Source organism: Anolis carolinensis, chromosome 2 (genome assembly GCF_035594765.1).
Source record: "Anolis carolinensis isolate JA03-04 chromosome 2, rAnoCar3.1.pri, whole genome shotgun sequence".
NCBI classification, from domain to species: Eukaryota; Metazoa; Chordata; class Lepidosauria; order Squamata; family Dactyloidae; genus Anolis; species Anolis carolinensis.
In genome coordinates this window covers 305229149-305284980 of record NC_085842.1, presented here as the reverse complement: position 1 = coordinate 305284980, position 55832 = coordinate 305229149, and the positions used below count along the sequence as shown (strand labels likewise).

At 38.2% G+C, this 55832-nt stretch overlaps 1 protein-coding gene across 3 annotated transcripts; it reads right to left on the bottom strand.

Moving 5' to 3' along the window:
* Window positions 1–4921: 4921 nt before the first annotated feature.
* Window positions 4922–48162, bottom strand: mtmr12 (myotubularin related protein 12). 3 transcript variants are annotated; one of them, XM_062972521.1, is made up of 16 exons: window positions 47821–48162; window positions 32554–32608; window positions 26470–26606; window positions 25777–25849; window positions 25437–25567; window positions 24679–24772; window positions 22982–23105; window positions 21175–21250; window positions 19613–19719; window positions 18512–18636; window positions 17669–17747; window positions 16717–16787; window positions 12025–12197; window positions 10958–11125; window positions 9344–9505; window positions 4922–7579 (listed from the first exon to the last, which is right to left on the bottom strand). In XM_062972521.1, the coding sequence occupies exons 1-16, from the start codon at window positions 48067–48069 to the stop codon at window positions 7016–7018; spliced, it is 2388 nt and encodes a 795-aa protein (XP_062828591.1). In that variant the 5' UTR covers window positions 48070–48162; the 3' UTR covers window positions 4922–7015. The 3 variants fall into 3 exon arrangements, 2 of the variants coding, with proteins under 2 accessions (XP_062828591.1, XP_062828592.1); XM_062972522.1 differs by lacking the exons at window positions 32554–32608; window positions 47821–48162 and adding an exon at window positions 27425–29944; XR_010003628.1 differs by lacking the exons at window positions 4922–7579; window positions 9344–9505; window positions 10958–11125; ... (11 more) ...; window positions 32554–32608; window positions 47821–48162 and adding exons at window positions 26613–27341; window positions 27425–29944.
* Between the last annotated feature and the right edge of the window lie 7670 nt (window positions 48163–55832).

The following is a 55832-nucleotide window of genomic DNA, read 5'->3' as shown; positions in this document are numbered from 1 at the left end:
AATACTCCCATCAGACAGTTGCAACTGAGCTAGTAGTATCACAGCTCCATTTTTAGCTGTCTAAAGCGTGATCCATGCCTAAATACTCTAAAGTCACCAAACCCTGTCTGATCTTCGAAACTAACCAGTCAGCCCTCATTAGTACTTGGGGGACCACCAATGAATACCAGATGCTATAAGTTGTACTTCAGAGGAAGGGACTGATAAACCACCCCGGTATTTTATGCCTAAGAAAACCCTAAGAAATTCATGAGGTTGTGATAACTCAACAGATGACTTGAAGCCACATACACAAGGAGTGACCCAGATCCAAGCATTTTTGTAATCCTTTCCCACTATTCAGTATTGGGCAAGTCCAGACGTATGGTGGCTGAGAAGTTCAAGGGAGTGGTAGTTCAATATGGTGCCTTTTCCAAGCTCTGGGAAGCTGGATAAAAAAGCTCTGTAGTAATAATAAAGACTGCTCTCATTTCAGTGCAAAAACAAAAGCAATTTTTCTTCTTCTAAGACTTATGACTATAGCGCTGTTGGGAAAAAGTTCCTGGGGGTTTATCATTTTTGCCTTATTATAGTTCTCAAGTTCCAAGGGAGCTAATTTTATATTGGCTGTGTGCCTTCCAATGTACCTGGAGTCAGGAAACTGAACAGGATATGGCTACAAACCAAGAAGATGATGAGTGTGAGAATCCAGCAAATGCTGAACATACAGGAACTATAGCCAAGAAAAGAAAGTTATCCTTCAAATGAAGAACTACCATCATTAAGAGCCCGAGGCCTCAAGTAGACAGTCCACCCTGCCCACAAACTGTAAGAAAGCAATCAAAGGAAGCATGACTGTGTATATCCCCCTACTTCCTTATGTCCATGCTGTATGTTGACTGGAACCTTTTTTTTTACATTTCCTCTGTTGCTGTGAATACAACCAAGCTTTTATTGTTCTGCTATTACAGTAAAAGTTTAACATCCCCTCAAAAGGTAGCATAATATATCATTTGGTTGGACTTATGTTATTATTGTGCTTTGCATTTAATGTGGTAACTATATTTTTATTGGGGGGAAATTGTAAGAGTGTCTTGACTAATTTCGGATACTTTGATTTCGGGTAGCAAAATGTCTTCCAACTCCTGCTGCCCTTTCCCATCAATCTCCAAGGCAAGAAGTAATCGACATGATCTTCCTCCAGGGACCATTTCCTTCTAAGTTATGGGCACAGAGTACTTGTAACAAGAGAGGACAATGAGCATTAGGAATATGGCGCCATTACCAAATAGCATTATATTATAAGACACTAAATTCTGTTTATATGTTGAATTTTAGCTGCTCTTAACCTCTCAAAGCAATAAACTTAACTCACAAAATCTATTATATATTGAACACAACAGTCTAACTGTCTGTCACAGTAAAATCATGAATTACTAAGTGGGTCCTTAACACTTTGCCAGATTGTTCAAGATAATAGTTAAAAATAGGATGACATTTAGTAGCATCTGAAAATATTTAATAAGGAATAATTTCAATATTATAATAATCTTGCTAAAATGGCTGAACGTTATGCAATCTATTGAAATGATTCCATCAGAACATGATTGTCGTGTGTGTGAAAAAAACCCCAAAGTTACCATAAACATTCTATTTTTGATCCTAAAAAGGTCATAAATTAAAAAACACACATATGTAAGTTGTATTACATTAAATATTTTCTTAAATGGTTCTAAGCAAGGACTGAAATGCAATATTTTAGCATCAATTTGAAAAGTTAAAGAAGTAATGAAAGTAAGATATTATTTTAGCTGAATTTTAGAGACTTTTAAGGAGGTTTTAAGGATTTAATATGTCTATAATTATGTGGATTGTGCAATGTATTGTCTTGCTTACTTAAATTGTTTCATTGAGTTATTTTTGATTTGTTTATGTATTGTCGGCATTGAATGTTTGCTGATGTTTATTTTGTTGTTAGCCACTCTTGAGTTCCTTCGGGGAGATAGGGTGGGCTATAAATAAAGTTTCATTCATTCATTCATTCATTCATTCATTCAAGATCTAAATAAGTTCCATGAATAATTACAAAAAAACCCTGCGGAATTTGACTGAACATTCATTTTAAGAGTCTCAACTGACAACATCTTAAAATTTTAAAAGTTCAGTTTAAAAATTCAAATGGGAAAAGAGAACACAAGTACATTTTTTAAAAAGTTAAATTTCATGGCTATCATTTTTACCATTTTCTCTTCATCCTCCCCACTTTAAAAAATTCTGATCAATTGTTTCTTCTTGAATGTTGATTTTTTTCTCTCAGTCTCTTAAAAAAAACATTTTCAATGCAACAATTTTCTCCTGCTCTGCCTTAATGGAGGAAGGATGCAAAGCGTCCATCTACTCTGTTTCATTTGCTCCATAAGCCATGACTCCAACACAGACAGCTGTCTGAATATGTGTTTGCAGAAGGGAGCCATTATAAGTTCAGTTACTTTATCCTTTCTTTTAAAACTTATATTCATGGCAAGTAGGATAATTCTGTTTCAGTGGATAATATGAAGTTTACATGAAGATGGATAAATGCCTTGTTGTTGCAGCCAGTGAATGCTTCAATCATCCTTGTAATAATCATGGGTTTTTTGCCCATTTATTTCATTTAATATCATTTTAAAAACACATTTTAACACTGTGTTTTTGCCAGCTTTTTAAGATTAAAGACATAGGTCAGTGATCACTTCAGTGCAAAGTTTACTGTCTGGATATTATACATGAGTGTTAAAGACTTTCATCCTCTTCAAATGAAGACCAGCAGGTGACCTACATAATACGTTTCACCAAAAAAAATCACTGTTTTTATTGACATAATTCTCCATATAAGGTCTGGTTTCTAAACCAGTCTTTGTTGTTGCAGAGATGCAGATACAGAATTTTTACTTGTACTTTTCTCTCACCATCAGTAAAGAACCCTCTACATGACAGCAAGAAAGACCAGCATGCTTTTTCATTTCTGTACCAAAATTCTTAATTGCAATTGGTCCCTCAATACTGAAAGTATGGGCTTTATCATAAATCAAACTTTGCAGTAAATTCCACAACAACGTTATCTTCCCACCTGCATCAAGGCAACTTTAACGAGTGTTGAAATTCCCTTCTCTCCTATTCAAACAGATACAGTATTTCCTTAACCATCTAACTTCTAACATGGTGGTTCTCAACCTGTGGGTCCCCAGATGTTTTGGCCTTCCACTCCCAAAATCCTAACAGCTGGTAAACTGGCTGGGATTTCTGGAAGTTGTAAGCCAAAATACTTGGGGACCTATAGGTTGAGTACCACTGTTCTAACAGGAAGGGAAACAAACACTAGAGCCATGCCCCACCATGTTCATCATACACTAGAACAGCCCCATGATTGTCATGATAGCCAGAATCTTGTGTGATCAGGATGCCATGGCACAGATGCAGAAGTAAAAACAACAAAACATCCGGGCGTCCCCTGGGCAACGTCCTTGCAGACGGCCAATTCTCTCACTCCAGAAGCGACTCAAGCTGCTCCTGACACGAAAAAAAAAACTTTCCAAGTACCTACTTACATACAAAGTCGTGGATAATGTCTATTGTGAACAAGTCTACTATTCAGCATCAGAATCCACAATAGGGAAACCTAGATCTTGACAGTCAACACAAGAGAAGTTTCAAGTATAGATCCTGCTATTCTCTTTCTTGCTACACTCAACTTCACTGTATCCAATATTTCATTAACAGGGCAGTCCATTACTTTTCTATAATTTTCCTAAACACAACTGCTATCTCTATAAATATGCAAGAGTACGTACCAACAGTGGTAAGGTACCAGGACATAAATTCAACTGATCAGACCAGGGATATCATTCGAGTATTCCACTTTCTTTCCCTCTTCCCCACACTGAGTCTTATGCTAGGAGAAATGTGTGATATTAAATGTACACAGACACACACACACACACTTCAATAACTGTTCATCCCTTGGGAATTTAACATTCCTCTCTTTGATCCCTGCCTCTCACTCTGGGTTTCTGGAGGGGCCTCATCTATATCAACCCACACAACCACTTTGGAGTTAGTTACTCTTTCACCAGACTCTGCCGCTTCTTGTTCAAGGCCAATGCTTACTTCCCAAGCATTCTTCCACCAGTTAAGGACAGTACACCTTTACCTTTAGCATCAGTTTTTCAGAACAAACCACTGCCAGTGACCAGTTACGAGCATCTGGCTCTGTCTTTCTGCCCCCAGAAAAGATAAGGTCTGGGAATTGTAGAGACAACTAGTCCAGAGTAGTTGCCTTTAGCCTCTTTTCCTCCCTTCCTACAGGTTGCTTTTTTGAGGAGGAGAAAGAACAAAATCCCAGGAAAAGAAAGTAGAATGCTTGCTTTAAATGGCCCTTAGTGCTTTCCAAACACATTTGGCTGCAAGGCAGGAAAACTGAAATTAAAATGTCTGTTTCACACTGGATTTTGGTACCAAATTCTGCCACCAAATTTCAGCAATGCTGGAACATGAAGTACAAAGGGAAGCACAATTGCCCTTGGACCCGTTCAACTCACCTAATGTTTACTTTTAACTCTAGAAGATATTCCAGAAAATAGCAGTAAATGCAAAATGTCTTAAGTTCTAAGAATAGTTAAGTTCTGATTAAAAGGTTACACTGGTAGTATTTCTTAGGCACTGCTATCTCTGTGTTTCAAGAAATGTGATAGTAGTTTGTAAAATGATAGGTAGAGTACATATTTTGCAATACACAAAGATCTGAAGTCCAATTGCTAGAGCTTCTTTGAAAAGCGACGGTCAACCCCAGGTGATGGCACTGGTTTATTTTGTAGAGAGATGTTTCACATCTTCCTAGTCTGTTATTATTACTGAAAGTTTCAAAAATTCCAAAATTGATGCAAAGACATTTTTTCAAGTTAGAAATAGTAAAAAGTACATTTTATTCACAAATAAATTTGTCCAAATTAAGCATTATTAAGCATTAACAGGAAGATTATTTTCCTCAAGTACTGTTAAAGCTAAGCTTGTATTCAGTGTAAAAACTGGGGAGGTATAACAAAAAAAAATCCTGATAAACAAATATCATAAGATAAATATGTCTCCATTCAAACAGTGCTGCATTTTGATAATCTCAAAGCCATGTCTAGTCTGGTTAGAAAGAAGCAGTTCCATAAGCTATTATTTTTAAAAATCCCTCCGTATGTCCATTTATAGTTTTCTATAGAAACACAGTACTCAACAGCTTTTCTATAAATACGTTTCCATGATCACTATATTTACAAACCACTTAGCTTTCAAAGAAAACAATTTAACAAAATTAAGCAATTTTCAATGTTAGTGTCTTAAAGTGAATTCAGATCATACTCCAAGCAGTCAGAAAATCTAACTGCAAGGAACTACAATATAAATGCTAGACATCTGAAGAGAAACAAATGTGCAACATTAGCTTTCAGAACAACATATACAAGTAGAACTATTGTGTTTTAAAAATACTGGAAGCTCAAGAAGCTCAAGTATCAAGATTCATAAGGCAACGTGGACTTTGGAGGTTTCCATTTGGCATTTGTCTACACTACCCACTCCTGCGGGAATACTCACATTGGAGACCAATCTGAGCTGCCAATGCAACTTTAAAGGACGGCAGCCAGCTGCAAGGCAATGCTTAAGAATTGCACTTAGGGCAGTTCAATAAACACATCTATACTACGACATCAATTAATCTCCAGCTCTCCAAAAAAAAAAGTCTTGTCAGTTCTCTCTTGTGGGCAACTTCTGGCTTTAATTGTGTTGATTCATTATCCTCCTGATTTCTTGAAATCTGTTCTCAGTGTGAAAGTTATTTGTTCTTGCACGGGCAGGCAAGATTTCTATATGGCTTATATAAGTGAGGTACTGTTTAGACAATATCCAGAAACCAAGATCCAATGCACAAACATCTTACATTCATAGTTAGCTTTAATGCCACATCTCTAATAAGCAGTAGTGCTGGATGAGAAATCCAGTTTCGTAGCTATATATAGATTTTTACCTGTCCTTCCTAAAAAAAGGACTTGAGGCTCAGTGCAAGCTACTGGCATTAGTGAAGAATAACTGAATCAGCAAACTATTGGAAGAATTGCTATGGCTTACTTGCATCTCTTAAATTCCACCTCTTCCTGTTCTTGGGCAGGAAGGAGAGACCCTTTACAAATCAAGACTCCAGAATAGACATAATGGAAACAGACTAGTGAGGAAAAGAAGAGATTGTGAGTTTGAATGATAACTAGTAAAAGAGCTCAAAATGGCTTCTACTGCATACTATAATGCAGAGAATGGATAATCAGAAAAAAATAGAATGCGTGATAAAAGATAAAATATTGAGTATTTCTCCAATTTAAAAGGCTAGGACATAAACTTTCAAAGTTTAAGTCTGTTTTTAAAAATAGTATCTAATTTTAACAGTGCAACTCTGTTCATTTTATGATCCAACCAATAAGACGTTCTATATCCAACTCTAGGTCATTTTCAATTTCGGTGGAGATTTCTCAAATACTCCTTTTATGGTCAAACAAGGAAGAAGCTCATATACCTTATGCATCTCATTTGTTCCCAAAGATTATAAAACAATTTTGAATTTTTGGATTCAGACCCAGCAGAGGTTCCTACAAGAGAGAGGAGGGGCATTTTCTTCCAGTTGCCCTGGCATTTCCAGAGAGAAAAGGTTTTCTGGAAGGAAACAGGGCAAATGGGAGAGGGTGGATCCAACCCACTACTTTGCCGGCCTCTACAGAACCCAGCTACATCCCATTTCCTCTACTTTTACAGAAAACTGAGGAAAATACATGATCTAAAGTTATTTGTAAAATGCATTACTATTGTCAAATAAGGGAAGATTTTCCTGTATAAAAGCTTCAGTAATTAGCTACTTCCAGAATGTAGCAAAAAAAGGGACAGACCATCGCAGGAAATGTGGACAATTAAAATAGGAGTGTGCAAGAGTTTTCATTTCCACAATTCAGAGAGAAAGAGTATTCTGTCAAACATCTCCTAAATTAACATACTCATCATCTCGCCTGGCCAATTCGTCCTCACTTTCCAAGTCTCTCCATGAGCTGGTAGGTAAAACTGGTTTGAAGGAATGTCTCTGCAGCGAAGCAAATGGGAATAAGGATGACAAACGAGCAGGATTTCTCTGGAAAGGAGAAGCTTCCACATCTTCGTCTGAGACTTTGCTATGTTTTTCATCCATTTTCTTTTGCAAGCCTTGTACCTCTTCCATCACATCCAAGACTTTTGTTGAGACTGTGTCACTGCCAGGGAGCTGAGCTTCGGGGATCCAACGCAAATACCTCTGTGCCCAGACCTTTATTTCTGGCCCTTCGAGTCGTGGCAGCAGCAGTCCATGGAGATCAACCATCTTACCATGCCAGCTTTCATAGAACTCACTGAAGTTAGTCTGAAGATCATCAGAAGAAGTTATCAACCTGCTGATTCTTTTGCCTAAAATGTTTTTAATTAACTGATCTGCTTCTTCTTTAAAAAATCCTCTTTTTGGAGCAGGCTTAGTTGGTGCCAGTGGCAAAGAAAGCTGTCGCTGATGCTTTAAAGAGAGCAAGGAAAACGGTTTAAGAAATTTACAAGATGAACAAAACTATCTGAACATAGTTCTATGTTAGTTTTCAGGTTATGTAATTAGCAGTAACATGACTCAAACCATACTATGCCAAGGAGACTAGAAATAACTGTGTGGCTGTAATACAGAAGCACAACGACCACTCAATTTACTAACTTTAATGCAGGAATGTGATTCTTGTGATATTGCTAGACTGTAACTTCCAGCATTCCTCATCAATGAGGATATTGGGATACAGCTTCTGGGAGTCACAGTTCAATATCTAGAAATTCCCACCCCTGCATTGTTGAAGGCATATCATTTTGGTAGGCATTATGCATTTTTAGTCAATGAAAACCTATGCTACTGACTTATAACAACAATATTTATTGTTAGAGGTACAATGTTTGTATTTCTTCTAAAGCAGTGAAAAAACATCTAGTTCTGTTTATGTAATCAAGTAGTTGCAGGATTCAAGGACACACTAATGAGGTATGGTTGAACATTAGTGTTATTTTAACATCACTGGTTTCTTGTATTTCTAAAAAAAGATGAAACAAATAATAAAACAATTGAAAAATTAAGAGCCAGATAGTCTGCTTTAAGACAATATAAAGGTTAGTGTCAAACCATTTAAACATCATATCAGTGTCTCCAGCATATGTAGGATTATGTGCCTAAAAAAGTAAACTCCTGTTTTTCATGTAGAAAAATATAGTTTGGGGATTCACTACCAATAAGCTGGTTACAATCTTGTTAAAGAATGCTGTGCATTTACGGTTTTGGTGTGATTTGTATTCAAACTTAATCCAGGATACTGAGAAAGAACACTACACAGGCAGTCCCTGAGTTATAAACATCCAACTTTCACCCAACTTCTAGTTACAAACAGGGCTGAGACAATGGGAAGTGAGAGGAAATCTACCCCTAGGAAAGGAAATTCACCCCAGAAGAGTTATAATGCGGAAGAGATGATTCCACTGAAACCTTATAATCAATCTTGTTTCAACAAACACCCAAGATTTTCAGAATCCAGTTTGTCACAGGAGGTGAAATATCCTGAAGAGAGGCACAGACAGCAATACAAACATTACAGGGGTGTTAACCCTTCCCTATGCTATCCAAAACTTTTTTTAAAAAGGAATTATACTTAATAAATGTGTCTGTTCCGCCTTATACAAATTCATAACCCAGGGACTGCCTGTATAACTCAAGAACCACATTATTACAATTTTATTGAGTCCACAATTGTGTGCATTGTGTATTTTTATCTGTTGTCTAAGCAAAAGTATTGGGAGCTTTAAAGCTTGTCTGTAATCACAACATTCCATGGCTGCTTAAATTTGCAAATTCCAGCTTAACTGAAGAATGGGTCATACTGAATCTGTCAACAAACATGTCTGCTACAGATTTCAATGTTGTACATGAACTCCTAAAAAAGAGTTGAGCCACCTCTTTGTCTGTCAAGGCTGCCTTCCCTGGAGGATCATCTCTCAAGGCTGCTTATCAATGGTGAATAGGGCTGCAGCCATGTTGGAAAACATACATTTCCCCAAACCTACTTCCTTTTTCTGTGTTTTTTATCACCTCTTTTTCCTCATTCTCCCTGTTTACTTCATATCACCTGAGTGATCACCTGAAGAATGCATTTGAAAATAGGCCAAAGGCCACAAAATTTCAAGACAAGCACTGGCTGCATATGACCGCTGTTATAAAACATTTTTTCTGCCTTTTATAAGTTGAATACCTTACCTTGAGTCGTGTGGTTTTCTTCTGACTTTTATCTAGTTTTGGCTTCTCTGCATATAGAGGATTATTCAGCAAAGCCTGTGCCTCAGGCTCAAATTGTACAGACCATTCCCAAACTGAAAGATAACTAAGTTTACTCCCTTCTGTATTCAGGCTTCCTCCATACTGTCAGAAGAGAACAGGCTAGAATTAGAATCCAAAAACAGCTTACACTGACTAGACCTTTTTGGCAATGCAAGTTTTATTCCAGATTTTCAAAAAACCTATAAGCCCTCTGAACTACATAGCTTTAGATTTTAAAAACCAACTTAAGAAAAAAAAAGTGCAAACTGATTATACACTATGTAACCAACCAGTATAGTATGTCTCAATACTACCGTGTTTCCCCGAAAATAAGACAGTGTCTTATATTAATTTTTGCTCCCAAAGATGCTCTAGGTCTTATTTTCAGGAGATGTCTTATTTTTCCATGAAAAAGAATTCACATTTATTGTTGAACCAAAAAAATGAACATTTATTATATACTGTACAGTAGTTGTAATCACAAACCAGCATAACCAGACAAACTGTGAATCCTATCAAGAATTTCTTGTTACTACCACTATTTCCATGTACAACACTCTATGGTATATACATTTACCGATCCCAAACAAAACCTTTGCTAGGTCTTACTTTCGGGGGAGGCCTTATATTTAGCAATTCAGCAAAATTTCTACTAGGTCTTATTTTCTGGGGATGTCTTATTTTAGGGGAAACAGGGTATATTGGTTACATAGTGTATACTATGGTCACTCAGAACTATTACAGACAACAGCTGAGCAGCATCGGGCTACATAGAAAGAACACTATAAGTAAAATGCATTGATATTCTGGAAGTTTATTAGACTGACACAGAAATAATTTTATCCCAACATTTATATCCCACCTTGTATCTTTGGATCCTAAGACGACACTCAATGAAATCATTTTTAAAATTTGAAACAATTTTAGATAATTTAAACGGACTAAAAGCTCAAAGTACCATTCACAACTGTGAATGACAGCAACCGAGAATATCCACTATTTTTAAAGCTTAAGCAGTGATACTGAACAAACCTCTCAAATGGTCTATTGACAACATTTCTTTAAAAGTCACATTTTTGGCTTCCTACAGCTCATTAAGGTATTCAAGGAACAGTTGGAACTATCTGTTCAATTTCTAACAAAACTGAGTGGGAAATCTGAGCAAAGCAACAGACAGTTTTCCTCCATTCTGAAGCCTATCCATGTGGTTCTATGTAGATAAGATCTGTTATCAACTCCTGCATTTTGATATATTTTAAAGAGCAAATCTGTAACCTTTAAGACTGCAAAAAGACTTGAAAGCATATGTTGAATGTTTAGTGAAGCCAGAACATAAGTTGAAGGGATTTTTAACTGAAAGAGATAGAAATTGAATATGCTGCATAATGCTATGCCATATGGAATAAAATTATGTACAACAGCAAAATCGAAAGCTGCAAGAATTCTTTATTTGTTTCAGATATTGGCACCCTGTACTACCTTTATTAGACTAGAGAGAATTCAGCAGTACCTCAGAACACTTCTATAATGTACCATTCCCATGTTTTGCCTTACCAAGGTAGTGTCTTTCTGATGTTGAGAATTGAAGAAAAAGGTGCTAAATATGGGAATATACAAGCTGTCTGACAGAACAGTTAGATAGGTCTCTGTAAATTCAAATGCTGGTGGGTACTGCTGGACCAACTGCCAAACACAATCCAAGAACAACAAGAAGACAGGTGCCTGTGATAAAAAGAAAATTAATGATAAGTAAATCTGGGAATATAGGGATAAACTTTACTAAAGCATTTTTGTGTTGAATTCATCAAGACCTAAGCTACCCCAAATCCATAGTTCATTTCAAAGTCATCCAGTACTAGTCTGTCTACAGAGATATGGGTTATTGAACTGACTCTTAGGGGAGACGAGTAGTTCACTTTTCTAATTTTAATTACTCTTAAAAGCATTTTGTTTAAGCTGTCTTTTTAATAAAACCTTCACTTCAAGCACATATTAAACAGCGATGATACTGCAATTATTATGTTTGTTTTTGGTTGTTTTAATTTTACTTATTTTATTTTAGTTTTATTTAATGTTGCTTATTTTGCTTTACACGCCTTAATTACAGTTACACAAAGGCAACTAAACTATTACGTAAAATGGTCAAATTACCAATTTGAGATTGTACAGAACATGTTACCAGTGTTGAGAATGCACACTCTACAACCCTTTTTAAGGACAAATTCAAGTGAAAATTCTTATATTTCAAGTGCCGAACAGCTTGAAACTAGAGTGCCTGAATGATCACAGCCTTCTCTCACATATATCTGAGAGTTTTCTCAAAAGTTCCACAGAGCATCCCTGATTAGGAAGTCTTGGATGCAACAAATACATACAAAATTATATTACCCCACACAAAATAGTTTGTATAGAACCATGAGTATTAGGAGCTTTAGCTTCCTCTGGATTTTGTGGGCACAGTGCTGTTTAATTAATAGGCAGACCAACATTTGTTTAAAGCCAAACAAGACAAACAGGATATTCATAGTGTAACTTGTGCCTCCCTTTCCTCTATGTATCCCTTTTATATGTTGGCTCAAAACTCAATGTAGAACTTCTGTTTGCCATGACATAGTCTATACCTCCTCTTTATCACTTTGCCGCAGATGATTACACCGATCCAAGAAAGCATGAGATCCCGTAATCCATTCCTTCTGAACAAGGCTCTGAAATCCCAGCTTTGTCCGGCAATATGAATCCATCATAATTTGAACCAGACAGGAAACCACACAACACAGGTCAGAAGCATTCTCCTCTAGAGATGATGAAACAAATTTCATTTGAGATTGAAGAGTTATTTTAAGAATAACAAAAGATAATAAATTAAGCGAACACTCAGTTAACAGATAATCGTTTCTTAACACAAATTTGGAGTGCTCACAATAAATTACTGGTTATTTTTGCATTCTTGAATGCGTCTACTTTAGACCCTTTCTGTTAAGCAATCTTTCTAAAAACTGAAAAATATTAATATTAGCATAGGATAAAAACTGACATGAGATCTTGTAGTAGTGACCAGAACAGTATTTTCCCAGAAATACACAATCCTTTGGGCTATTTGTACAATTTTGGTAGTTTATATTTTTAAAACTGATTTTTTTGTCTATTATGGTAGGAATATATACCAAGAGAGTACATTTCAAAAGCAGCATGCATAGAAGCAGTATTTCAAAGCAGTCAAGGTGAACAAAAGGACTATGAGCCACACTAATATCACAGATAGCACAAAGTGAAAAGAACGAGGTAAGAACACAAATGGAAGAAGAACCTCTAGGAAAGATCACCTGTCAAAGGGCAAAGTACTTTAAAGTACCATCTTGGTCCTGAGTGACAAGATTATCACACAGCAATAATAATGCTCAATGCCAACTTCTCTAATCTACCAATATGTGGACTACCCAACCGCATTACTCACAGGTGGAGAAAAATAGAACAGCAGAAGACAGGGTCTACACTGAAAGGAAAACAAGGAGATGTGATAGAAGAAAAAAAAATCCACTGAGGTTACTCAAAGTAACAAACTAGATCTCTTTAACAAGAACCAGACTTCACAATAAAAGAAAGTGATCTGATGTGCCACAATCATGCACAATTTAAAACAATGTCATGGATCTGATCACCTCAAAAGGATAGAGGTTTAGCCCAGTTCTGTCAAAGCTATTAAATGTGAATCTTAAAGACAAATATCACAAATTTAGTTCCCTCCTAAGAGAATGTCTCGAAGGAGTAGGTAACAGCCATGGCATGCACAACTGACCCTACCCACATTCTGGGGAAAAAATCTTTCAGAGGAAGGGAGAGCAAATGGAAAGTGAAGAGGCAGAGGAGAGCATTATTTCAAATTCTAGCTTTCCATAGAATAACCTATATATCAAGTAAAGTGATGTCCAAGGAATTCCAGTCACTTTTGGATAAAGCAGATTATCTAGCTTTAATTAAATTTCAAGCTTGGCTTGGGAATAGAAACTGTCCTAGTCATCTTGTGAGACAACATTTGTTGAGAAAAAGACAGGGAAGAATGACACATTCCCTCACCCACTCATCCACTCCCATCTGGCTCCTTTTATAAGCCAGGAGGGTCATAGATCCAGTACACATTGGATGGCTCTCATCTCATAAGGGATTCTGTCCACATCCTCAGGCTGCACAAACTCATTGCATTGACACACATCATCTTTAGACTACAGTACACAAGTCAAGGAAAGTCTGAATCATTTTATATGTGATTTTGTCTTTTGATCTCAATTGTCACAGCATCCTACAGACTACATGCAAGAGGTATCAGTGGCTGGCTATGGTTGCATTCCTACTTGGAAAACCATTTCCCAAAGATGAAGCTGGGAAGTTATTGCTCAACCCCTTAAAAATCATACAGAACATTATTATTTCTTCTATACTGTTTAACATAAATACAGCCAGGACAGGTTGTCTCCCAATTTGGCCTGAGGTGCAATCTCCACTTTCTTTTTCTCATTAGGTGTAAACACAGCAAAACCAGCTGTGAATCAGTACGTAAGCACAACCGTGGAGCAGTGAGTGGATCTCTTAAAGACCAGGTTTGTTGAGCCAGCATTCCAGTTAGAGCAGGAATAGGCAAACTTTGGCCCTCTAGGAACATAGGAATTGTGGGAGTTGAAGTCCAAAACACCTGGCCTAAGCTTGGCCATGCCTCAGAGGCTCTAGGGCAGTGGTTTTCAACCTGTGGGTCCCCAGGTGTTTTAGCCTACAACTCCCAAAAATCCCAGCCAGTTTATCAGCTGTTAGAATAGTTGAAGGCCAAAACATCTGGGGACCCACAGGTTGAGAACCACTGCTCTAGGGGCCCCAGAACATATTCTCTCAGCTTCAGTAACATGCCAAGATGTTATAAATGGAAACAGCTGAACCACGATCAATCGTTATCTGTTTATTTTTGTTTGTATCCCATTTTTTTCTCCAGAACTAGGATTCAAAGTGGGTTAAAAAATTAAAAAGACATAAATAAAAGACAAGTGCAAACAAAAATACCCTTATTTCCTTGAGTATAATGCGCTATCAAAGGTAATGCACGCCTCAGTTTTGAATGTGTGCATTGCTGTCAAATGTAATGCAAGGCAGCAGTGGCTGCAAAAAAGGCTGGTGGGAAGCCATGCCCCTCCACCTGGCCTGCCCAGCAGTCTGTGTCCAGCTGAGTTCCCTTGCCCAACAGTGCAGGCAGGTTTAAGTGTGTGATTCTAATGCACCCTCGAATCAAATGGGCACCTCAATTTTAACAATGCAAATTAGCCAAAAAAGGTGAGACTTAGACTTGTGCTAATACAGTATATAAAAATATGGTTGTTAAAATGTAATTCAAATAACTATAATATTAAAGTATTGCTAAATTAAAATACAACACAGAAAGAAAGGTAAAATAAAGGAAGTACAACATCTATTAAAGCATTTTTAAAGAAACAGACAAGTAGACTTCTAAAATTAAAAACAATAGTGTCCGTTTTCTAATACAATAACAGGGAAGAAGCCAATTTAGTCTTCCTTGGGAAGAAAGTTCTAGAGCCTAGGAATAGATTTTAATGCTATTCTAATCATTTTAGCTGAATTTATTTATTATTTATTTATTACAATATTTATATCCCGCCCTTCTCACCCAACAGGGGACTCAGGGCGGCTTACAATAAAACGCATATATAAAAAATTATACAGTACAATATAAATCAGTTAAAAATTATAACTGATAAAAACACATTATAAAATGTACAGTGTAGATATGTGACATTAGATTACACATTATAAGATAAAACACATTATAAAATATAGGTAGACGTGTTCAGTTCAAAAAAAAACTGGGTCTGTCGACTGAGTTCAGCGTGCATAATAATTAACGCTGCCAATTATTATTCAAAAGCCTGGCCCCAAAACCAAGTTTTAACCTTCCTACGGAAGGATAGGAGGGAGGGAGCCTGCCTGACTTCAATGGGGAGGGCGTTCCATAGGCGGGGAGCCACTACTGAAAAGGCCCTGTCTCTTGTCCCCGCCAGCCGCACCTGTGAGGCTGACGGGACCGTGAGCAGGGCCTCATCTGACGATCTTAAGCTTCGAGGTGGGTCATAGTGGGAGACACGTTCGGACAGATAAGCTGGGCCGGAACCGTTTAGAGCTTTACATGAATGCGTTACATGTGAGATGCCATTTAAAAATAATACAGAAATTCCCTCTGAACCAGAATAAGGGGCACAATACTAATTGGGACTAAATCTAATACAACTATAAATGTCAGCTATCCAAGCTCCTAATGTGTTTCCAGGTTTAAGTTTGAGCAGTGGTTTTGTACATGAAGCCCACATGAGACATCCTCCTGCAAGGCCAATTTCTCCCACAATGTCTATCTAACCCTTTGTGTTCCTCCTCCCAGCTAATTCCTGTTGGATCTTGTTTACTGCACTAGAAGCCTGTAGGCAGAGATAGGGTTTTTTTCATCTTTTTGCAGAGGCCAGAGAATTTTAAGACATTATATTTCTGATTTCTAATATTTACACCTTACTGAAGGCAGAGTATCAATTCATGTCAACTATAGCATACAACAGTCCACAAAAGTGTGCGCAAGACAGATTCAGCAGTTGTTAGAAAATTATTAACTGGTAAAACAAATCTTTATTACCTACATTTAAAAACCCAGTCTTAGTTATGGCTATAGTTCATCATGCGCAGCCCTGCGTGGGTCACCTGAATAGCTCTGGGAATTATTTCCAGGAAAAATTTACTTTCCAGCAAAAGAAAATTGCACTCATTCTGCAAAGGATTTTGAAATAGGCACGCCCATTCAATAGCTCTTACTGCATAATTCAAAGAAGTCTCAAGGCATAGAATGGAATTCTGCCATTACCTATTCAAACCAAACCAAAAGAAGAGTTTGGAAAATGAGTATATAACCCCGTCCACAAATTGCAGTATCTCCCAAGCATCTACAAGGCAACACTGTAGATGAAAATGAAGGAATCATTTGAATATCAGCTTTAAAAAATTTATTTAGGAAAGAAATAATTTAGCAATGAAATAAGTGGAACTTAAAATCTTATGATCTTTAGTATGATTAATGCAGTAAATATCTAATTCATCTGTGTGTTTAGTCTTTGAATGGTGCCCTATGATACCAGGTTACTATGGGTCAAAAGCTAATCATTAAAAAGAATGTAACAGTGTATCTAAATACAGTTAAGTATAATATTTTAGTTCTGTTCCTTAGATGTAGCTAAGTGGAAGGCACACAAGAAAAAAAGATGTAACTTTTGGCTTGCCTGTAAGAAGAACATTGGTATTCTGTGCTTCTAGCGATTCAACAACCTCTACTGCTTTTTTAAGACACCGCCTAAAACAAGGAAGAATAAAGCTTTCAATACACAGGAAATCCCCGAGTTACAAACATCTGACTTACAAAGACACATAGTTAAGAACAGGGGAGAGACAACAGAAAGTGAGAGAAATCTACTCCTAAGAATGGAAATTCACTCCTGAAAGAGTTAATGGTGAAGCGTTATCACCAATCCTTGTTTCCTTACGAAGTGAGGTGACATCTTCTGAACAGGGGCACAAACAGCAAAAGAAATACCACAGGGAATCATAGAATCAGAGTTGGAAGAGACCTCATGGGCCATCCAGTCCAACCCCCTGCCAAGAAGCAGGAAAATCTCATTTAAAGCACCTCTGACAGATGGCCATCCAGCCTCCGCTTAAAAGCCTCAAAAGAAGGAGCCTCCATCACAATCTGAGGCAGAGAGTTCCACTGCTGAACAGCTCTCACAGTTAGGAAGTTCTTCCTAATGTTCAGGTGGAATCTCTTTTTCTGTAGTTTGAAGCCACTGTTCCGCGTCCTAGCCTCCAGGGCAGCAGAAAACATGGGGATATTAACCCTTCCCCTATGCTATCCAAAGCTATATATGGCTGGAGTTATATTTAAAAATGTATCTGTTCTGACTTACAAATTCAAGTTAAGAAGAAACCTACAAAACGTATCTTGCTCATGACTCAGGGACTGTTTGTCATTAACCACAAAGTCTTAATTATGTTGAAAAAGTCAGTTAAGTCATGGTATTAGCTCAAGGTTCTGCACAGATGTCCATAATCAACGTTGGCATTAAAATCTGTAGACACCATTGTTTAAATAAAGTTCTGTAGCTTATGAAAGACTACCCATTTATTGTAGCATAAACAAGATGTACATACAGTTTATGAAATAAGGACTTAACCAACCTTATGATTTCTAGCCAATTTGTATTCTCAAGTAATGAAAACCACTTTACATCAGTATCCCAGAAGTCTGTGCTGTTATCTGAAAGGGATAAAATACACATTCACCTATTTGTTTTGGCAGCCAATGCATCATAGACATAACAATGCTTGGGTCATATGTCAGCCGAAGTATAAAGCAGAGCAGAAAGTCATAAAGGTAAGCAACATCACTATAGAAAAGTAGCAGAAGCAGAACACAAACTAAAAGATCAGAAACTGAATGCTGAACACTAAATAGGCCTGAAAAAACAGAATCATGCTCACATAGAATAGATCAGCAGTATCAAGAAGCAACGTTAAGTATACAGAAGCCCTGTACTTTGTGAGGGATCAATTCCAGGACACTTTCTGTATTTTGTTTATTCTGGAACCCTATTTTTAATATCTGAAACAATGTCTTGGGCCTCTGGTAGAAACTGACCAAAGAATTGCTATAGAGAATACTTTTCTTGGCATTTCTAGGTCCTGCACATCAATTGTATCATATTCAAAACTCATTCTGCATAACTGAAACCATGTTCAGTGAACTCGCATAGTAAGTGGGCCTACTGTATAAGCACTGGTGAAATGCGATCTGTTCTGCAAAATAATGTTTAGTTCTGAGTGGTGAAGATTGCTAATACCTCGATTAAGATATACCAAGTATTACAGATAGACAAATCTACCATTCTTTCATATAGCAGCTCAGTTCCACATTCCAAGCATCGGCACGTATACCTGCATTATTAGTGTCTGCACAAAGCATCTGGCACTCTTTCCACATCAGGTACTCTTCTATGGCTCTCTCAGTAACAGTTCACTTACCTATTAGAAACAGCTGCTTAAATCTAGCATATGTAACTTGGATCTCTGGTAGAGATGGAAGACTGCTTGAAAGGTCCTCTATTTTCAAGGCTTCAAAAGGAGGTTTATCAACTGTCTTATACATCCTGAACAGACAGAAAATATTAGTACTGATTGGAAGCTTAACAGAGGACATTTCAATTTTTTTAAAAAAAAGTTTGCAATCTATTTGCATGCCAAACGATGACCACCTAAATAGAAGAGCAAATCACTCTTCGTTTCAAAATCTTAGTGTGTTGGTACATCTGAAATTGACCAATGAGACTTAAATTTCAAGCAACCTTTACTGAAACCATGGTTTCTGAGCCTGCACAACCACTTATAATTGCATTAAAACTACTGGCTTTTGTGAGATGTTTTGGGCCCCCATTACTCCAGGCCAGTCATATTATGGACCTTATAGTTCTTATGACAAAAAGTGTTTTAAAAATCTAAGTTAAAGAAAGGCAAAAAGAGCAAGCCTTTTTGAAAGCATCAGTTATTGAATGTATCCTTGGAGTCAGCAGCAACAACCTCCATGACATTCCCTGTAAATTCCATAATGTGTTCAGTTCCATTAAATTTCTTTAAAATAGTTGAAAAGAAGAGGAGACTTTTATGAATCTAGAATCTAGATATCAAGACCTATGCTGCATATACTGAAATTTTCAGTTCTTCAGTGTTTCCTGTTAAGATTGTTCATGTATTTTCAAAATGATTATTAAAGGTCTATACTTCTAATTTATACTATTCGTGCTTCATCGTTTAAGAAAGCTTACAAAATTGATTCTTTACCCTTAGACATGCTGTTTGGGAATCTACAATTTTGATTTAAGCTGGTGCAAAATTTAGACCATGGCTTTTTTCTAAAGTGCACTGTAGAAGATAAATATTAGAAGTCTATTCTGTTATGTTCATTTGCTTGGAATAAACCAACTGCCGTTAAGAAGCAAAATTTAAATTTAACAACAGAAGCCTGGCCGAATGTTTTTAGATCACCTTGCATACAGACTACTATCAAAATAAAGACTATTAAAGACAATCCCACCAAGTACTTTTTCAAGTGTTGGAATTACTACTGACCCGTCCAAGAAGATTTTTTGCATCTGCATAGTGTTATCATCTTGTTCTTTGGGAAGAGTTGACATCTTGAGGAGAGAAGTTCCATTATGGCAAGACCAACACCAAATCTGCAACATATTGATAACAGCAATAATCCATTAAAATATATGGAGCATCCGATTTATTGTTAAGAGTAACAGCATTATATAGAAAAGTTTTAAAACTCACCACATTTAAAAAATACACAGTCCAAAAGAGAATGAGTGCATAGCAACAAGTTAAAACAAATTAAAAGGCTACAACCACTTAACATACAGAAAGTCCAGAACTTTAAACCAGTTTACAAAAGTGCAGAAGATTCTAGACATTTGTCATTTTATATATTTTCAACCATATGGTATCCTCTATGGCAGACCTTTCCAAACATTTCATATTAAAGATATATTTTTAAACATGCAGCATTTTGCAACACGGTAATTTAGTTATAAGAGATATAACCCTTTATAAGAGATAGTAAAGGTAAAGGTTTCCCCTGACGTTAAGTCCAGTCATGTCTGACTCTGGGGGTTGGTGCTCATCTCCATTTCTAAGCCGAAGAGCCGGTGTTGTCCGTAGACACCTCCAAGGTCATGTGGCCGGCATGACTGCATGGAGCGCCGTATATGTATAAGAGATATACATATATAAATTGTAATAACAAAATGTATGGGGACACAACACATCTCATGAAAACCTTTCATTCATATTTTTTTAAAATATGTGATTGCTTATTTCACATAGGCTCCATGGTTTCTTATTACGTTTGCGTGACACACTAATATGTCGCAGCACCCAGTTTGAATATCTCTCATCTATGGAATAGTCCTCCTTCCTCCATTTCCTGGTTTGTGCAATCCATAAGACCTATGAAGGTGCTACACTTGCATTTAGAATTAACATTAACATTTAGAATTACTGTCCCTGCTGCCATGATCGGAGGCAAACATCTATAGTGGAGAACCTTCTTCATCCATGGAGGCACCCTGCACAGACACTAACCTCTTAACTCATGAAGGACAAATATATTCTTGCTTTTCTCCCCCATATGTTAATTATGTGCATAAGACCACCTGAATCTATAACTACAGAACTACAAGTCTCATTGAAATTAAGGAAACTTATTGTTGAAGAGGAAATGAGAAGAGAGTATGCAAGTCTGAGGTTTATTTACAACCCTTAGGATCATGGGAAATTATCTATACATATTAACTGATTATATGGTCATTATATTTTCCAGATATCTGTTCTGTCCTTGAAAATATACTGAGACAGGTCCCAAAATTCTGTTCTGTCTCCTAACTATCTTAGCCTCAATTATTACCTGCAAACAAGGAAAGAGAAAGGAATGAAGCTTCCAAGAAATCTTTAGGACTAATTGCTTTTATTTTGCCATGTGCTTTTGATGATGCAAACCAAACACCTCAGATGCAGTACAGAATGATATTAATGCCTCACAAATAAAGCATATTTATATAGTTTTGGGAGTGGAATAGAACACAATAGCATCTAGAAAGAAGCAAAAATAAAACCCCTCTTATACTCACTGGAATTCCTTTTCCGTGATACTGCAAAATGTCTTGTTCTGAGACAGCCATGGGAACAACGAAGTATGGAGGTAATCTTAAGAAGTTAATTTAGTAAGTTAGAATGTAGACTAAATAAATACACAGAGATAGTATTATCCTGTCTTTATGCATTTTATGTCCTACTTCTCACATGGAGAGTGCATTTTTGAAGAGCACTGTCCATACAGTCCAGAAAGTTGGAAAATCAGTACAGGCAAACCTTGGTTAATGAAGGCATTCATTCTTTTAAACAGGAAATTTGGTACCAGAGGCAAAATAACATTAAAAGAATAGAGATAGGTTCTTAAGCCATACAAAAGAGAGCGGTTCAATACATTTCAATAAAACTTTTTATCTAGAGCTAACAATATCCACATAGAAAAGGAAATGACAAGGTCAAGTAAGTCTTGCATATGTAAATAGAAGTACAAAGATCAAATTCTTTGTCAGTGGCTTTGTTAACATAGAGATGTTTGTATTCGGCATCAAATAGGTCAGCTGTGACCAGCTGTGCTGTGGAATTTGAAGAGGCCCGAATGAAGGACAAAAGGGAGAAACGTGCCAAGTGTCAAGAGGAAGGGGCGTCAAGGCAACTCTGATCGGGACCGCATTCCACCTGGAAACTGATGTTCTCACTGTTGAAGAAAATGCTGGTCAAGAATAGAGCTCTACAGTCACCTACGTATCCACTGCCAAGACGCTACACTTGAAAGGCCATCATACTCGGAAAACGAGAGATCACCTAAGTAAGTAAGCAAGCAAGCAAGCTTCCATATAGAGAGGAGTCTCTTCTTTTCAGAAAACACTCTGTCTGGAGGCATAAGGAGATACAATAGAGCCCCGGTTATCCGAGATAAATGGGCAGGCCCGATCTCCAATAACTAAACGGTTAGAATAGGGCGAGGGCTCGCTGAGGGACGTCTCCCCGGATCTCCCTCAGCCAGGTCCTTGCTGGAGGAAAGAATTTCCTGCAGCAACGGCCTGGCCAAGGAAAACCCACGGCACGCTCCTGTCCCTCCGAGAAACGAGGAGCGTGCCGCAGATTTTCTTCGGTCAGGCCAATGCTGGAGGAAACGTTTTCCTCCAGCAAGGGCCTGGCCGAGGAAGATCCGGGGAGACGTCACTCAGTGAGGACTTGCCCCTTGGGAAGCAGCCCATGAGCGCTACTGCCTAGCAGCGCTGGTGGGGTGCTTCCCAAGGGGCGAGGCCTCGGCCCAGAGAAGCAGCCCACGAGCCCTGCTGCAGCAGTGATTGCGGGAAGCTTCCTCCTCCCTCTCCCTCTTCTTTTCTTGAGCTCCCTTCACTCGAGAGAAGGAGAGGGAGAGGAGGGGCACTTCCAGGGTGCTTGCTCCTCCCTCTCCTCCCTTTGCTCGAGAGGAGAGGGAGGGGCACCCCCGGCGACGCCTTGGATGATATGGACACTCGGTTAACTGGAGCTCGGTTAATCGGAGTTCTACTGTAGCACACTCTATTCTTCAAGTACTTATTTAACCTATATTCCAGTACATCTGGAATGGCTGAAATGTTTAGCAACATGCAGTTATGATGCTGACAAACACTGATAACTCTTGTAATATAAAGATCCCATCAGTTCAACTCCCAATTTCTGTTCAGCCAATGATTATTTATTGTCACCAATAAGAGAACTTTGAGATAGTTGGACCCCAAGAATTTCTACTCAGATCAATCTGCTTACAGCCTTAGAGGACATCACAATACAAATCAATATGATAGGTAATAACATTCAAGGAAAAACTATGTAAATTGATAAAGAACATACTCATACTTTTTAGAGACTCTGTAGTCTTCATTGGAGCCCACTACTTTGAATTTCAGGTTTCCTTTGGTCCGTTCCAATTCTTGACGCCAATCTTTTATGGACTCAAACATCACTGTTCCCGTCTTTACGTCTGTTGAAACAGAAAACTGTTAGATTTCAGAATTATACAATCTTGAAGTAGATTTTCTATTTCAACGAAAAACTTGAAACAGGCATACTTGGGATTGCTTTAGTGGGATAAATTCACTAGAACACCTATCTGAAAGGCTGGTATGGCAGAATGAATATGCTTTCTTATATAAATACAAGTCTGGAAAACCGAATCTCAATTTGGAAAATAACCATATCTTAAGTGAAAAACAGGTCAGTAAAAGTCACTAAATAAATTTTCTAAACACAGCATGAATTTCCTGGTAACAAATTTCAGTGATCTAGAATGAAATGCCACGAAGAACATGCAATGTCCTTAGTAATTTGCTTAAGTATGTTTTTCTACCAAGTACTAAGATTGAAATATTCAAGAGAAGCTTTAGCACAGTGGTTCTCAACCTGGGGTCCCCAGATGTTTTTGGCCTACAACTCCCAGAAATCCCAGCCAGTTTACCAGCCGTTACGATTTCTGGGACTTTGAAGGCCAAGAACATCTGGGGACCCCAGGTCAAGAACCACTGCTAGCACATAATGCGAACAAGTTCATCTTAAACTTTTGAGCAATTGCCCAAGGAATGAAATACTATATACTGAAATATTTGTCAGTTTCCAGAATCCATGCTTTAGAAGAACCAGTATTTACCACCAGTCAATGGGTAAAAGTTCTTATTGCTTTAGCTATGCATGAATTCCTAATTCTGTGAATGTTGATATGAAGTATTATTTTTGATACACAGTCTACTTATATTAATGTACATGTCTGACAAATGGTCATGCTATAGGTATTTATCTTCACCCCTGTTTTTCCTTCAGGATTTATGTTCTAAAAACCACAAAATAAAATAAGATAGCAATAATTACAACAAAGGTCAAACGAAGGGACACAGTAGTCAAAACAGCAATGCGATCTCTCTGTTTAATGATCTGTACTGGCACATAACAAGGACTCCTTAATTGTTTTTTATTTTCAACAACTCCTCCAACATTGTATTTAACAAAGTCAATACAATTAGTTTCAACACAAACATTACCCATCCTGAGCAGTATTCTATTCATAAGGTAAAGGATCTTGGTTTCATCAAAGTCAAAGAAGTTTATTGTTTCCAAAACCCATCTTAACTGTATTTTAACTCTGTAGTTGTGACAGAAATATTTGTTTTTTAATTTTATATTTGCCTTATTTTTAAATGTTATTGTGTCATATTTTTGTTAGCCGCCTTGAGTCCTTATGGGGAGAAAGGTGGGATAGAAATAAAGCTAACAACAACAACTTTCCCCACCATAATGCTGGACCCTCATACAGGTGTCCGCTGAAGCACGTGTCTTCAATCCCACAGTGGGCCTTTAATTACATACATGCCCATAATTTATGCTTACATTGCCTTTACTTCTTCACCTGACAATGCACAATATTTCAAAGTAAGAGCACCTCCTGTAGTAGTTTTGCCTTTTAAAGTTCTCTGTATAGGTCTATACAGCTTGTTGAAACAGGAAATAGTAAGTTGCTTGTTAAAAGTATAGCTATTACACAATAGGTAATTTCATAAACTCACCTGTATCATTTGGTGCAGCAGATGCATAGGAGAACAGAAATAAACGCTTGAACAGCTTTGCAGTCTGTGTTTGATGAACAATGCCACTGACAATCTAAGGAAAGGACAAATCTAGACATCCATAACCCAGAAAAAAAAATTCAGCAAAAGTTCTGCTCTTCAAAATCAGTGTAGCTTAAAAACTCACCAAAGTTCCTTGTGCAACACTATATAGTGGACTTAAGAGGACATCAGAAATCCTATTTTATGTATTCACTGTTATACAAAGCAGGTGAAAGTTAGATTGCTAGGGGTGGAACCCAAAAACCTAATCAGAAAATAGATGTTGCCACTTTGCAGAGACAAGGTGACAATGAGATAGAGAAGAACTGACATGGAATTATTCATGAACATTAGAAAAGAAGGACTGACTTCTACATTTGCCAATGCTATTTCTTTCTTTTTTTTCTGCTTATCTATTTCAGTCCAGCTGAAAAAATGAAAACCAGTTTTGTGTTGGGAATATTAAGCCTTCTCCCCACTCCTATTGATTATTCAACTCAAGTGAAAAAGTATGCAAAACCTACGCAGAACTGTTAATAACCAAAGCAGTCTCATAACTGACTTGATGGTGAACAATAACAACCTCGTGCCTTGTCCAATATTTTATCTTATTTTTGAGAAGGGAAAAACTAGACATCGTATTCCTTAAAGGTCTATCATAGACACACACACAAATTTCCTGCCAAAATGCAGAAATTAAGAAAAAAATTAGTTACCCTTTTAACTTCTTCTTCCTTGGTGTATCTCAAACAGAAGCGAAACACTCTAAAATCCTTGCAATAAATTATTATTGTCTCTGGGTATTTTCTCAGTTGGCCATATATAGGTTTTTTTCTGTCATCATAAACTGCAAAAAAAACAAACACCTTAGCCATTAACATTTAGGTAGCAATTCAGGTAACATTATCCACTCTTTCCTAGCCATATCAATAAGCTACTTATTAAAATAGTCTGGAGAGAACCATAATTCAGATCAAAATTGAGTTACCATAATTAGAGCTGTAAAAACAAAACGAATTTGTAAAAGACTATGGAATTAAAGGTTCATCAGCCTACCTCCAAAAAGTTGGTCTACACACTGTAGAGTGATGTCATTTTGCCCAATGATTTTATTTTTGAACTGCAGTTCCTGAAAGAGGAAAAATGCCTTTAAGTTGCTGTAACAAACAGTAAGTCCTTTTTTGTCTGTATTTTAAAAATATACTCAACAAATATGTTTTGACTATTTCAATTAACTACTTTCATTACAACCAGCAATTTCATTATAGCTAGCAACCTTTCTTAACTTTTTACTGACTCAATTAGTTAACCTTAGTTAGAATTAATAATTGCATTTAGGTTGTTGTATTTAGGATTATATCTGCCAACTCAGAAATTCTAATACATTCTAGGGGTTACATGTGATATATGTTCACAGACGTATAACCTTAATTGACTTCATGTTCCCAAAGCTTCTTGGGTTTTTTTTTGCTTCCTCTTAAATTAATGATTTAACTAAAGATCTGCTCTCTTAAGTTATCAGCTAATACCATCATGGCTTAGAAAAAATCAAGTCAGATTTTCCCTGGGCCAAATCCAATATACCTTTTGGAAGTCATTCTGATATGGATAGAAATATTTTATTTTGACCCATCACACTCACAAGGCTCATCTAACATCACAGTAGCACAGCAATTAATCGCCTCCAAGCCAGAAGACCCAGCCATCAAAAAGAAAATCTGCTCATAAAAATTAACTTTGATTTCTTACATCTTCCAAAGCAGGTTCTTGACCGAGGAATGAAATTTTGAAGTTTGTGCAAATAAGCTTTCCATAAATGCCACGATGAGATCCATCATCTTGTACACACTTCCAAACCATACTTGCTTCACAAAGCACTAGTTCACCTGGTAGAAATTAGCATGTATTTTAGCATTCATTTTCTTCTATTCTAAACTTCTAAAATTACACCACATTGCAGCTATAAGTTATAAAAGATTGCATATATAAGGCACTTACATTAGCCATACCATACTGTTGCTTTAAATTGGAAAATTGCCAAATTAAGGGCAGAAACTAGATGGAGTTCCTGGTGTTATTGGACTATAATTTCCAACATGCTTCACCACTGGCTAAGCTGGTGAGGGCTGCTGGGACCTGGATTCTAACAACTTCTGGAAGGCAGGGGCCAAGATTCTATAACAGACATGGGCAAACTTTGGCCCTCCTGGTGTTTTGGTCTTCAACTCACACAATTCCTAACAGCTGGTAAACTGGCTGGGATTTCTGGGAGCTGAAGTCCAAAAAAACTGGAGGGCGAAGTTTGCCCATGCCTGTTCTGTAACAACCAATTGCTAAAGCAATCCTTACAGTCAAAAGGAGGGATGTTATGTGTCCTTGTACTATACAAAGTCCCAGAATACTTGTAGAGTATCTATACACACAAACGAACGATTGTCAAAAAGTTGCTGTATATTTGATTGAAGAAAATAATGATGGAGCACCGCTCTCAAAAAAGTCTTCAAAAGTAAAGTACAAATAAAGTCCCAATTCTCTACAGGGGTCCCGGGTATTTTTGACCCTGTTTCAGGGGAAAACCCCTTCTTCAGGAGTTGTTAAACTCAGCAACAATGAATTTCTATCTAAAACAAAACATAGAGTAACAAGTATTTTTCCAGCAGTATTAACAGAAGTAAAAGTAACCCATATAACAGTATATACTTACATAGTGCTAAATGCTTTCACTGAGTGACTCTGCTTGTGGTGATTTCAACTGCGAGTAATTCTGGAGGTTCACTCAAGGGTTTTTAAAGAGTACTTGAAGGTTTAAAGGAAACAGCTAAAATTAAGTGATTCATTAAGTCCCTGAGGGGAAAAGGTTTTAAACTTAAAGATCCAGTACATTTCCCTTTGGGATAATAGTTTTTCCAAGTCCATGAAAGGTTTTTGAGAGATGCATTCCAGAACACAAAATTTAAATGAGGTAGGTGAATGTTTGTATTGGGTGAAGTGTGAATATAAAAGAGATTCTGTAGATAAATTTTTGATTCTGGATTTATGTTCAGAGATTCTGATTCTCAAGGATCTGGTTGTTTTTCCAATATACCAGAGATCACAGTCACATGTCAAGAGGTAGATTACATTGTTGCTATTACAAGTAGAAAAATGTTTTAGTGTGGTGCCCACTTTGTTCCTATGATTATATATCTCCTTAGTCTTCCAAGATTGAGGACAACACTTACAGTGACCACAAGGATAATGGCCTCTCAGGGTGCTCTTTGGTGTACTAATAGGAGTGGTTAAATCTGTATGGATTAAATATTCTCTAATATTTTTAGTACGCCTGTTTCCAAAAATAGGTAATTTATCGCAACCTGAAATATCTTGAAGAAGATGCCAGTGTTTTTTTATAATTTGGATTATGTGTTTGGAGTAATGTGATAATTCTTGTGTCCAGATAATTTGATTTTTAGTTGGTTTAGCAGATTCTTTCAGTAGGGTGGTTCTATCAGTTTTTTCAGCTTTAATTAATGCCTTTTTGATGACATGTTTAGGATAGCCTCTACTTCTAAACTCCTGGCTTAAGGTCAGGCTTTCATGAATGAAGTGTTCATTAGAGCTTGAGTTACGCTTTAGTCTAAGTAGTTGTGAAAATGGAAGATTGGTCTTTAAACCAAAGTGGTGGAAGCTGTTATAATGAAGAAAAGAATTCTTATCTGATGGTTTTCTGAAGTTCTTGACCAACAGTTTGTTATGATGTTTATACACAGTAACATCTAAAAAATTGATATGTGACAGGTTGAGATGACTGGTAAATTTAATAGACGTATGTATAGTGTTAATCCAATTAGAGAATCCTACTGCGGCTTCAGTTGTTTTAAATACTATGAATATATCATCAATGAATCGGCCATAGTATATTATATTAGAATAGTACATATTTAAAGATGGATTAAGCAATATAGTGTTTTCTAAATGTGCCATGAATAGATTGGCAATCGATGGAGCTAACGGACTTCCCATAGCGACACCGAAGGTCTGAAAGTAAAATTGGTTTTGAAAACGGAAATAATTTTTCTCTAGTACTATATCTAACAAGTCCATCAAGAAGTGTGTAGGTGGTTGCAACTTTGTTCTCCTACGAAGGATATTTTCTATAATGATACGAGCCTCATCTAGTGGAATGTTAGTATAGAGTGAGGTGACATCAATCGTAACTAAAATGCTGTCCTCCTCAATATTGAGATTTTCTACGATATTAATGAAGTGCTTTGTGTCTTTAATGTAGGAATCACAGAGAGGGACAAATGGTTGGCAAAAGGAGTCTAGATATTTAGCAACTGGTTCCAATACAGAAGATGAACCAGAAATAATAGGTCGGCCTGGGGGTGGAATGATGCCTTTATGAATCTTAGGAAGAATATAAAAGATAGGTATCCTAGGGAAGTCATTTTGTAAGTATTTAAATGTAGAAGAAGAGATAAATCCCATGGATAATCCCTCTTGACACACCACCCTAATAAGGGACTGAATGTGTTTAGTGGGGTCTGTTGCAATAGGTTGGTAGAATTTACTATTTGATAACTGGAGGTTGACTTCCTTAATATAATCTCTTTTGTTAAGTAATACTATAGCTCCCCCTTTATCTGCTGGTTTCCAGACTACCTCTTTGAGGTTGCTCAATTTGACCAGAGTGGTTCTTTCTAATTCTGATAAATTTGAGTGGTATGGTTGTCTACGAGTAGTTAGCTTGTTAAAGTCCCTCTCTACAGCTTTTTCAAAGCATTTAATGTAAATGTTATCTGTGGAAGGGCAGAAGGTACTTTTGGGTTTGAAAGGATCTGTGGTTGTGTTGGATATGCTGTCTTTAAACATGTCTCTTAAGCGGATGGTTCTAAATAGCTTGAATAAATCTATTCGTGCTCGAAATGCATTAAATTTAGGGGTGGGAACAAATGATAGACCTTTGTTTACTATTGACCTTTCTACATCAGATAACTTATAATCGGATAAATTAACAATCAGGTTCGGTGTCTCCGATTTCGGTCCCTTGGAAAAAAAGTTGAGGATGAGGATGATGGTAGAGTCCTATTCTTATGTCTGGAGGATCTTCTTAAAGGTGGTGAGTCAGAGACTTCAGAGCTTTCAGTTGTCCTTCCTGGGTCTTCCTCGGTAGAGGAGTCTGTAAATTGAGGATGGAATCTGACTTATCTCTTGGAGGAAACTTGATCTTTTTGCTTAATCCATCTTTAAATATGTACTATTCTAATATAATATACTATGGCCGATTCATTGATGATATATTCATAGTATTTAAAACAACTGAAGCCGCAGTAGGATTCTCTAATTGGATTAACACTATACATACGTCTATTAAATTTACCAGTCATCTCAACCTGTCACATATCAATTTTTTAGATGTTACTGTGTATAAACATCATAACAAACTGTTGGTCAAGAACTTCAGAAAACCATCAGATAAGAATTCTTTTCTTCATTATAACAGCTTCCACCACTTTGGTTTAAAGACCAATCTTCCATTTTCACAACTACTTAGACTAAAGCGTAACTCAAGCTCTAATGAACACTTCATTCATGAAAGCCTGACCTTAAGCCAGGAGTTTAGAAGTAGAGGCTATCCTAAACATGTCATCAAAAAGGCATTAATTAAAGCTGAAAAAACTGATAGAACCACCCTACTGAAAGAATCTGCTAAACCAACTAAAAATCAAATTATCTGGACACAAGAATTATCACATTACTCCAAACACATAATCCAAATTATAAAAAAACACTGGCATCTTCTTCAAGATATTTCAGGTTGCGATAAATTACCTATTTTTGGAAACAGGCGTACTAAAAATATTAGAGAATATTTAATCCATACAGATTTAACCACTCCTATTAGTACACCAAAGAGCACCCTGAGAGGCCATTATCCTTGTGGTCACTGTAAGTGTTGTCCTCAATCTTGGAAGACTAAGGAGATATATAATCATAGGAACAAAGTGGGCACCACACTAAAACATTTTTCTACTTGTAATAGCAACAATGTAATCTACCTCTTGACATGTGACTGTGATCTCTGGTATATTGGAAAAACAACCAGATCCTTGAGAATCAGAATCTCTGAACATAAATCCAGAATCAAAAATTTATCTACAGAATCTCTTTTATATTCACACTTCACCCAATACAAACATTCACCTACCTCATTTAAATTTTGTGTTCTGGAATGCATCTCTCAAAAACCTTTCATGGACTTGGAAAAACTATTATCCCAAAGGGAAATGTACTGGATCTTTAAGTTTAAAACCTTTTCCCCTCAGGGACTTAATGAATCACTTAATTTTAGCTGTTTCCTTTAAACCTTCAAGTACTCTTTAAAAACCCTTGAGTGAACCTCCAGAATTACTCGCAGTTGAAATCACCACAAGCAGAGTCACTCAGTGAAAGCATTTAGCACTATGTAAGTATATACTGTTATATGGGTTACTTTTACTTCTGTTAATACTGCTGGAAAAATACTTGTTACTCTATGTTTTGTTTTAGATAGAAATTCATTGTTGCTGAGTTTAACAACTCCTGAAGAAGGGGTTTTCCCCTGAAACAGGGTCAAAAATACCCGGGACCCCTGTAGAGAATTGGGACTTTATTTGTACTTTACTTTTGAAGACTTTTTTGAGAGCGGTGCTCCATCATTATTTTCTTCAATCAAATATACAGCAACTTTTTGACAATCGTTCGTTTGTGTGTATAGATGTGTTCTTGTACACCAGCACCCTGTCTCCAAATTTCTAGACTGATCTTGGTTGGCAACTATATGTACTAAGGCAGAAAATATCCTAAGCACACAAATCTTTAATGTTATCTTTACCATTCAACACAAACAGTGATCTAACTGTGGCCTCTAGACTCCTTGTAACCTCAACTCCTCTTTGTGGTTCCTGACAGAATCCCTAAATCCCTGAACCCTTCCTCATATTTGGAGAGACCAAAAACGTCCTTCAGACATCTGCTACTACTGTTGGTGTTCATGGCAGCAGATTACTGAACATCGCCCCCTCCTTCCAAATTCTCTTTACCCAGAACCCTTCCTAGCCCAGAAAGAGAAATAAGAAGTGCCTTCTAGGGCCCTTCTACAAAACCATGTAACTCAGAATATCAAGGCAGAAAATCCCAAACTATTTGCTTTGAACTGGGTTATCTGAGTCCACACTGCCAAATATTCCAGTTCAAAGCAAATAATGTGGGATTTTATTCAGCTGTGCGGAAGGGGCCCTAGTCATTCTCAGATCAGGTATTTAAATGTGCTGTGGCCCACATCAGAAACTTAGTACTTATTTCTTCCCATTATTAAATAATATTCTATCCTATTACTACTCCTATACAATGTTGAGCGTTTGAATGAAAATACTTGTCTTTTCCACACCAAGCTGTCTACACCTCAAGCCTAGGCAGGCTTTCCTGATACACCGAAGAAAAACCTGAGGATGGGAAAAAACACAGCTGGACAAACTCTTAAGCTTATCCCTTAGCTCAGGGCCCTTTCGTACTGCCTCTTTATCACAGGATCTGATTCCAGATTATTTGTTTATCCCAGGTTTTCTGACAGTGGAGACTAATATAATCTAGTTTAAAGCAGAAAACGTGGAATCAGATCCTGGGATATAGAGCCTGTCTGGAAGGCCCCTCATATATTCCAGTTTAAAGCAAATAATCTGGGATCAGATGCTGGGATAAAGGGCAGTGTGGAAGGGCCATCAGGTGATTAAGTTTAAATATGTTACATAAAAATCAGCAAATTGAATAACATTTTGATATGATTTTACAGCATTGTTTAGTTAACATTACCTGGTAACAAGTGTGGTTCTACTTCTTTTTCTGTGGACTCCCTTATGTATACTTCCTAAAAGAAAGATAGAAACTGGCTTATGCATGTGATAGCAAGATCACAATTTAAATAACAGAAGCTTTAAATACATTTTTTCCAATTTTCATCAATATTCAAGACTCCACTTCATTTGCTAAAGTTATGCAACTTAACATATAGCTTCATTTCTCAACAGTTCTATACCAACAAGTTTACATTTCAAATAAACAAAGCAAAAGGAATACAGAAGTGTGTCCAGAAAGTTGGCAAAAGTATAATCCATATTGAAAGTGTAGTCCAAACAAAACTACCAATGACTATTTATCTGAATCATGGATCACAAGTTTCATGGTATTTTTTGTTAACTAGTCTCAAGTCACCTTTGACTTATGATGACCTTAAGAATGCTATTCCTCCAAGTCAACTGATTATGAACAACCCTGTTCAGGTCTTGTGGACTTGGTGCTGTGGCTTCCTTGATTAAGTCTATTAATCTATATAAATGAAAATGTAATGTCCATTTGCGAGGACCTCATATTTCCCAAACTACTTCACCAATTACTACAAAATTTGGACACAATGTATCATTCGAACTAACAAGTATTCACATACCTACTATCACAAACCTGTCACACCCAAGACAGGTAAAACCATGCCCCTTAGCAACAGCCAGTCTCCTCCTCCCTTAGCAACTGTTGTAGCACACAGCTCCTCCCCTTAGCAATGGCCAAGCAGTCTCCTCCCTTTATCATTATATTTTATAATATAATAAGTATAATATTACACTGTGTAACTATAACACTATGATTTTTGCTCCTGGGTTTATAAATGTCATTATTTCCTAGGGTTCTATCATAAAAACATGGAAAAAGGCTTATTAAGCTGTTAAAAAATTGTTGAGGGACATCCTGCAGCACATTATATTATATTGTAATTATATTTTATTGTATTCAGTGTCAGGAGCGACTTGTGAAACTGCAAGTTGCTTCTGGTTGAGAGAATTGGCTGCTTGCAAGGATGTTGCCCAGGGGACACCTGGATGTTTTACCATTCTTTGGGAGGCTTCTCTTTAAATATCTGTGGAAGGTTCAGGGTGGGAGAAAGAACTCTTTCCTGCTTGAGCCAAGTGTGAATGTTGGCCAGCGTGATTAGCATGGAATAGCCTTGCAGCTTCAAAGCCTGGCTTCTTCCTGCTTGGGGGAATCCTTTGTTGGGAGGTGTTAGCTGGCCCTGATTATTTCATGTCTGGAATTCCTCTGTTTTCTGAGTGGTGTTCTTTACTTACTGTCCTGAGCTTTTTAGTGTTTTTTAATATTTAATTTTTAATACTGGTAGCCAGATTTTCAGTATTAGGGAGAAGGAGGCACTAGGGTTGTTCCCTGGGAGTGGCCTACGGTCGCTCCCAGCAGGAAAATAACACAGTGGCGTGGCCAACAAGGAAGCTACACCCCCCCCCCCGGCCGTCATTCTCCTCAAGGGGAGGGCAGGGAAAAAAGGAGATCTATCTATATCCTTCCTTCCATCCGTATCTACACTCAGAGGACATCTTTAGAATTCTACGGTTTACATCAGGACACAGATTGCTTATCACATGGACAGTAATATGTTCCGTGTTTCAGAGTCGCCAGTCCAGACAATCTTCATATCTGTACAGACAAGGGAACCACCACAAATATTGCCTACCCACAAGCATTGTGAAATCACATATATCTGAAACCTACTCTTTCTCTGTCCTTTCTTTCACATTGAACCAGACTGGGCCGCAGCAACATGTGGCCAGGTACAGCTAGTCTGAAATATAATTTTCCTCTTTTCCTGTATCTTCTACCTTAACAAGCATTACTGTATTTTCCATTGAGCTCAAAGTACTATAGTTCCAGTTTAGTCATCTTGGTTTCCACTCAGGATTGAGGCTTGATTTGCTCTAGGTTCTATTTATTAGAATGTTGACTCTATGGATGCAAAGGACCACCATATTGCTAACTGACAGTTATTCTTCACCATGGAGAAATGTTTGTTGTGGGTAGGCTTAGTTTTAAGTCTTGAGTGCAGTTCCAACTAATATTTTGGTATAAAACTCTGACAAAGTCCAAATTTTAGTTCACCTTTAAGCCCATTTCAGAACCAATGTGTACGTCTCAGTGAGCCAGGAGTATAGTGACTAAGTGCCTTGCCTTACATATTCTTAATCACCATTATTCTTTCACTTGATAAAATCTAGATATCCTAGATAGTGCCAAAGTGACATTGATTTCTACTCACTTATACTTGATAAAGTTCAGAGATCAAAACCTTTCTCTAAAAATGTTTTTAAAGCAGTGTTTTCTAATCTGTGATAGCACCAGTGAGGGAAAACTAGGGAGAAGGACACAGTTAAGGCACACTTATGAAGGAAACCAGCTCTGCAAGCACAAAGAAAAAACCCAGAAACAAAGCATCAAGGTGAGAAACAAATGCATGCACATTTGGCAACACGATGGGGAGCCAGGGCAACATTCTAACAATACATTTAGATAACAAACAAATGATTAACAGACATGAAGACAGAAGGCCAGCAGTGTTAGAAGAACCGTCCAGTGTAGGGACCTAAATCCTCGATGATCAATGGACAGAAACTGCATGTGTGCTCAGTGAGATCCAAGGTTTTGGAGAATCCGATTGTTCACTTGAAGCTGAGAGACAACAAAGGCTGGTGGGTGAGGCCTCTGGAAGCATAATACTGCTGCAATGTGCCTTCAAGTAGTTTCAAATTTATGGAGACTTGAAGGCAAACCTAACATGGGGCTTTCTTGGCAAGGTTTGTTCAAAGGGTCTTCGCCTTTGCCTTTCTCTGAGGTTGAGAGTGACCTGATCAAGATCCCTTAGTGCAGTGATCAAGATCCCTTAGTGCAGTGATTCTCAATCTGTGTGTCCCCAGATGTTTTGGCATTCAACTCCCAGAAATCCTAACAGCTGGTAAATTGGCTGGGATTTCTGGGAATTGTAGGCCAAAACACCTGGGGACCCACAGGTTGAGAACCAATGCTGTAGTGGTTTCCATGATTTAGTGGGGATTCGAACACTGGGTTTCAGAGTTCTAGTCCAACATCCAAACCAATACCTTGCATCCCCCTCCCTAAAATGACAGTTGTACCACATAACAATAACCATTGTTATGTTAAGGTGTTCCCACATTAAAAGCCACTGTCAAGAGAAGAACAGGATCCAAAATTCTAAGTTAAGCCTTTTACATTTTCAATTTTTGGGAGCTGATGCAGCCAAACTTCTCCATCTGATAAGTGACATAATTCAAGAAAAAAAATCTAAATATCCATATGCAGATCTACAAGTCTGCTCATTTCAGTGTTATTAACTCAAGTTAATAAGCTCCTCTCAATGTAAACAGCTTCACTCGTATAAAACTGTTTAACCCATGGAGAATATAAATTAAGCAATGCCAATGTTCACATTATCTGGACAGATTTACACCTGCAGAGATGAGATGTGTATAATAATAGTAATAATAATAATAATAATAATAATTTTATTTTTATACCCCGCCCCATCTCCCCAAAGGGACTCGGGTTGGCTTACATGGGGCCATGCCCAGGTCAAACAAGCAATACAAAACACAATAAAACAAATCAATCGACAATAAAACAAATAATAAAATAGACATGCTATAGAATAGACCATGAATTTGTACTGTTAATTCACATAATTAAAATCAGTACACACTAGGGTTGGTATTAACTAACATCATTGGTTCTGCCTAACTTTGAAGAAAAAAATCTCACTGGTTTTAAGAGATTATTTTTGTCTTCTGCACAAAAACCCTTGACAATTGCTAAGATGTAAACCAACAGGAAGTCAGTCAAATATAGATGTAGCAAACAGTGAACTTTGCATACCAATGTGCTCGTGTAGTGTGGGAAAATAAGTGACAGATTAACCATGACAGAGTATTTATTCCAGAGTACAAATGGAGAATGTGCAATCTTCCAGATGGTGCTTCATTTTACCCCCGCCACTTAACAGGCAATGTGACAGTAATCTTGAAGAGTATCTCAGTCACTCAAAGCTGTAGCTTAAGACAGAATAAGAACAAGTAAATGACTGTAATAACCCAAGTTGCGTTGGACAGGGAACCAGGATTCACATCTCTGTTCAATCATGAAATTCACTGATTTTGAGCAGATTTCTCTTTCTGCCTAACCTTCTCATAAGACTATGGAACTCCCTTCACAGTGACATCAGACTGGCCCCATCTCTCCGGGTATTCAGGAAAACATTAAAAACCTGATTTTGCATACAGGAGTTCAGGGAGTAGCGAAATATGGAATATGACTTGAATATAGCTGTTTGAATAACGACTATGGGAATTGGCACTCTGTTTTAATCTGTTCGATTGTATTTGTTTTATAGCCGCCCTGAGTCCCCTTATTGGGTGAGAAGGGCGGGGTAGAAATACTGTAATAAATTAACTGTTTCATAATTTTAGAGGTTTATATTTGTTATTGTATGTATATATTGGACATTTAATTTTGCCATAATCTGTAAGACACTCTGAGTCCCCTTTGGGGTGAGAAGAGCAAGGTATATAGTTCCGTATATACTTGAGTATAAGCTGAGTTTTTCAGCCCTTTTAAAGCCTTCCTTGGCTTAAACTTGTGTAAGTGTCCTGGTCATCTTAATTCGGGTCAGCTTATACTCAAGTACATAGGTAATCAGAGTTGAACAGTCTTATCTTATGACAGTCTTTTTATTATCTTAAATTACAGTTTTATGTAAATATTCAAAAACATAAAACCTTTTGATGCCTCAATTAATGTAATTTTATTGGTATCTATTTTTATTTTTTAAAATTTACCACTAGCTGCTGTATTTCCCACCCCCGTCTTGTAAGTTTTCCCAGTTTTTTGTGGTAAAATTAGATGTCTCGCCTTATATTTGGGTCGGCTTATACTTGAGCATATACAGGTAAATAAATAAAACGGAAGTTAGCAGGAGCAAACAAAGTATGGAAGAAGTGTGAAAACAACTAACCCTGCAAGTGGTCACAAATTCTCTGGTCTAAATCCAATTAGCAATTCAAATTTGCCCATACCTGTTGAATCAATTACTGAATGAAAAATTATACTTTAGTGAGATTTATGCATATAAAAGTATCACATTATGTTGTCGAAGGCTTTCATTACCAGAATCACTGGGTTGGTGAGAGTTTTCCGGGTTGTATGGTCATGTTATAGAACAGTGGCTCTCGACCTGGTGTCCCCAGATGTTTTTGGCCTACAACTCCCATAAATCCCAGTCAGTTTACCAGCTGTTAGGATTTCTGGGAGTTGAAGGTCAAAAACATCTGGGGACCTCAGGTTGAGAACCACGGTTCTAGAAGCGTTCTCTCCTGACGTTTTGCCCACATCTACGGCAGGCATCTTCAGAGGTTGTGAGGTATACTGGAAACTAGGTCAGTGAGGTTCATATGTCTGTGGAAGGTCCAGGTTGGGAGAAAGAACTCTTGTCTGTTGACGGCAAGTGTGAATGTTGCAATTAATCACCTTGATTAAAATCAAAAAGCCTTGCAGCTTCAAAGCCTGGCTGATTCCTGCCCGGGGGGATCAATAACAAGCCATGAGAGTAAAGACCAAGATCCAGCCAGAGGAAAAGTGGTCTTACCATACATCAAGGGAACCACTGACTGCATAGGCAAGTTGATGAAGAAACACAACCTACAAACTATCTACAGACCCACTCCGAAAATCCAAGAAATGCTACGTTCAGCAATGGACAAGAGGGATCCTCTCACCTCTGAAGGAGTCTACCATACACCATGCAGGTGTGGACAAGTCTACGTAGGGACCATCAAACACAGCATTGCCCAAACACGAATCAAGTAACATGAAAGGCACTGCAGACTAACTCAACAAGAGAAGTCAGCCATAGCAGAGCACTTGATAAACCAACTGGACATAGTATATTATTTGAGAACACAGAAATGCTGGAACACTCTAACAACCACTATATCAGACTACACAGAGAAGCCATTGAAATGCACAACCATGTGGACAATTTCGACCGAAAGGAGGACACCATGAACATGAACAAAATCTGGCCACCAGTATTAAAAACCATTAAAACATGAAACAATCAGGGCCATCTAACACCTCCCAACAAAGGATTTCCCCAGGCAGGAATCAGCCAGGCTTTGAAACTACAAGGCTTTTCAATGCTAATCAAGGTGATTAATTGCAAAATTTACACTTGCCTCCAACAGACAAGAGTTCTTTCTCCCAATTTGGACCTTCCACAAATATTTTAACCTCACTGACCTAATTACCAATATATCTCATAACTTCTGAGGATGCCTGCCATAGATATGAGCTAAACGTCAGCAAAGAATGCTTCTGGAACATGGCCATACAGCCCAGAAAACTCACAGCAATCCACTATCACATTAATATCACATTAATCTCCATAATTCCAATACATTTAGGAAGAGATGAACAAAGATGTTCCAAGAAAAAGATGGCTGGCAACATTCTTACTCTTCAGTACTCTCCAAGCACTACCGTACTCCCATTTAATTAATAAAACTTTAGCCTAGTTTTTTCCTGCAGTACCTACAAAATTGAGTACATAGGGTTACATTCAAGTCTCCTTGTCTTTACTGTACGGTTTGTGGAGGTGTGTATTTTGTGACAATAAAACCATTACACTAGATACCAACTACTTCAACTAGATCTACCCTGCTAAACTATGCCACTGCAAATAAACATAGGGTCTTAAATAAAAGCACTCACAAAAGCTGTATTATTGCTGTAAATCAAAACAATACATGTTTACATCAAACTATAATTCATAATGTTTATATTACTTTTTAAACTGCATTCAGTTAATATCAAAGTAGAATGAAACTAAAAAACAAGTATAACCAGTTTGGAGCTGACGTGAAGCGCAAGTTCAAGTATCTTCTTTCATTTCTTTGCCAAGTGTTCTTTAACAAGCAAAACACTGTTTTTACTTCTCCACCTCTGTCAAACAGTAGTGTGGCTTTTATGCCTAAAAGAACTTCTTGGGATTTTTGACAGCATGATTTTTCTCTTCATTACATATTCTATGTGCACATATCCGTTTTATATGTGTTCAATGACATATTCATGAGAAGACTCAGTGAATTTCTCATGTCTAATTCCACATATGGTTCTTACTGGCAACATATGGAAAGAAATAACCTAACAGCCTAGCCGTGTATATTTATTAATGGCCAATGATTGCTAGGTGCCATTTGTTTTTGTACATCCATTTTCAGATAACTCCCATTAATTGCAACTAGTCAAAATCAATTATATCTACACTAGGATGTTTCTACCAAAATGTTCATCTTATTTTATTCTATTGTTTTATTTATTTACCATACTTATATCCCGCCTTTCTCAACCCCAGAGGGAACTCAAGGCGGCTTTACAACAAGCAGCAATTTGATGCCATACACACATATATCAAATAAACAATTATAATTAAAACCAATAATGAAAACATCAATAATGAAAACATCAATGAAAACATCAATGAAAACATCAATGAAAACATCAATTAAAACCATGCCATCCAAAACATAATCCAGCGCTGTTCCATTTGTCAATCACATTGTTTCATAGTTACATATTGCACTGCTCCAATTACTTGTCAAAAGCTTGGTCCCAAAGCCAGGTCTTGAGTTTTGTAATCTTGTAATGAATTGGTACTTCACTTGAATGAAAAGAGATTCCATACAATATTACATCTCTCTACATTTATCTGCAATGCATACATCTTGCATACAGACATATTGTAAAGCCCTAATTACCAACATGGAAGCTGGCTACTAGCGGAAGAATACTCTGTATTTGTGGCCTTTCCAATTTACAGCTCACTTGCTGGAAACTGCTAATTTACTAACCCTTTCCTTAATCTTAAGCCACACTATCTTAAATCAAGAACAGGCAACTTCATTGGGACAGAAGGAAACTTCATCTCCTCAGAAGAAAGGCTTCTTCGTTTTCAGCCAAAATGTGATTTGGATTGGATAGGATAGGCTTTCACTTCCTTTTAGCTGACAATTTGGAGCAATTTCGATTTGGCAGTCAGGATGTCCTGAAGACATAACACTGTCAAGTCATGTTAGCCTTTTACAGGAAAAAAAAGTTTGGATAAGAACCCCATCATTCTCAGCTTATATTGCATTATTTACTGCAGATGTTAATTTGCAAATTGACTGTTTCACCAGTCTTCCTCTACTATTCTATCAGTTTCAACATTGACAAAAACATCTTCCCTACAGACAGAAGAGATGAAGGAAAACTTGCACAGAAACACTCTGGAAAAAAGAGTTTCTTTGTCAGAGTTTGCTGAGCTATGCTGTAATCGAAATGGGGTGTAACTAAGGGGTGTGTGTCTCCAGGAACAGGTGCAGATCATGTACTAGCTTTAATTGTTCAAATGTTCTCTGGTCTGCTTCCAAAACCTGATTAATCTAGATTAAAGGTTCAGCTCTAGTTTATATTGGAACTGTGACCTGCCTCCTTTTTACTATAAGTGTTTAAATTATGTTTCAAGTTGCATTAAAATCCAACCATGAGAAAAATAATAGGAGGCTATTCGAATTCAGCTCTTCGGCTTAGAAATGGAGGTGAGCACCAACCCCCAGAGTCAGACACAACTGGACTTAACGTCAGGGGAAACCTTTACCTTTACCTATTCGAATTAAATAAAGTAAATTATTTGCATTCCTCACATCCTACTACATAAAGTGGGTTATGCTGTGCAGCTAGGAGATCCAATTCATAAATGGGAGAGGTCACCATGAGAAAGGGGCAAGTTAACTCTAACCAATGATGTGGGGTTTTATATATCATATATTTTGGCATTATTCTGAGAACACAGGACATACCTTTATTTTAAACCTGAACTGTTACAGGTTACAGCAATATTGGTGAGTGTAGCATATCATTTTCATTCTAATAAAGTCAGAAGTTACCGCAGTCTTAATATGGTACAGAAATAATGCAGCCACTCTCTCCACTTAGAGAAATGATTAGAATAAGAACTGCCAGTCCCCCAAGCACACAGCAAGTCCCAGGGAAAGCACTAGAGTTAGACACGCAAAGGATTATGCTGCATGGGTCTTTAGTTAATTGTTAAATACACTGCAGCATGTGGGGGTGGAAGAAACCCATTAATCTGCAATGAATTTGTATAATACACCATTCTGTGAGCAGCTTCAGTTACTGAGCGTAACGACAAGGAGTCCTGTACCACCCATAAGGCACAAGTTTGCATGGACTGAAATTACTTTAAGACTTCATTTCTGCTGCTAAATAATAATAAAAAAAGTGCTGAGGAGGGAAACAACCACCAAACACATTGTGAAAAACTACCTTATTTTATGCATTTTTCCCATTTATTTTCCTTCAGGTTAGCAGACCTCAAATTATGTATTTGTTTTAGCAGTGATTATGCTAACAACATCATAAACAACTCATCTCATTAACTCTGACTTCTTCTTCTCTTATTGCATCTCTTGCACTATGAGCACATCAAGGCAGGGATTTGTAGTCCTGCATAATGTAAACAACCATGGGGATTAACAATGTATCAATGCTATATACCTATGCTTAACTCTATCTTGTTGCTACCACATGTTTTCCACTCCTACACCAAAAAGTGAGGGGGGTATACTTTTAAATCGAGACAGGATGGCATAATGGTTTGAGCATTGTACTATGTCTCTGGAGAACAGGGTCTGAATCCCCACTCAGTCATGGAAGCTCACTGGATGACCATAGGAAAGACACACTATCTCAACCTCAGAGGAAGGCAAAGGTAAACTTTCTCTGAACAAATCTTACCAAGAAATGATAGGCTTGTCAGAAATGACATGAAGGTACACAACTAATTTCTAAAATGTATAATTCACATCTAAAATAATTTATTCTGGCTCAACATTCCTTCACAATAAACTTCAAAAAGTCTAGGCAGATATGCATCCAATATAGGACAGAACCCTACCGGGGTGGGAAGTGAATAACAAAGAAAACCATATCCAATATATGTGATAAGAGTGTTAGTAACTTCAGTAGATTAACCATGCTGGTAATGTTCAGTTATCTGACACATTTTATATTCCACTGTTGCACTTTTTTAAGGAAGTGCTCACGGATACATATTTCCCGAAGCAAAATTTGTTGCATTGTGGCTTTAATATCACAAAGGCACCAAATTCCTACAAGGTGCTGCAGGTGATATTTGAGAGGAAGTAACTGGCAAAATCACCTTTGAGTTTTCCTTGCCTTAAGAAAATCCCATGAAACTCATGAGTATCATAGGTCCAGAGGCAACTTAAAAAACACAACATATTCAGAAACTGAAATTTTGTCTCTTTTGTAGGAGGTGCTGTATTGTTTAGTAGTTCTTTTCTAAAACATTTTAATTATTTTACAATTCTATTTTAACTGAAATGTTTTAATAATAACAACTCATTTAATTCTATTTAAATATTTACCTTTTATGTATGTTTTAACTGTATGGCTTTTAAAATTCTGAGCCATTTTGGGCCCCAATCCTGAAGGGAAAAAGGTGGAATATAATAAAAGTAGCCATAATAAGGTAGTAATAATAGTTTTAAAATGGAAAGTTTCCAAAGAACAGGTTGCAGGGTTTTGTGTCGCTTTCACTAAACTGTTTCTGGGAGCTTTTTAACATAATTATTCCAACTATAAGTGTAAGTTGTTTTAATACAGTACATAGTTTAATTCTATTTCAATGTTCATTTTGTATTATGTTAGTAACTGCGGTGTTTGGTTTATAAAGTTAGAAGTCTGCTTTGTGTTTTCAAACTGTGGGAGGAAAATGAAACAATACTGTAGTAATGATAACAGCATAACAACTAACAAAAACAACAACATAGTAATAATAATGGCATAATAACTAATAACGGCACAGCAACTACTCTTTGAACTGGAGGTGTAAGCTGCTTTAGAACAGTTTAATTCTACTGTAACATTTGCTTTCTGTGTGTTTGGCAGCATTTTAAATTGTGAGTCGCCAATGAAGAAAGCAGAATAAAATTTAAAATGCTAATACCTCATTTTAATCCAGCTTTGATTCCCAACAGTAGGAGGAAAGCAAGAAAGTAATAGTAACATTACTCATAGCAGCACAATAACTACTAATAACTACCAGTGGTTCTGTCTTTGGTCCTCCAGGTGTTTTGGACCTTCAGAAATCCTAGTCAGCTTGACAGCTGTTAAGGGTTGTGGGAGCTGAATTCCAAAACACCTGGAGTACCAAAAGTTGAGAATCACTTAACTACTCTTTGAACTTGAGGCCTGAGTTGTTTTACTACAGTAAATCATTTAATTATATTATAGCATTCACTTGGTCATGTTTGCAACTATATCATTTGGTCTTTTAGGTTGTGAGCCTGTTTTGAGTCCCAATTGTGGGAAGAACCCAGATTAATACTGTAGTAACACTAATAATAACAGCATAGTAACTACTAGTAACAACTACACATTGAACTTGAGGCTTGAGATTGCTTAATTGTAAAGTTCCCTTTCTGGGTGTATTTGTGGTGTTACTTGAAGTCGTGAGCGTGCTTTGAGTTCCCAATCTTCAAGGAAAATAGAATACTGTAGTAACATTAATAATAACAGCATAGTAACTGCTCTTTGATGTTGAGGTGTGGATGATTTCAATATGGTAAATAGTTCAACTCTATCCCTTTCAGTATGCATTTGTAGTGTTCTCTGAAATTGTGAGCCTGCTTTGAGACACAATTGTGGGAAGAAAGTGAAACAATAAAATTAAAAGTTGAGTAATAAAAGTACTAATAACAGCACCGTAATAATGGCATAGTTACTACTAATAAATACTTTAAAATTGAGGCATAAGCTACTTTAATGTAGTAAATAGTTAAATTATATTGCAATGTTCCCTTTCTCTATACATTTATGGTCTCCTTTGAAGTCACGAGCCTGCTTTGACCCTCCAATTGTGGGAGGAAAGTGGAATAATAAGAGTATTACTAATAACAGTAAATACTAATAATGGCATAGTCACTACTCTTTGAACTTGAGATATGGGTTGCTTTAATATAGTAAATAGTTCAACTCCATTGTAATGTTCCCTTTAAGCGTGAGCCTGCTTTGAGTCACAACTGTGGGAGGAAATGCTGTAATACTAATAACATAGTAACTAACTACTGCTAATAACTACTCCTTGAACTTGAGTTGCTTTAATTCTATCGCAGAGTTCCCTTTCATGATATAATTCCGGTGCTCTCTGAAGTTGTGAGCCTGCTTTCAAATCCCAATTGTGTGGGGAAAGTATACTGGTAATAATAGTACAGGCAGTCCCCGAGTTACAAACAATTCATAGTTAAGAGCAAGGTGAAACAACAAGAAGTGAGAGAAATCTACCCCATGGCATGTTTTCGAACTGCAGTGGAGTTGGGATCTGATGCAGAGGGATAGGCCTAGTCACTTAATTTTAAACTATTAATTTCAAACTGGCTTTTTAATGGTATTATTAATTTTCTATCTTTTACTATATGTGTTTTAATGACAGTCTATAACATTTTGATTGAAGGCTTCAGCAGAAATTGTTTTTTTGCAAAACTATCATAGATTTGACTACATTTTTCATAAGCCCAGCTTACTGCATTTCTTTAACTCTAATATGCACCTTCCTCCCATATAAACATTTCTAAATATGGGGTGCATCTCAAAATACTGACTGTTTCTAATGCATCTAGTTGTTGGTATTGAAATTAGTGTGTGTCTTAAAATTAATAACATCTGAGAATCGAAGAAATACAGCAGTACAGGCAGTCCCTGAGTTACAGACAAGAGTCTTACTTATGACTCATAGTTACAAATGGGGGTGAGACAACAGGAAGGGAGAGAAATCCACCCCGAAGGAGGAAGATTCACTCCTGGAAGCATTGTGGGGAAAATAATGTCCCCACTGAAACTTTCTCATCAATACTTGTTTCCACAACAAGCCATTTTTTTCAAAATCCAATTATCATAGGGACAGAAAGTGAGATGAAATCTTATGAAGAGGGGTACAAATAAAACAACCACCACAGGGGTGTGAACCTTCCCTATGCTATCCAATGATAGCTAGATATGGTTACACTTAAAAAGTAAAGCAAGGAGAACAAAACAAACTGTCATCCAAAGCTAAACAATGTTATGTTTTTGGCTGGAGTAATACTATTCCGACTTAATACAAGCTTAAGAACAAACCTGGCTGCCTATATGGGCACAGTTCAAAGTGCTGGTTTTAACCTTTATAGCCCTTTATAGCCCTTTACAGCTTCGGACCAGGATATTTGAAACAGCGTTATCTCCTACTATGTACCCGGAAGGCAACTTCGATCGAAAGGGGAGGGACTGCTGATACCGCTACACCCATCCCAAATATTACTTAAAGCTACTCAAGAAAGGACCTTTTCTGGGAATGCCCCAGCTTTGTGGAATGCCATCCCTAGAGAAATCAGAGCCGCTGCCACTCTCATCATTTAGGAAAGGAGTGAACACTTTTATGTTTGAACAGGCCTTTGGGGGAAATTAAAACTGTAGATGGACCATGGTTATCTCTATAGCAAGCCTGGGCAAACTTCGGCCGTCCAGGTGTTTTGGGACTTCAACTCCCACAATTCCTAACTGCCTCAAGCTGAGGGGGGGGAGGAAAGGGCCTGAGGGTGTTCAGAATGATGGGCATTGAAATCCAAAACATCTGGAGGGAGGGCGCAAGTTTGCCCACGCCTGCTCTAGAGACAAGAGAACAGGAACTTGGTTCCCAATGGGCTTAATTAAAGGTTTTAAATACGTATGTTATATTTGTAAATATGATTTTTATTGCTGGCAGTTTTAGATAATCAGGTTGCTATAAGGAATTTATTGGGGTTTAAACGGTTTTAACCCCTCCCGACAAAGGATTTCCCCCAGGCAGGTAACAGCCAGGCTTTGAAGTTGCCAGGCTATTCAGTGCTACTCAAGCTGGTCAACTGCAGCATTCACACTTGCCTCAAACAGACCAGAGTTCCTTCTCCCACTCTGAGCCTTTCACAGATACATAAACCTCACTGGTCTAGTTTCCAATATACCTCACAACCTGCCATAGATGTGGGTGAAATGCCAGGAGGTAATGCTTCTGGAGCATTTTCATAGCAGTTTGGACTTATCTTGGTCGACTTGATATAGACACAGGGTCTACTCCCATTCCAATTTGCACTTCCAAGAATTTGCAGCACTTTATCAGTCACCTCGTGTTTACAATATTTATATGGTGCACTTTAACCAGTCTATTTTTACAACCACGTTTTAATCCATGTTTTTATTAAGTTTTTGTCATTTATTTTTATTGGGTAATGTTTAAATTTTTATAATTGCGCATGTCTCTTGTCTATTGCTGTGTTTTATATTGTTGTTGTTTTTATTCGGGCTTGGCCCCATGTAAGCCGCCCTGAGTCCCCTTTGGGGAGATAGAGGTGAGGTATAAAATAGTTATTATTCTTATTAAAGGTAAAGGTTTTCCCTAACGTTAAGTCCAGTCATGTCTGACTCTGGGGTTTGGTGCTCATCCCCATTTCTAAGCCGAAGAACTGGCGTTTTCCCTAGACACCTCTCCAAGGTCATGTGGCCACTGGCATGACTGCATGGAGCACCGTTACCTTCCCGCTGGAGCAGTACCTATTGATCTACTCACATTGGCATGTTTTTGAACTGCTAGGTTGGCAGGAGCTGGAGCTAACTGCGGGCGCTCACTCCGCTCCCAGGATTTGAACCTGGGACCTTTCGGTCTCCAGCTCAGTGCTTTAACGCACTTCGCCACCGGGGCTCCTATATTATTCTTATTATTGTATTATTACTAAGGCTATACAGCTCGGAAAACTCACAACAACCCTTTGTATGTTCTTATTGTATTGTTAGCCGCTTTGAGTCTCACTTTGGTGAGGTAGAGAAGCGGGGTAAAAATCGACTCAAATAAGATAAACTTACAATACAGAAGTACCCTAGCAATGAGTCAAGCAGAGGTAAGCCCACTTCCGGCCCCGCCCCTCCCTCCCGTAACCACGCCCCCATTCGCGCGCCTCGCCCTCGCCCCTCCCCAATGGCCGCTTCCCAACGGTCGCTCTACTGCCTTCCTTCCTTCCTGGCTGACTTGCTTGCTTCTTGGCTGCCAAGCGCGCTTTCCCTTCAGGCAGGCGAGGCCTGTCTCACCTCGGGGCTGATGTAGGAGACGAAGGAGGCCTTGGCCGCCTTGGGCCCCGCGCCGCCGGCTGCGCCCAGCATGGCTGCGCCCCTCTCCGGGCCCCAGGCGCAGACCCCGGCCGGCTTCCCCCACGGCGAGGGCGGCGAGGAGGGCGAGGGCGGCGGCGTGGGCAGCTCCTCCCAGGAGGACTCCGCGCCCTCCTCCTCTTCTTCCTCTAACGCCGCCTTGCTCCGTCTCGCGTAGTTAATCCCTCCCATCGCAGGCGCCGCTGTTGCTTCCCGGCCCTCTTCGCCTCGAGGATGACTGACACGCACTCACGCGGAGCTCCATTTCTGCTTAGGCGCCTCCTCCCGCCCTGCCCTGCCATTGGGCTGGCGGGCAGCCAATCACACCACCCAGCCCCGCCTCTGCTGCTGTTCTGGAAGGAGCGTTTCCCAGTGGCCAATCGTAGCGCCGCGCACCCGTACGGACAGCCGTAACCTCCAATCGACGACTGTAAAGCTAAGCCACTGATTGCTCATCACTTAAAGGTGAGCTGAATGCCAGGGCAAATGACAGACTATCCAAACTCTGCATGGATTTGTTGAAAGCTTTCATGGCCGGAATCGCTGAGTTGTTGTGAGCTTTCCAGGCTGTATGGCCATGATCCAGAAGCATTCTCTCCTGACGTTTCGCCCACATCTCTGGCAGGCATCCTCGGATGTTGTGAGGTCTGTTTGGAACTAGGCAAGTGGAATTTACATATCTGTGAAATAACGTCCAGGGTAGGAGAAATAACTCTTTGTCTGTTTGAAGCATGAATGTAGCAATGGGCCATCTTGATTAGTATTGAATAATCGTGCAAATTCAAAGCTTGGCTGCTTCCTGCCTGGGGGAATTCTTTGTTCGGAGGTGTTAGCTGGCCCTGATTGATTCATGCATGGAATTCGTCTGTTTTCTGAGTGTTGTTCTTTATTTACTGTCCTGATTTTAGAGGGTTTTTTAGTGCTGGTAGCCAAATTGTGTTCATTTCCATGGTTTCATCCTTTCTCTTGTAGTTGTCTACTTGCCATTCTATGTAGTCTAACATGGTTTGTGAGGTCTGTTGGAAACTAAGGGTTTATATATCTGTAAAATAATGTCCACGTTAGGAGAAAGAAATCTTGTCTGCTTGAGGCAAGTGTGAATGTTGTAACTGATCATCTTGATAAGCAGTGAATAGCCTTGCAGATTCAAAGCCTGGCTGCTTCCTGTCTGAATCTGCAAAGCCTGGCTTTGAATATGCAAGGCAATCAAATGCTAATCAAGATGAGCAATTGCAACATTCACACTTGCCTCAGATAGACAAGAGTTCTTTCTCCCAACCTGGACCTTCCACAGATATATAAATCCCACTTGCCTAGTTTCCAACAGACCTCACAACCTCTGTGAATGCCTGCTATAGATGTGGATGAAACGTCAGGAAAGAATGCTTCTGGAACATGGCCATACAGCCTGGAAAGCTCATAAGAAGAGAGAAATCTGGGGACCCTGTAACTTATGAATATGGATTTACATGAACAAAAACCAATGCTTTAATATTGTATTTGGCTTGTTAATATTTCCTGATTGAAATTAATCTTGATTGTCCTATTTTTTTGGAAATTTGTCAACACTACAATCCTATACATATCCATCTTGAAATAATACTCATTGGGCACAACAGAGTGTTGTAGAAAGCATTCTTCTCAGGCCTCTTCTCTTTAATATTTTGTCTGTTTTATAATGTACAGTAGTCTCACTTATCCAACGTAAACGGGCCGGCAGAACGTTAGATAAGTGAATATGTTGGATAATAAGGAGAGATTAAGGAAAAGCCTATTTGTCAGGACATGATTCAAAGCTTGGAAGAACAAGCATTTGACTCCTGCCCCTGCCAACATACCTGAAGCAAGGAGGAGGAGAGCAGTCCTGTGAGGAAGCGATAATCAGGAGAAATCGTTCACAGGAGTTAGAGAATGCTGGGGAGGGGTTTGGAAGGGGAGGAGGGAAGAGTACTTTAAAAGGGTCTGAAAATTAGTAGTGTTATTTTCTTGTGAGTACTGCTTAATTGCTAGAAACTACCAGCAGAAGCTGACACTATTAAACATCAAATTAGGTTATGATTTTACAAATTAAGCACCAAAACATCATGTTATACAACAAATTGGACAGAAAAAGTAGTTCAATATGCGGTGATGCTATGTAGTAATTACTGTATTTACGAATTTAGCACCAAAATATCACGATATATTGAAAGTATTGACTACAAAAATGCATTGGATAATCCAGAACGCTGGATAAGTGAGTGTTGGATAAGTGAGACTCTACTGTATTGGTTTATTTCCTGAAGTGTATGTCTTCTTTGGTTTGCTGTTTCCTTAGCTCTATGCACTTTAAGCAGTGGAAAGGGGCTGCAGGCCATGTGACTGGTTCAGTGACTCTTTAGAATATTCAGTTTTAAAAGTCAGTTGAGGCATGAGTCTGTTTGAGTCAGAACCCAGAGTAGGAAGTTAGAAGTCAGTTGAGGTTTGAGTTTCCTTGGAAGTACACTGTTATTAAAGAGAGCTGTACAGAGCAATATAGTTTTGAAGAGACTGTTAAAGATTATAAATTAAAGATACAAACCGAAATGTTGTAAAGTTTAAGCTGACAAGAAACGTGTCTGTATATTTACTTGCTGCTTTTCATGTTTGATTTTACAATGTGTAATTTGTCACTGTTTTTATTATTGTGAGCCGCCCCGAGTCCCCTCGGGGAGATGGGGCGGGATATAAGAATAAATTTATTATTATTTTATTATTATAAATACATGAAGTTATGAGTAAACAAATATATTACTTTAAAAGAAGTCTGCTTGAATCTTTTTTTCTGCTGAAAGTATCAAATAGAAACAACACATTTATGCACCCAGTGATCATCCATTACCCAATAAACTAAGGAGCACTCCTGAATCTCTGCTACTCAATTGGTTATGATCCTAACAGATCATAATCCAATAGCCCAAGACAGGGATTCATTTATGATCAAGAGCACATAAGGTTTCAACTTTTGCATTCTTCTACAAAAGGAGATGGATTGCTGTAAGACAAATGTAAGATACAACAAGGACAAACTACACTTAGGCAGAAAAAAATGAAATGCACAAATACAGGATGGATGAGGCCTGGCTCAACAACACTATTCATGAGAAAGATCTTCATGGACAACATGTTTTAACATGAGGCAGCAGTATGATGCAGCAGCTAAAAAGGCCAATGGGATTTTGGGCTGCATGAAAAGGGGTAGAGTGTCTAGATCAAGGTAAGTCATAGTGCCTACCTTTTCTGATTTGGTCAGACCTCACCAGGAATCCTGTGCCTAATTCTGGGCACCACAGTTCCAAAAAGGTATTGACAAGCTGGAAGGTGTCCAGAGGAGGGCAACTAAAATGATAAAGTCTGGAGACAATGAATTCCTATGAGAAGCATCTTAAAGAACTGGGTATGTTTAGTCTGAAGAAGAAAACGTTGAGAGGAGACATGATAGCCATGTATAAAGATGTGAAAGGGTGTCATAAGGAAGAGGGAGCATAGTATAGTACATTTTATTGATTAGTCCACAGGCCATATCAAAATACTCGACAAACACATTTAACACATACACATATAGCATACAACCCACAGTACAACAAAAGTTAAAATAAATGAGCTGATAACAAGGGATTAAGATCTTGACCCACATCAAATATCTGCATCAGGAGAGTGGGAAATTTAATTACAGCAATTAAAGTAAATCCACGGGTATAGCCTAAACCACAAAATCTGGTCTGATTCTGCAAGGTAAGCATGGTTAGTCCTGATTATTACTTGGATGGGAGACTGCCAATGAATGTCAGCATCTGTAGGCTACATCTCTTGGAAAAAGTGCCTATGAAATTCATGGGGTTGCCATAAGCTTAGAGGTGACTTGAAAGCATACACACAGAAATGCATGCATAGCTTTGTTTGTTCATGCTCATCCATCCCATCATACTTAACTCCTAAAGGAAGGATTCACCTGAATTCCATTGACATCTATTGCTAACATCCAACTGCAGAAACCCCAGAAATTTCATGTAAATCCTGCAAAGTATAAGGGGCCATATGGGGGTATATCTACACTGTAGAATTAATGCAGTTTGACACCACTTTGACTGACATGGCCCTATGCTATGAAATCCTGGGAGTTGCAGTTTTATTAAATCTTTTCTGCTAGTGCATCGCCAAACTACAACTCCCATGATTCCATAGCATTGAGATGTAGTTAAAGTTGTGTCCAACTGCCTTCATTCTACAGTGTGAATGTATACTTGGAAGCCTATGAGACCCTGTGGCCAATCAAGTTGTTGTGGTGCATGAGGCAGATAAACATATGCTTCTCCCTCTTTGCAGCTGTCAAAGTACAAACATCATAAAGAAATGGCTAGCAATACGGGTGCCCTTTCATGATAACCCAAAACTACTGAATGCCCAATGAGTGATGCCACAGAGTGAAGCAACTAAAAGTTCTCAATATAGCACAATGTTTCTCAAAATGTGGCCTGCCTGGCAGGATCAGAACTAAACCTGTCTAAACATTTTGACACCTAGAGTAAAGGATAAAATAATGCTGTTGCTTCGTCTGTCAGATCAGAATGATCGGCTTGACTTTAGAGTCATTGTGATGCAACATCATCATCCATCTCAAGGGAGGGATTTAAGCAGCAGCTTTTCTCCTATATTTCTCACACGTGTTCAGGAGAATTAACAGGAACATGCTTCCTCTCTCCTTCTCCCAATGTAACTCATCAATTTAAGTGTGTTCCTGTGCCCATGGGTGCATCTACTGATTGACTGAATGCTGATTGACACCACTTTAACTGGCATGGCCCAATGCTATGAATTTATCAAAGTTGTAGTTTGCTAAGGCACCAGCACTATTTGTCAGCAAAAGCCAAAGTCTTTGTAAAACTACAATGCTATAGCATTGAGTTTTGTTTTTGTTATTTCGTGTCAGGAGCAACTGGAGTTGCTTCTGGAGTGAGAGAATTGGCCATCTGCAAGGACATTGCCCAGGGGATGCCCAGATGTTATGATGTTTTTACCATCCTTGTGGGAGGCTTCTCTCATGTCCCCACATGGAGCTGGAGCTGATAGAGGGAGCTCATCTGTGCTCTCCCCGGGTGGGATTCGAACCTGGCAGCTTTCAGGTCAGCAACCCAACCTTCAAGTCACAAGGCTTTTATTCCCTAGGCCACTGGAGGCTCCAGCATTGAGTTAAAATGGGACTCAAGAAATACAGCTAAAGGCCCACACGGCCATCTCGTGGTGGAGAACAGGTTCCCTTTCTATAGTAAAGGTCAAGGTTTTCCCCTGACATTAAGTCTAGTCCTGTCTGACTCTGGGGGTTGGTGCTCATCTCCATTTTTAAGCTGTTGTTGTCCATAGACACCTCCAAGGTCATGTGGCCGGCATGACCGCATGGAGCGCCGTTATCTTCCCGCCGGAGCGGTAGCTATTGATCTCACATTGGCATGTTTTCGAACTGCTAGGTTGGCAGAAACTGGGGCTAACATCAGGAGCTCATACCGTTCCCCAGATTCAAACCACCAACCTTTTGGTCAGCAAATTCAGCAGCTCGGTGGTTTAATCCGCTGCACCACTGGTGGCTCTTTTATAGTAATAATAAAAAAAGAAATTTTCCTGAAACTGAAGGTTTGAAAAAGAGCCATGTACGTATGTGTTTAAATGTTTCTATCCTGCCCTTATTGCATTAGTGCCCAGGATGGCCAACCAAGGAAACAATATAAGCAGTTCAAACAATTCCAAATTCCAATTGATCAATAAATAATCAAGACAAGATGGCATATTAATCAATTCAATCAAGTTGAAAGAACTAAGTGGGTAAAAAGCCATGTGCATGTTGAAAAGCAAATTGAGCTCCAAAGAGCCTTGTCTTGACCTGGGGTCAGAAAGCAACCCATGTTGGTGCCACTCAGCTCCCAGGACAAGCCATTCTGCAAATGGGTGGCCATGGCCAAGAAGGCCCTCTTCCACGTCCTCCACCCAATTATTTCATACTTCCAATTGTTCTGATTTGGTAGAGACAGTCCTGTTTCATAATGTATTAGTAAAAAGAAAATTGATTCCCAAAATCACAAAGACACAAACCCACTACAAGCAATAGTAAACTAATCACAGAAGTACATCTTTATGCAACTTAAGTTAATAACTTAATATAAGTTGCAAAAAGATTTGCTTCTGTGATTGGTTTACTACTGCTTGTAGTGGATTTGTGTCTTTGTAATAATTTATTAGCCCACTGTTAAAGCTGCTTTAAAATGTCCTAGCTTCTCCTTCATCCATCCTTGAGATTTAGAGACCAAAACATGGGATGGTGCCTGGTGATGTCATAAAGTATTACATACACACAGAACACTTTTTTGGGGGGAGATTATGATCGAAACCATGAAGGGGCTGTTTCCAGATCAAGTTGAAATGAATAGATGATTCCTTCTCACCACCATAGGGAGATGGGACCGGTAACATCATCTGGCCTTTACTTGCTTGGATGGAAGACCACCGACGAATACCGGAAGCTGTAGGCTACCAAGCACAATCTTTCATTTTCATCTCAACGCATGTTGAGCTCCACGTTGAGGCTTTTGTCACTTATGGGGTCATTGACAGAACTGCTTGTAACATGAAAGATGTTGGAAGACTGGAAGAGGAAGCTTTCTGGGCTTGAGGTTCATGCACTGTCTTGACAGGAATCATGGCAGGAACACACTGGGAGGAAACGGTCACTCTCCCTTTCATAGTTCTTTCTTCTTCTGCTTACTCTAAATTTCATATCTTTCTTGTAATGTCCTGTAACGTACAACTTCATGTATTTGTTGATCTTGTGGGTATTTTTCACCAATCCAATCAGGCGGATTCTACAAAATCATAGGGGCTCCAGGCATTTATAAGAAATATTCTGTTATGTCATTGATACTTCAAGAGAGCAGCCCAAAGTTAAAGCATGGATATAGCTAAAACCAGGAATATCTACCTTCTAAAAATACACTTTTTACATTTGTCAAATAAGATGAGAGACAACCTTACTTTGACTTCCGTCCCATTCCATATTATACCAAGCCAAAGGACAAATGAGTCATTCAGTTTCTAAATGGATGTCATCCCTATTCAACCTTGGGAATGCACTGTGCAGTGCTGGGCAAGTTACACTTAAAGAGGAAGGTAAAGGCAAACCCTCTGAGAAAACCTAGGAGAAAGGTGGTGGCCGGGTGGGGTGGGGGTCCTCAAGCTACTTTATAGGGACTCCAGAAGAATTGAGAGGAAACAAAGGATAGTTGTAACTATGAGTGACAGATACATTTCTTGTATTTTGTTGAAAACTACAAAATGTCACATGACAATCAGTATTAGTGTAAGCAAGGAATTCTTATGGTTTTCTAATCAATAGTATTAAGCTAGGAGGAAAAATGGGCCTTTGATGAAAAGGCAAAGTTTTTAAGGCAATAGTTCTGGAATACAGTTCATAGGAACGAAATCACTGTTACTTAAAGTGGTGGTCCGTGGACCAGTGCTGGCTTGTGAGGCATTGATGAGCTTCCAGAGAAGAAAAGGTGAAAATTATTTGACCTGGGAAAGAAAGACGACGAACCCAATTCTAAATGGTTCCTTTCTGCAGTCTGAGAAAACAAGTACAGCCTTAAGGACTAGCAGCAATAGCATAGTTTTGAGTCTTGCAATTTTAAGAAATCACGCAAGGGAAATTTAAACTGATTAATGAAATAAACCAAAATGTACAGTGTTCCCTCGCTACTTCACGGTTCACTTTTTGCTCCCTTGCTGTTTCGTGGGGTTTTTTGTGGTCTAAGGCACTCTCAGAATGCTCTGGACCTTAATGCTATCCAATCAAAAGTGGTATTTATTTATCAAACTAACCAATTAAACACAAAGCAACTCATGGAGGACTAGGCCGTGGCGGCGCCTGCCTTTTGCACATGCACTCTCGC

Bases quoted from the DNA above. Each gene is read 5' to 3' on its own strand.
- mtmr12 (XM_062972521.1), bottom strand. From the start codon at position 48,069: ATGGGAGGGATTAACTACGCGAGACGGAGCAAGGCGGCGTTAGAGGAA. The intron at 25,568-25,776 runs GTAGGCTGATGA...TTTTTTTTGCAG, and splicing joins TGTAGACCAACTTTTTGGAG to TTTATGATGACAGAAAAAAA. The intron at 24,773-25,436 runs GTAACTAATTTT...TCCTTTCCTTAG, and splicing joins AGGAAGAAGAAGTTAAAAGG to ATTGTCAGTGGCATTGTTCA.